At 37.2% G+C, this 72,089-nt stretch overlaps 4 protein-coding genes across 4 annotated transcripts; 1 reads left to right on the top strand and 3 right to left on the bottom strand.

Annotated features, from left to right (window-relative positions):
- Positions 1-43,802: 43,802 nt before the first annotated feature.
- Positions 43,803-46,666, bottom strand: LOC113332697 (phospholipase A1 PLIP2, chloroplastic-like). Its single transcript, XM_026579219.1, has 5 exons — positions 45,888-46,666; positions 45,305-45,790; positions 45,154-45,213; positions 44,613-45,029; positions 43,803-44,507 (listed from the first exon to the last, which is right to left on the bottom strand). The coding sequence occupies exons 1-4, from the start codon at positions 46,536-46,538 to the stop codon at positions 44,970-44,972; spliced, it is 1,257 nt and encodes a 418-aa protein (XP_026435004.1). The 5' UTR covers positions 46,539-46,666; the 3' UTR covers positions 43,803-44,507; positions 44,613-44,969.
- On the bottom strand, positions 43,950-44,969 carry LOC113333226 (phospholipase A1 PLIP2, chloroplastic-like). The gene is made up of 2 exons (XM_026579737.1): positions 44,613-44,969; positions 43,950-44,507 (listed from the first exon to the last, which is right to left on the bottom strand). The coding sequence occupies exons 1-2, from the start codon at positions 44,967-44,969 to the stop codon at positions 43,950-43,952; spliced, it is 915 nt and encodes a 304-aa protein (XP_026435522.1).
- Positions 46,667-53,905: 7,239 nt separating the features above from the next.
- Positions 53,906-55,104, top strand: LOC113333065. Its single transcript, XM_026579558.1, has 4 exons — positions 53,906-54,040; positions 54,144-54,301; positions 54,423-54,648; positions 54,724-55,104. The coding sequence occupies exons 1-4, from the start codon at positions 53,962-53,964 to the stop codon at positions 54,849-54,851; spliced, it is 591 nt and encodes a 196-aa protein (XP_026435343.1). The 5' UTR covers positions 53,906-53,961; the 3' UTR covers positions 54,852-55,104.
- A 704-nt stretch (positions 55,105-55,808) lies between these two features.
- Positions 55,809-58,952, bottom strand: LOC113333064 (probable protein disulfide-isomerase A6). Its single transcript, XM_026579557.1, has 11 exons — positions 58,608-58,952; positions 58,261-58,345; positions 58,038-58,135; positions 57,862-57,917; positions 57,361-57,478; positions 57,200-57,227; positions 56,986-57,077; positions 56,736-56,892; positions 56,515-56,639; positions 56,312-56,411; positions 55,809-56,210 (listed from the first exon to the last, which is right to left on the bottom strand). Exons 1-11 carry the CDS (start codon positions 58,763-58,765, stop codon positions 56,142-56,144), a joined length of 1,086 nt encoding a protein of 361 aa, XP_026435342.1. The 5' UTR covers positions 58,766-58,952; the 3' UTR covers positions 55,809-56,141.
- Positions 58,953-72,089: the final 13,137 nt, after the last annotated feature.

Here is a 72,089-nt window from a genome sequence, read left to right as displayed (position 1 = left end):
TGTTGTTGTAGATAGTGGTTTTAAACTGGGTTCTTTTCGAACTTGTGAAGGTAATTTTTTCTAGATTTAAATAAATAAAATTATATGCACAATATTACAAAATATGGGAGAGATTTTTACTGAGGATCAGGATTCCACCATCCACCAAAATTTATGTGATTCAATAACAATTCTTATCATGCAATTCTAGACAATATAACTCCAATCAAAGGAAATTGTGATTCTAATCATTGCCTAAATTAGATTTTGAAAACATCCATTGTTAATCGCGAGCATGAAGTATCAAAAGCAATTTACTAAGCATACTCCATCAAGAGAAAACACAATTAATTAATAAAAATCATTTACTCCATATTTATTCGGTGCAATTAATCATAAAAGAGTTGCATAAATAAATTTAAATAAATTTTACCACATAACTTTTGGAAGAACGGCTTCCTCCGTCACCCCTGGGATTGGGTTTAGCTACTCATGATGAAAAACCTCTCAAAATGATTCATTGATGCTCAAAAGTTGTTTACAATCAAGAGAAAATGTAAATATAATCGGGTTTGGAACGCATATAAACGTTACACACTGCCGTACAAGAGCGACAGAAATGAAAAGGTGTTCCCTAGTTGAATGCGACCCACAACTGAGTGTCGCAGACGCTTGCGAAGAACGACTGTTGTTGCAAGTCTGTTCTTCGCGTTCTTCCTCTCTCGCACCAGCAAAAACTTTCTCTCTGTATGTTTTTTTTTCTTTGATTCTCTCGACTCCAAACTCTCCCCCAAAACTCACCGACTCTTCTAAACTCTTTTTCCTTGTATTTATAGTGTTTTAGGACCAAAATATCCGACCATTACTTGCGTATATTCTCCATTTAATCCGTCATTGCTCGCTGCCCATATTTAACAATAATTTCCATTTTTGGCTTCTACACACGTAAACTTTGATCCTGCACGCTCTATTTAACCTTCCCCACGCCTCCGAAGTCATCGAAATCCTCCAAAACACTTCATGCATGGCAAACACACAATCAAACTCGTGTTACAGGACACGTTGCTCTGTTTTGAGCTCGTGACTCAAACCAGGATTTTCAGCCAATTCCGATAGAATCCGATGCACACAATGTGTTCCCCATCCCATATCACAACTTCCCACCAAATTTCAGTTATTGAATCGCACTAAAACACCTTCATTTTCTCGATCACAAATCTGCCAGTTTTGAATATATTTTTCTCGCCAAAAAGCTGTTTTTGAATTTAAAGAGAAGATGGATGCCCCTTAACCAGAGCTTGGGTGCGAATAGCAATTGGGTGGGAATAGTAATTTTTATGGATTCCTCCGGGACATTTCTGGGATGCTTCCGGTGCATTTCTGGGGTGCCTACGATACATTTCTCCGGGGTGTAAAACACTGCTTTTTGAGCCCATTTCGCCGCAAGGACTTATTTCTCTAAAAATTCCTACAAAGACATAAAAGAACACAATAAATACAAAATTGAGCACTAACAATACATACAATAGAGACATATTAAACACATAAATGCGTCTATCAACACCCCCAAACTTATTATTTGCTAGTCCTCGAGCAAATTTATTCTATAAAGGAAAATCATTTGAACCCCTAGGTGGCCCTAGTGGCGGAGCGTTGTCTCCAGAGGGTTTACCAGAGGTGTACCCACAAAACCAATACTCCATACCCTAGCTATCTACGCAGAACCTTGGAAGGCACTAAAGAATCTCCTTGGTTGGCATACAATCATTGACTATAGGAGGAAGTACCCTGATGCGAAATTCCAATTGATGTACACGAGTTTGCACTCAAGCATACTAAAATTCATATATAAGTGACAGATCTCTACTCAGATAGTTGCACTATGGACATCATATTCGGAGTCAAACTAATCACATGGAAAGATTAAGAGATGGATATAGAAAAACATAGATGGTTTTGATGTTTACTAAGTGAACGGCGTTTCCCATATCTGTCTGAAGGCCTCCGCCAAAATGAACCTATACTAATGGATTGAGATACTAGTCTGACTAATATCAACATACTGGCATATACAAGGGTACCAATGGTCGATAACCTAACTCTAGGTCAACACAACTGGCATATACAAGGGTACCAGTGGTCGACTTTATTGAATTTATTCCTTTTGGTCAAATGGCCTGGTCTCAATATTTTCTCTTTTTTTTTTCAACTTTTTGGTAACTACCATTTTTTTTTCATCTCTTTTTCTTTTTCAACTTTTTTTTTTTTTTTATGGTTTCTCAATCACTCTAATTCACCCTAGCATTGGTATCAACTTGAATCGTGGGCCCCACCTATCACTTAGAGAAACATAGTTTAAAACAAAATAAAATAAAAATAGAAGTGAAAAGGACTCAACGAGATATGGTGAAACTATCATGTTATTTCTAACACATGAGCTCTGTGCTTTTATGAATAGACTCTTCTAGATGTTGCCATCTAATCAGATTGGTTCCTCAACTCCTACAATCAAAATGCTTCCATCCACTTAGATTAGTTAGTGCAATCCTAAATAGGCATAAATTTCTAAGCTCTGGAGTTTATTTATTCATACTAAAAAGTTTCTCCCATACCCCCAAACTTAAATCTAACATTGTCCTCAATGTTCTAAAGATAAAATTAAAACCATATGAACAAGGAGAAACTGTTACCATTTGAAGAAAAAGAGTTAAGGAAAGATATTACCGTGTCGCATGAATATTGGGTTACCTCCCAAGAAGTGCTAAGTTTAAAGTCTTCATCCAGACTAAGCAAGGATTAGTCAACTCGAACCGTATAACAGTAGCCGGAATAATTGTGGGTCTTTAAAACCAAAAAGAGATGACAAAAGGAAACTGCAATGAACCAAGAAAATGTACAAGACTAGCATGCCCTTATCTAGTTTCTGGATAACTATCGCTAATTGCGGTTCAGGTTCAGGTTCCATGAAGGGGTCTAAATAGACTATTTTCCTCGGATGCATTTCCTCATAGGTAGGATCCAAATTATTAGGTCCTAGAGTCTGGAAAAACTCAGATAAGAACCTGTAGTCACAAAATAACCTAAATAATTTAGGATCCTCTAAGTCAATTAGGTATGACTTACAAAGTTGACCACAGTCAGAGTAGTGGTCATTCTGAAGCAAATGTGTCGATTCTAATTTCCTAAAGTACTTAGGATTAGTCTCAGAACTTAATAAGTGACACATTTGAAATCTATACGTTCCCACAATTGGAAGAAAACTATTTGGTGTGAAAACAAAGTCAATCTGGGTATCATAGCCTGGGCAAACCACATCAACCAGAGGATGGGTTTCTAACGACTGAACTTTTTTCAGGACATCATTAGGTTCGGGAAACCTAGTATGAAGATAATCTTGTAAGATGGTTGAGGCATGGATATTAAGTCCTATGTGAGGAGACTTTCTGAGAGTTAAAGGTAAAGCACTAGGAAAGTGATAATCACCCCCAAACTTAGAGTTTTCAGTGTCTCTAGATAGACTAGTCACAATCTCCCTAATTTCTAGATCATCAGATTCTTGGAAGTGGTCAATTGATTCTTCTAAGTTTTTATCAGGTAGTGCATCTTTACTCATCTCTACGAGTCTATGTTCTTCATTCAAGATTATTGTTTCTAAGTCGCTAGACTCTAAAACAGCATTTTCAGAATAAACTCGTTCCTCTAAACTACTATCGGCTTCGTAATCAAAAGGAAATACTACATCGTCTAAAACGGTGGTATTCCTAATCAAATCCTCGTCCTCTTGAATAGGTGAATAATCATAAAAATTATTTGGATTTGAAGTAGAAATAATATAATCACTATAAAGCTCAATTGGATTACTAGATTCCTGATCACTATGCCTACATATTTCAGATTCTTCATCACTACTATCCTCATCATCATAATAGTACGAAGATGATTGAACCTTATCTAAATAAGTAGTGTTACCAATTATAACCTCGTTCTCTTGATTGTGTAAATAACTATTTTCATTCTCAAGGGTATTATTGGATACACTATATTGGCAATTTAAGTAATTTCGAGCAATTCTTTCGTTCGTCTCAGCTATCCGCTTGAGGTGGTCTTCTAAAGAAGGTTCACTCATTATTGTAGTTCTTTCGTCTATAATTATACTATTCATATCAGCTAACTTACGCGTCGACTCAGCTAACTTACGTGTTGACTCTAGTAAAGAGGAATTATCAGAAGGATCATAAAAAGGACTACTTTTCAATAGTTTGATTGTATCCTCTAGAGACGAAGAACTAGTACTATAATCTTCTTGCTCGTAAGACTGATGCATGTGTGGATAGTAATTGGGCTCACCATGGTATGAACCATAACCTTGAAAAGGTTGGCGTTCCCAACTACTATTCCCACCATGGTCATAAAAATGATGATGTCCATATTCAAATTCAGATCGATACTCATTGTATTGGCTTCTATCATACCAGTTCGACATTCTTAATTGCAAGGGAATTCTATACAACCACAAACAAGGCCGACTCGACTCCACCAAAACAAACCTAAAGATTTCTAGCAAACAAAAAGCATGATGGCTCCACTTAGATTGTTTCTAGACCAGCTTCTATCTTTCGAAAGGGAATTCGTTGCAATTTGAGCAAACCCCTATGGAATCAATCCGAATCAAAGTAAGTTGAACTTAGGCGAGGGAAGCTCAGTGGAGCTTTGATACCCAAGGCCTCACCGCTATCACAAGGCGGCGCAGTCACGCATTCAACTCACATAAACCATCATGAACTTTGGAGTGTGCTTAAAGAGCAACCAATATTTTCCGAACGAGTTTCCTATTAAGCTCGTTACCCTATCGGTCTCATTCTATTCCAAATTTTAAGCTTGGGTTCGCATTAGGTTTCGTTTTCCTAAGGCGGGCAAGAAGGGAGCGGTGATGAAATCCGAACCCTTATCTTGTATTGGCCAGGCCTTTCCCTTTACTAGGAATTTAAAAACAGTCTGGTTCGTCCTCAAACAATTATCACCTTAAGGCAGACAGTAACCCGCTTGCAGGAGATTCGCGGGTGTTTCGATTGGACTTACCTCCCGTACCAGACGGGCGATGAACCGTTGTCGTCGACTCGGGCCACGACTCCTATGCCGTGTACGAACCCGAGGGGCCGAGACGATATAGTAATCGTCGTCCTTCCCTGCAAACAGTTTGTATTTAAGGGTACCCTTCCGTAGGGTTTAAAAAAAAAATAAAAATAATGTCCCGATTGTCCAGTCCAAAGAAAAGAAAAAAAATAAAAATAATAATAATAATAATTACAAAAAAAAAAAAATGGAAAGTCTCTTAAAAAAATAAAAAAAAATTCTCTCTTTTTTTTTTTTTTTTGCTTTATCTTTTTTTCTTCTCTTTTAGCTTTAAGCTTTGATTCCAAGGTCTTTAGTATCCAACTTCAAACCTGTAATACAAAGACATACCAAAGAGACGTAAAAAGAACAAATGGAATAATAAAAAAAAAATAATAATAAAAACCTAAAATTTCTACCTAAACACAAATCCGCGTCGGCGGCGCCAAAAATTTGATGTATTTTCAAATGTTGTTGTAGATAGTGGTTTTAAACTGGGTTCTTTTCGAACTTGTGAAGGTAACTTTTTTCTAGATTTAAATAAATAAAATTATATGCACAATATTAACAAAATATGGGAGAGAATTTTTACTGAGGATCAGGATTCCACCATCCACCAAAATTTATGTGATTCAATAACAATTCTTATCATGCAATTCTAGAAAATATAACTCCAATCAAAGGAAATTGTGAATCTAATCATTGCCTAAATTAGATTTTGAAAATATCCATTGTTAATCGCGAGCATGAAGTATCAAAAGCAATTTACTAAGCATACTCCATCAAGAGAAAACACAATTAATTAATAAAAATCATTTACTCCATATTTATTCGGTGAAATTAATCATAAAACAGTTGCATAAATAAATTTAAATAAATTTTACCACATAAATTTTGGAAGAACGGCTTCCTCCGTCACCCCTGGGATTGGGTTTAGCTACTCATGATGAAAAACCTCTCAAAATGATTCATTGATGCTCAAAAGTTGTTTACAATCAAGAGAAAATGTAAATATAATCGGGTTTGGAACGCATATAAACGTTACACACTGCCGTACAAGAGCGACAGAAATGAAAAGCTGTTCCCTGGTTGAATGCGACCCACAACTGAGTGTCGCAGACGCTTGCGAAGAACGACTGCTGTTGCAAGTCTGTTCTTCGCGTTCTTCCTCTCTCGCACCAGCAAAAACTTTCTCTCTGTATGTTTTTTTTTCTTTGATTCTCTCGACTCCAAACTCTCCCCCAAAACTCTCCAACTCTTCTAAACTCTTTTTCCTTGTATTTATAGTGTTTTAGGACCAAAATATCCGACCATTACTTGCGTATATTCTCCATTTAATCCGTCATTGCTCGCTGCCCATATTTAACAATAATTTCCATTTTTGGCTTCTACACACGTAAACTTTGATCCTGCGCGCTCTAGTTAACCTTCCCCACGCCTCCGAAGTCATCGAAATCCTCCAAAACACTTCATGCATGGCAAACACACAATCAAACTCGTGTTACAGGACACGTTGCTCTGTTTTGAGCTCGTGACTCAAACCAGGATTTTCAGCCAATTCCGATAGAATCCGATGCACACAATGTGTTCCCCATCCCATATCACAACTTCCCACCAAATTTCAGCTATTGAATCGCACTAAAACACCTTCATTTTCTCGATCACAAATCTGCCAGTTTTGAATATATTTTTCCCGCCAAAAAGATGTTTTTGAATTTAAAGAGAAGATGGATGCCCCTTAACCAGAGCTTGGGTGCGAATAGCAATTGGGTGGGAATAGTAATTTTTATGGATTCCTCCGGGACATTTCTGGGATGCTTCCGGTGCATTTCTGGGGTGCCTACGATACATTTCTCCGGGGTGTAAAACACTGCTTTTTGAGCCCATTTCGCCGCAAGGACTTATTTCTCTAAAAATTCCTACAAAGACATAAAAGAACACAATAAATACAAAATTGAGCACTAACAATACATACAATAGAGACATATTAGATACATAAATGCGTCTATCAACACCCCCAAACTTATTATTTGCTAGTCCTCGAGCAAATTTATTCTAGAAAGGAAAATCATTTGAACCTCTAGGTGGCCCTAGTGGCGGAGTGTTGTCTCCAGAGGGTTTACCAGAGGTGTACCCACAAAACCAATACTCCAGACCCTAGATATCTACGCAGAACCTTGGAAGGCACTAAAGAATCTCCTTGGTTGGCATACAATCATTGACTATAGGAGGAAGTACCCTGATGCGAAATTCCAATTGATGTACACGAGTTTGCACTCAAGCATACTAAAATTCATATATAAGTGACAGAGCTCTACTCAGATAGTTGCACTATGGACATCATATTCGGAGTCAAACTAATCACATGGAAAGATTAAGAGATGGATATAGAAAAACATAGATGGTTTTGATGTTTACTAAGTGAACGGCGTTTCCCATATCTGTCTGAAGGCCTCCGCCAAAATGAACCTATCCTAATGGATTGAGATACTAGTCTGAATAATATCAACACACTGGCATATACAAGGGTACCAGTGGTCGATAACCTAACTCTAGGTCAACACAACTGGCATATACAAGGGTACCAGTGGTCGACTTTATTGAATTTATTCCTTTTGGTCAAATGGTCTGGTCTCAATTTCTTTTTTTTTTTTTTTTTTTTTTTTTTTTTTTTTTTTTTTTTTTTTTTTTTTTTTTTTTTTTTTTTTTTTTTTTTTTTTTTTTTTTTTTTTTTTTTTTTTTTTTTTTTTTTTTTTTTTTTTTTTTTTTTATGGTTTCTCAATCACTCTAATTCACCCTAGCATTGGTATCAACTTGAATCGTGGGCCCCACCTATCACTTAGAGAAACATAGTTTAAAAACAAAATAAAATAAAAATAGAAGTGAAAAGGACTCAACGAGATATGGTGAAACTATCATGTTATTTCTAACACCTGAGCTCTGTGCTTTTATAAATAGACTCTTCTAGATGTTGCCATCTAATCAGATTGGTTCCTCAACTCCTACAATCAAAATGCTTCCATCCACTTAAATTAGTTAGTGCAATCCTAAATAGGCATAAATTTCTAAGCTCTGGAGTTTATTTATTCATACTAAAAAGTTTCTCCCATACCCCCAAACTTAAATCTAACATTGTCCTCAATGTTCTAAAGATAAAATTAAAACCATATGAACAAGGAGAAACTGTTACCATTTGAAGCAAAAGAGTTAAGGAAAGATATTACCGTGTCGCATGAATATTGGGTTACCTCCCAAGAAGTTCTAAGTTTAAAGTCTTCAGCCAGACTAAGCAAGGATTAGTCAACTCGAACCGTATAACAGTAGCCGGAATAATTGTGGGTCTTTTAAACCAAAAAGAGCTGACAAAAGGAAACTGCAGTGAACCAAGAAAATGTACAAGACTAGCATGCCCTTATCTAGTTTCTGGATAACTATCGCTAATTGTGGTTCAGGTTCAGGTTCCATGAAGGGGTCTAAATAGACTATTTTCCTCGGATGCATTTCCTCATAGGTAGGATCCAAATTATTAGGTCCTAGAGTCTGGAAAAACTCAGATAAGAACCTGGAGTCACAAAATAACCTAAATAATTTAGGATCCTCTAAGTCAATTAGGTATGACTTACAAAGTTGACCACAGTCAGAGTAGTGGTCATTCTGAAGCAAATGTGTCGATTCTAATTTCCTAAAGTACTTAGGCTTAGTCTCAGAACTTAATAAGTGACACATTTGAAATCTATACGTTCCCATAATTGGAAGAAAACTATTTGGTGGGAAAACAAAGTCAATCTGGGTATCATAGCCTGGGCAAACCACATCAACCAGAGGATGGGTTTCTAACGACTGAACTTTTTTCATGACATCATTAGGTTCGGGAAACCTAGTATGAAGATAATCTTGTAAGATGGTTAAGGCATGGATATTAAGTCCTATGTGAGGGGACTTTCTGAGAGTTAAAGGTAAAGCACTAGGAAAGTGATAATCACCCCCAAACTTAGAGTTTTCAGTGTCTCTAGATAGACTAGTCACAATCTCCCTAATTTCTAGATCATCAGATTCTTGGAAGTGGTCAATTGATTCTTCTAAGTTTTTATCAGGTAGTGCATCTTTACTCATCTCTACGAGTCTATGTTCTTCATTCAAGATTATTGTTTCTAAGTCGCTAGACTCTAAAACAACATTTTCAGAATAAACTCGTTCCTCTAAACCATTATCGGCTTCGTAATCAAAAGGAAATACTACATCGTCTAAAACGGTGGTATTCCTAATCAAATCCTCGTCCTCTTGAATAGGTGAATAATCATAAAAATTATTTGGATTTGAAGTAGAAATAATATAATCACTATAAAGCTCAATTGGATTACTAGATTCCTGATCACTATGCCTACATATTTCAGATTCTTCATCACTACTATCCTCATCATCATAATAGTACGAAGATGATTGAACCTTATCTAAATAAGTAGTGTTACCAATTATAACCTCGTTCTCTTGATTGTGTAAATAACTATTTTCATTCTCAAGGGTATTATTGGATACACTATATTGGCAATTTAAGTAATTTCGAGCAATTCTTTCGTTCGTCTCAGCTATCCGCTTGAGGTGGTCTTCTAAAGAAGGTTCACTCATTATTGTAGTTCTTTCGTCTATAATTATACTATTCATATCAGCTAACTTACGCGTCGACTCAGCTAACTTACGTGTTGACTCTAGTAAAGAGGAATTATCAGAAGGATCATAAAAAGGACTACTTTTCAATAGTTTGATTGTATCCTCTAGAGACGAAGAACTAGTACTATAATATTCTTGCTCTTAAGACTGATGCATGTGTGGATAGTAATTGGGATCACCATGGTATGAACCATAACCTTGAAAAGGTTGGCGTTCCCAACTACTATTCCCACCATGGTCATAAAAATGATGATGTCCATATTCAAATTTAGATCGATACTCATTGTATTGGCTTCTATCATACCAATTCGACATTCTTAATTGCAAGGGAATTCTATACAACCACAAACAAGGCCGACTCGACTCCACCAAAACAAACCTAAAGATTTCTAGCAAACAAAAAGCATGATGGCTCCACTTAGATTGTTTCTAGACCAGCTTCTATCTTTCGAAAGGGAATTCGTTGCAATTTGAGCAAACCCCTATGGAATCAATCCGAGTCAAAGTAAGTTGAACTGAGGCGAGGGAAGCTCAGTGGAGCTTTGATACCCAAGGCCTCACCGCTATCACAAGGCGGCGCAGTCACGCATTCAACTCACAGAAACCATCATGAACTTTGGAGTGTGCTTAAAGAGCAACCAATATTTTTCGAACGAGTTTCCTATTAAGCTCGTTACCCTATCGGTCTCGTTCTATTCCAAATTTTAAGCTTGGGTTCGCATTAGGTTTCGTTTTCCTAAGGCGGGCAAGAAGGGAGCGGTGATGAAATCCGAACCCTTATCTTGTATTGGCCAGGCCTTGCCCTTTACTAGGAATTTAAAAACAGTCCGGTTCGTCCTCAAACAATTATCACCTTAAGGCAGACAGTAACCCGCTTGCAGGAGATTCGCGGGTGTTTCGATTGGACTTACCTCCCGTACCAGACGGGCGATGAACCGTTGTCATCGACTCGGGTCACGACTCCTATGCCGTGTACGAACCCGAGGGGCCGAGACGATATAGTAATCGTCGTCCTTCCCTGCAAACAGTTTGTATTTAAGGGTACCCTTCTGTAGGGTTTAAAAAAAAATAAAATAATAATGTCCCGATTGTCCAGTCCAAAGAAAAGAAAAAAAAAATAAAAAATAATAATAATAATAATTACAAAAAAAATAAAAATGGAAAGTCTCTTAAAAAAATAAAAAAAAATTCTCTCTTTTTTTTTTTTTTTTTTTTTTTTTTTTTTTTTTTTTTTTTTTTTTTTCTTCTCTTTTAGCTTTAAGCTTTGATTCCAAGGTCTTTAGTATCCAACTTCAGACCTGTAATACAAAGACATACCAAAGAGACGTAAAAAGAACAAATGGAATAATAAAAAAAAAATAATAATAAAAACCTAAAAATTCTACCTAAAGACAAATCCGCGTCGGCGGCGCCAAAAATTTGATGTATTTTCAAATGTTGTTGTAGATAGTTGTTTTAAACTGGGTTCTTTTCGAACTTGTGAAGGTAACTTTTTTCTAGATTTAAATAAATAAAATTATATGCACAATATTAACAAAATATGGGAGAGAATTTTTACTGAGGATCAGGATTCCACCATCCACCAAAATTTATGTGATTCAATAACAATTCTTATCATGCAATTCTAGACAATATAACTCCAATCAAAGGAAATTGTGATTCTAATCATTGCCTAAATTAGATTTTGAAAACATCCATTGTTAATCGCGAGCATGAAGTATCAAAAGCAATTTACTAAGCATACTCCATCAACAGAAAACACAATTAATTAATAAAAATCATTTACTCCATATTTATTCGGTGCAATTAATCATAAAAGAGTTGCATAAATAAATTTTACCACATAACTTTTGGAAGAACGGCTTCCTCCGTCACCCCTGGGATTGGGTTTAGCTACTCATGATGAAAAACCTCTCAAAATGATTCATTGATGCTCAAAAGTTGTTTACAATCAAGAGAAAATGTAAATATAATCGGGTTTGGAACGCATATAAACGTTACACACTGCCGTACAAGAGCGACAGAAATGAAAAGCTGTTCCCTGGTTGAATGCGACCCACAACTGAGTGTCGCAGACGCTTGCGAAGAACGACTGCTGTTGCAAGTCTGTTCTTCGCGTTCTTCCTCTCTCGCACCAGCAAAAACTTTCTCTCTGTATGTTTTTTTTTCTTTGATTCTCTCGACTCCAAACTCTCCCCCAAAACTCTCCAACTCTTCTAAACTCTTTTTCCTTGTATTTATAGTGTTTTAGGACCAAAATATCCGACCATTACTTGCGTATATTCTCCATTTAATCCGTCATTGCTCGCTGCCCATATTTAACAATAATTTCCATTTTTGGCTTCTACACACGTAAACTTTGATCCTGCACGCTCTAGTTAACCTTCCCCACGCCTCCGAAGTCATCGAAATCCTCCAAAACACTTCATGCATGGCAAACACACAATCAAACTCGTGTTACAGGACACGTTGCTCAGTTTTGAGCTCGTGACTCAAACCAGGATTTTCAGCCAATTCCGATAGAATCCGATGCCCACAATGTGTTCCCCATCCCATATCACAACTTCCCACCAAATTTCAGCTATTGAATCACATTAAAACACCTTCATTTTCTCGATCACAAATCTGCCAGTTTTGAATATATTTTTCCCGCCAAAAAGCTGTTTTTGAATTTAAAGAGAAGATGAATGCCCCTTAACCAGAGCTTGGGTGCGAATAGCAATTGGGTGGAAATAGTAATTTTTATGGATTCCTCCGGGACATTTCTGGGATGCTTCCGGTGCATTTCTGGGGTGCCTACGATACATTTCTCCGGGGTGTAAAACACTGCTTTTTGAGCCCATTTCGCCGCAAGGGCTTATTTCTCTAAAAATTCCTACAAAGACATAAAAGAACACAATAAATAAAAAATTGAGCACTAACAATACATACAATAGAGACATATTAGACACATAAATGCGTCTATCACCTGATCCCATGGAATGGAAATAAACAATTGTATCATCTCATTATTCTGATTTCATGATCGAATTCACGACTAATCTGATGGAATGATAATAGATAATTTTATTACTCTGATTTCATGATTGAATCCACGAATGATCTCATGAAATAATAATATTTAATTACTCTGATTCTATGGTCTAATCCACAATCCCATGGAATGGTAATATCTTAACTTTACTATTCCGAATTCATGGTCGAATCCACGACTGATCCTATAAATTGATAATAGAACTACTCATTTTTATTACTCAGTTTCATAAATTATTCTCCACTGAATTTCATAAACTAATAATAGGCATCTGGACTACCACTGAGTAGGCCCCACAAAAATGGTGCAAGTGTACTCGACAATGATGCATGACTGAGCACCCGGATGCATAAACGAGCATTCAAAAAACATGGACAGCTGAGGAATCCTACGCAAAGCGGGAGAAAAACAATAAATATTAAAATAATGAAGAGGCGCTCATGGGGCCGGGCCCACCGGCCGGCCGGCCATGCCCTAACCGTGGCCCGTCCCATGCCTCTCCCATTATTTTCCTTATTTTTGTTATTTCATGAACTCATGAAAACTCCTTGGTTTTAGCAACTTTCCTTGTTTTTGCAAAACTCATGAATTCTCCATAACTTCATGGATTCATGAAAAACAATATTATAAAATAGGAAAAGGTGTGCGGGACCGGGCAACATAGCCGGACGGCCGTGCCCAAGTCGTGGTCGGTCCCACACCTCACAATCCCTAGCTTTTTATAATTATTATTCCTAAACTCATGAAACTTCTCTGTTTCAACGAAAACTCATGGATTCTCCATAATATCATGGTTTCATGAAAAATAATAATATAAAATTAGGAAAAGGCGTGCGGGACCGGGCAACATAGCGGCCGGCCATTCCCTAGTCGTGGCCGGCCCCACACCTTGCAATCCCTAGTCTTTTATAATTATTATTTTCCTCAATTCATGAAACTCCTTGGTTTGAGAAAAATTCATGATTCCTTCATATTTTCTCAAATTTTGCTCGAATCATGCAAAACTAAAAGCCAACATGGTCACATGACCGGCTAGCCTCTCACAGCATTTTTAAATGTTAAAATGTCCTCATTTTAATATTTACAAAATGTTGACCAATTGAGCATACATGCTCATTCCAACAAAAAATCAAGAATTCCAGTCAAGATGAAACTCTTCTGAAAATTCACAATGTTGCCCGAACGCACATCAGAAAATACTGAAACTCTCAGTATGGAGACACGGACACCACGACAACACGTGCATGACTTCTTGACCGACTAGAGTCATCCCTAGGGCTTGCACAAAGCCAGTCCCACACGTTTTCATAATTCTGACCTAATTTGCTCAATTGCTTATATTGGGCCCAAACTCTCTCCAACCAACCTGGGGATTGCTCAAACGACCAACAGCTGGTCCCGTGATCACCAAGAGCCGGCCACATGCCCTCTTGGCTGGTCTCCCATCTTTCATACTTAGGTTTTATCACCTAATGCTGAACCCAACAATATTTCAATAAGTGATGAATTCAGCATTTAATCATCGTTCTTTCACCAACTCTCCAACTGAGAACCGTGGTGCGTGCTCACTCGAGCACTGGACACTACATGGACGCCATATCCCATGTGGTCGGTCCCCTCTATCACTCATGACCTATTTTCAGCGATTCATCAGTTAACAAATAATTGATCTGAAATTAGGGTTTCGAATAAATGTTCTACGAATCATCATTAGGAGAAAGATTCAAACACTAATGAATTTATGATGGATTCAGCAACCAACATCTGAATTAATCATATAATTTTTGGTAATCTACCAATATTTTAGTATTTTATTGGGTCACGTCACCAATAAATATTTCGTCGAATTAAACAATACTTTCTCAGTTGCTCAAGTACTGATCCAGCTATCAATATTTAGTAATATTAGTAATTTGTCGAATTGAGCAATACTTGCTCAGTTGCACGTCAAATTATCAACGTTCAGTATTTTGTCGAATTGGGAAATACTTGCTCAGTTGCACGTCATAATTAGTAATTCGTCGAATTGAGCAATACTTGCTCAGTTGCTCGAATATTGATCCAGCTATCAATATTTAGTAATTTATTAATAATTTGTCGAATTGCGCAATACTTGCTCAATTGCACATTAAATTATCAATAATCATTAATTTGTCGAATTGAGCAATACTTGCTCAGTTGCTCGTCAAATTCTCAATATTCAATAATTCTCCGAATTGAGCAATACTTGCTCACTCGCTCAAATACTGGTCAATAATTCATCACTGAATCTACAATATTGACATCATTTCAGAGAACTACATGTTCGATCCATGGATTGCTGAGCATTCATCACTCATGCTCGATTCAACAAAACCTAGACTCATTGTCTAATTAGTCAACATCTGACTAATTAATACACGTCTGTCATGCAGACTCCACGATTCGTGAGACATCAATCACGTCAAATTGGGGGATATCAATTAGGGTTTTGGTCTGGCGGCCTACAACACGTGGATTCATCCACAACGAGAAATGTGAGTAAGTCGTGTCAACGGTTGAAGGAGTTAGCAAAGTACTGGGTGCACGATCAGTCAAGTCTCCACACGACATGGAACTGATTTTTCCACGATCTCCCACTTTCCCACTCTTTCACTCAAGAAACCGTCAAACTTACAGTGATTAAGGTGTTCACGACTCTGACAATATAAATAAGTCTCTGAATCCATGATTGAAGACAACGAATGATCATGAGCTATCAGCAATTGTCGAATTTCTCGAGTAACTACTCTCAAGAATGCATCAATCTATCAGAACTTATTCGAACTCACTAGTTCACCAAAAATTGCAAAAACCTTCAACACATCCACAATCCTTGATCATCATTGATCCCAAATAATTCTCAGATTCCCTCCTACAGATCAACCCATCTCCCTCTTTGTGACCGAATCGACTCTGGAACGGCCATTGAATTGGTTTAGGCCGGAGTCCTACAGATTGATCTCTCGAATCTAAGCACTCCCTTTACAGTGCATCTGTGTGAGGTTAAGCAGTTTTCTCGGTTGAGGAGTATTGACAGCACGCTCGTATCTTCACTTCACTAAAAACCAACGAATCATTTTTCCCCATCTACAGATTGGCCACTACAGTGGGAGATTAATCTCTCGGTTGCAATCTCACATTTTCACAAAATGGTTGATCTTAGGTCAGGTTCAGTTACAAATCCTAACAAAAACAACGCTAGCACTAGTGGTACTCCAGAAACTACTCTTGCTTCCAACATCAGCGTTGGTGACACCACTCCTTCTCAAACCCACATTGAAGACAATCCCCTCTTCAGCCGGTCTCCCGAATAAATCAGAGAAAATCCGCCTACCGTAGCTGATCTCATCAAAGTACAAGAGAATTTTTCCAAGAATCAAACTAACATGGCTGTAACACAAAAGGAGTTGTTCGGTTTTCTCAAAACTCTCACTGAGAAGATGTCAGAAAAACCTCAGGAAAAGGGAAAAGGGAAAAGGTAAAGAACCTGCTTCAACTGACGATCCAGAAGTCATTCCAATGCATACAGTTGACGATGATGAATTCCAGAAGGCTGCAAAGAAAACGTCATCAGGAGAGCCTGCCAATTTCATCACTCGTGAAGAGCTGGAGCGTTTCATGGAGAACTGTGGGAAAAACACTACGCCCACCGTCCACCATTATCAACCTCCATACCCGGATGCTACACAAAGGATTCCTCTCCCAAAGGGCTATACTTCTCCAATGTCGACTCTGTACAATGGAATTAGGAACACCCGTGAACATGTTTCTCGATTCTTAGAAGCGCTAGGGGAGTATGAACACAATCATGTTGTCCGGCTAAAGGAATTTTCAAAATCTCTGATAGGCCGGGCATATACCTGGTACAACAACATCGCACCAGGAAGCATCTCCAATTGGGGAGCAATGGTTAACGCTTTCTACAGGAAATACTTCTTCGTCTCTGAGCAGATTACTCTTTCTGACTTAGGAAGGATGTCACATAAGAACACTGAAAATCCCAATGACTATGTGAAGTGGTTCAGAATTCAGGATTTGGATTGCCATGATCCCAACGTTACTGAACAACAACTGGTGTATTTTTGCATCAACGGGATGATCCCAGTCTACAGAGCTTTGATGGAAAATCTTCGGTTTCATACTTTCTCATAACTCCATGAAGCAGCCAAGCCATCAGCAACTACTGCACCTGCTTTACTGGAAAGCGCAAAGTCTGCAAGGTCGAGGAATCTCGAAACATCCGACGCCTAGTTAAAAATCAATACAATCTCCGACCTTCCATGAACGTTGTTGTTGGACGGAGCAAAAGGAAAGCCGAGCCACCACAGCACAAGCATGCTTCTCAAATCTCTCAGGTTCCTCCGGAAGCGCAAAGAGAGGATGAACAATCCTGAAATGCACAAACTTCAACCCTACATCAACAAATAGGAAAATGATCAGACAGACTTAAACTTCTCTCTTGTCACCGAAGAAGTGATCGAGTTACTAGAAGTCTAGATTCAATATGATGAAACCAAATTCCCATTCACCAGGAGAGAGCCGACCGAAGAAGAAATGGAGAATCATAGAACTTTAATCTCTCTGATCAACCTTCCGACGAAGCAGTTCAGTCATTGATCGAGCACATCTGCGAATTGCTTTATCTTTCAAGAGCTCAAAATAAAGACATGCTCACGGCCCTGAATCACATCGTGTCAGCAAATCCGTTCCGGAAATACTTCCTGAGCCTTTAACCATAGACAAAGAGATGTACGACTGGGGACTACTTACCGCAGTCATTCTCCAAGGACATGAATTTGAGAGAACGTTGATCGATGATGTCACTTCTATCAACATTTTTCCACTGAAAACCCTCAGATCCGCAGGCATCACTCGAAAAGAAGCTACTCGTCATCCCATCATCAGAACACTTGGAGAAATTTCGAACTTTGACGAGGTTGAAGCAATAACCTGCAAAAGATGCATAGACATTCATCAAGAGGTTCCTCACTAAGGAAAGTCTCATTCCTTCCGTGTCTATGTCATTTATTTCATCACATGCTATCCTAGCATGGGGACTCAATTCTGCTAGCAACTCTGCAATACATTATAAATGGTAGATTCACCGTATTAGTATTTCACCAAGTGGCTGAATCTGACATCGCTTCGAATCGAGCATCTCACTGAGGCATTCACTACTGAGAGATGACGGAAGCATGGAAAAGAACACGTTGGGCATTTCTCCATAGACCTGTAGGAATGTCCACGAGTATCAGAAATCTCTGATCTCTGCACAAGTGTTTAATCCATCTATCGCAGCGGAATGCCGAATCAACAGAAGATACACGGGACGAGACGATCAAGCCTAAGACATTTGACACTTCAGCGCTCAAGCATATAAGAAACCTTCGAATTGTACTCCCAATCAAAGAGTACACCTTCGATAATAGCGCCTCTAGCTTCAGCACAATATCTCGACGTGAAACACTGGTTCAACACCGACACGATCAAAGTATAGCTGAATTACAATCGATAAGACTTCATTATCCTATGATAAGACTTTTGAAGCAGATGCAACATCATTCATCAATGGATGGTAAAAACTCCTTCAACTCTGCAAAGTGAATGAGGGATGCACTGGGGAAATGATTTTATTGGAAATATCAATTCAATATATTTCAATAAATGTTATCCACATAACAAGTCATTGCAACCTGATGTGATTCCATGAAACGTCGTCAAACGGAAGCACTCTACATCAAAATCCCCTGCACGACTGGGGAACTTCCTCTCTTCACCAATCATATCCAGAATGAAGACTGCTGCTGCTATCTACCGTGCAACAACATTGATTCCATGACGAATCCACTTCACAGTAAAGTCATATCATGAGAATTTGGGTTGAAATCCTAATACACCTTCATCTTAGGAATGCTCAACTCACCAATTAGTTTGTGCATGCTCACTGGATGGAAGAGAAAAAACTATCATCTTCGGTCTCTGCATCAACTCCAATCATAGTATCGGCATCATCATGTGGAGGAACTCTATTCATGGTCTCAGCATCAACAAGAATTTATGGAGAACTTCCAGTTGTAATCTCAGCATCAGTCTTGGGGGCAACATCCGGCTTCATCAACTATCCATTCTCTATGGATCGTACTTCTTCAATCCCTAATGATTCATATCAAGATGTGTAGACCTGAAAACATGGTAACATGAACGATTTCCCAAAGCTTACACGACATACGGGCACAAACCAAAGCCTTCTACAAGATGTTCTCATCTCCTTCAAAAAAGAGATACAACACATTTCAGGCCATGGGTTTACAAAAACGTACCAATGGGTGAGGAATGTGACAATTCCTCCTCAACAAAAGATGTTCTCCTATATCTTTTCTACAACATACCAAAATGGCGCATCAATTGGACACACTAGCTGAAAGATATGGTTTTTACCGTCAGGTCTACGAAATCTGAAAAATTTGTACGGGATTACAAATTACAAATGTGCACGCTTCGTTGTCTAACCTCTGCAACTCCAAATTGAGTGATTCTTTACTCATGTGATAACTCAGTCTCTTAGATTCAAAAGTTGGGGTCAAGCATCGAATTTCGACGGCGTATGAGGTCCCTACAACTTCCAGAGCATACAACATGCAAGCAGCAATTCTTAGACGGGATTCATAACCTCCACAATCGATCAATGTCCACCAGGTCCTTCCGCTAAATCCTTCGTCAAGGTACCTCCAACTTCGACCACCTAGGTCTTTACATAAATTTTTCTACCTGGGTCCTCTATCTAGGTCTCGCCAGAAGAAGGGAAAACGAAAAGGAGAGATTTGACAAAATACTGGGGACTGACGGTCCACTGATCATGGCGATTAGTTTCACAGTCCAAGACCCGTGGAACCAGACTCTCATGTGCTGATCATTCATCATAAAAGGAATGCTACCACTGGGACATGAAACCATGGTCATTACATCACCCCATGTCGAGAGCAACCTCAGTGATGGTCCCGTGACCAGAATTTCGGAAGTGATGTTTCTACGACTGACAGAAACAAGATGGCGCTGCAAACACCATGCTCATGTATGAATCAAGGGGTCCTGATCTCAAATGAATCAATCGCATCAAAATCCTTCACCAACCGTTCAATACATAAGAGAATGGTCTAAAGATACAACAAGAGTGTTTTACAACAAGCCCGTCTAACATAATTTTACGCTTCCCTGTATAAGACGATTAACTGGGAGCAATTGGTGAATAATCTAGGGATGGTTCATATACCATTCTTTTCGTATGGATGTCCGCTACAACATATCCAAAATTCACAGCAATCGGAGAAACGATCAAAGATATGTGGACAAAACATTGGACAACATATAATCTGAAAAAGTTCTGAAAGTCTCCTGGAAGTTTACTGTTTCGCCTTTTTCAGGCCCTAAACATGCTCAAAACTCAAAAAACTTCTTTGCTAAAGATTGGAAATTTTTTGTTCTTGAAGATATGTATGCAGATCGCGAAACTCCAACTCCGGACGAAGATTATACAGTGTTTTTATTAAAAGGCTGAAGTCTGAAATTTTCTGGTGACGTATTTCAGCAAAATTACTCGTATACTCACATGGATTCTCATTCATTCATTCAAAAATCAGCAAGTTCATACTTCTATAAAGAGGTTACAGGAGATATACTTACTAGGGGAGTCTCTAAATCATTTGAAGGCTTAGCAACGCTGAAATCTCCATCGGCAACGCCGCTATCTCCATTCGGTTCGGGATTTCGGGAATTCTCCATATTCTCATGTCCCAAAGAAGAGCACGCTTCGTCAACATGCTGCTTATGTACAATGATTTCCTCCTAGGTAAATCGACAACAATTATTATTATTTCATTCAATGAGATGCCACGATCACCTGCACGAAAGAGATACTTACATCGACTTCTTCATCAGTGATGGATTCCTGAATTGTTTGTCCGGGAACAAGTTGAAGACCGTCATGGAGCAAAAGTATGAAAATAAATAACAAACCTTGGTCTCGTGATCCTAATTGCACGGGCATGGAAAAGTCATGACACAAGGAGCGCTAACAACTCACCAAAGAAACGGCTGGGGACTGCACATTATCCTGTAGTCCTTACTACTGGATTCTCCGCTCCCGTAGACTTTCTTCCATTTCCGTGGAGTCTATATTGATTCGGGATCTCACTATTCGATCATCATGTGGTAAAGCTAATGAAATAACCAGAAGTACAACTCAGTATGAAGGATCTCTCACCATCACTCAGAGGTCCCAGAAGTACCATTTCTTAAAGTTGCATCCGTAGAGATGTCATCTCTGGAAACACCATCTTTGGAATTATCATCATGGGAGTCAGTCATTCTTACGAAGTGGCTACTTCGGCACATCATTCATACAAAGCGCATGATTCAACAAAACAATGAATCATGGAATAAAGGTTCTCAGAACAACGTCTACAAAAATGGTAACTATCCAACTCTTACCTATTTACAATTTCACTAGTTGTAGTGATTACAATATCGAGAATTTGTTCGCTCCTTCAAACCTACAAAGACGAACAAAATTCGTTGTTCACAACCATAACGTGATTTTCATAAAACTGTGAACAATTCACTAAACTTCCATCATGTGAACAATTCACATTATTTTCACCGTGTGAGCTACTCCGACCGAGTGAACACTCATTGGTTTTGTGCATACACTACCAGATCACAAAATCCATGCAAACAATATTTCATCAAAAATCAAAAACTTAATTTCATATAAGTTTTCACTGTGTGAACATTCACTGGTTTTTCAAAAATTGGACAGACATCTATTCTTCAATTGTGAAAACTCACATACAGACATTATTTCACCGTGAATAATTGTCTACTTTCAACAGTTGTTCAAAATCAAAACATTAATTTTACAAAATATATATTTTAATGTGAAACCCACGTAACTTTGAAAATATATGTATTTTCTTTTTGCTCCTTCTCATGAGCATCCGTCTTTGAAACGAGAAGTGTATTTTCAAAAATTTATGAAGGCTCACATATCTAAAATAAACTTTTTCATGAAAGCTCATAGACAAAAAAATTTATTGCTAACAGACGCACGTCTATTCAAAAAAAAAAAACTTTTCTCTCGTACGAGCATCCACCTTTGAACCGAGAGTTTATTCCCTTTTGTGAAATCTCACATATTTTAAAAAGAAAATTTTGGCTTTCGTGAAAGCGCATAGACAAATATTTTATCACTAGACTCAGGTCTATTTTGTTTGTTTTTTAAACTAACGAACGAACGAACGTTTGTTCCTGCACATGGGTTTCCTCTTTTGGGCTTGGGTCCACAAACGCTAAACCGACCAAAATTGGGATTTTGATCGACCAAATCAGCAGTGCCTCATCTCTCCACGCTTATGAGATGACACTCTATCTTCCTATCAGGGTCCTTATCTGCGCATTTGCTCGTACATGACAAAATTGGAGCAAATTGAGGATTCTGAAACTACCTTTGTAGACTGAGTTCAACCACTGATCTTATCGAATGAAAATCACCATTTAATTCATATTGCGGAACATGTGTGTCTCTCACTATGCAGGGGACTTAATGTTGATGGTGGATTTTCAACAAAGGGAAAAACCGTAAAATCATGATACTGCATGTTTCTGAGTTGGCTTTAGGCATGTGACGATTCATATTTTACGAAGCCATGATGAATATGTTTCCTGAAAGGCCTCCACTAGCTGCGCGTTCAGTGACACGCATTTCATCATGTCCTCTATGTAGAATAACGTAATTGGGAGGTTCTCCGTAAGATTGAGAGAAACAACGCCTTCAGGACGTCGGTGACACTCACTGTTCCCTGACTACATGAGAGAGACCCGCCTCTACATAAAAGAACGATTGGGCGGTTCTCCGTAGATTGAGAGCAACAACGCCTTCAGGACGTCGGTGACACTCACTATTCCCTGACTATATAAAGAGACCATGTATAGATCCAAGCGGTTCTCCGTAGATTGAGAACAGCAACATCTTCAGGACTTCGGCAACTCGCTGTCTTCTGACTATACACCTTCGGAATGGGTATGACGCTTTAAATGGCTAATATCCCTTCTGTAATAGATTAATTCTGCCGTGATATTTACCACTGAATTCCCAGAATGATCTATTATTGCTCCTATTACATGGTCGAATCCACGTCCTGATCCCATGGAATGGCAATAATTATTGCTCCTATTCCATGGTCGAATCCATGACCTGATCCCATGGAATGGAAATGACAATTGCTCCTATTCCATGGTCGAATCCACGACCTGATCCCATGGAATGGAAATAACAGTTGCTCTTATTCCATGGTCGAATCCACGACCTGATCCCATGGAATGACAATAAACAATTGTATCATCTCATTATTCCGATTTCATGAGCGAATTCACGGCTAATCTCATGGAATGATAATAGATAATTTTATTAATCTGATTTCATGATTGAATCCACGGCTGATCTCATGAAATAGTAATATTTAATTACTCTGATTCTATGGTCGAATCCACAATCCCATGGAATGGTAATACTTAACTTTATTATTCCGAATTCATGATAGAATCCACGACTGATCCTATGAATTGATAATAGAACTACTCATTTTTATTGCTCAGTTTCATGAATTATTCTCCACTAAATTTCATAAACTAATAATAATACTCAACAAACGTGCATCTGGATTACCACTGAGTAGGCCCTACAAAAATGGTGCAAGTGTACTCGACAATGATGCATGACTGAGCACCCGGATGCATAAACGAGCATTCAAAAAACATGGACAGATGAGGGATCTTACGCAAAGCGGGAGAAAAATAATAAATATTAAAATAATGAAGAGGCGCTCATGGGGCCGGGCCCACCGGCCGGCCAGTCCCATGCCTCTTCCATTATTTTCCTTATTTTTGTTATTTCATGAACTCATGAAAACTCCTTGGTTTTAGCAACTTTCCTTGTTTTTGCAAAACTCATGAATTCTCCATAACTTCATGGATTCATGAAAAACAATATTATAAAATAGGAAAAGGTGTGCGGGACCGGGCAACATAGCAGGCCGGCCGTGCCCAAGTCGTGGCCGGTCCCACACCTCACAATCCCTAGCTTTTTATAATTATTATTCCTAAACTCATGAAACTTCTCTGTTTCAACGAAAACTCATGGATTCTCCATAATATCATGGTTTCATGAAAAATAATAATATAAAATTAGGGAAAGACGTGCGGGACCGGGCAACATTGCCGGCCGGCCATGCCCTATCCGTGGCCGACCCACACCTTGCAATCCCTAGTCTTTTATAATTATTATTTTCCTCAATTCATGAAACTCCTTGGTTTGAGAAAAATTCATGATTCCTTCATATTTTCTCAAATTTTGCTCGAATCATGCAAAACTAAAAGCCAACATGGTCACATGACCGGCTAGCCTCTCATAGCAATTTTAAATGTTCAAATGCCCTCATTTTAATATTTTTTACAAAATGTTGACCAATTGAGAATACATGCTCATTCCAACAAAAAATCAAGAATTTCAGTCAAGATGAAACTCTTCTGAAAATTCACAATGTTGCCCGAACGCACATCATAAAATTCTGAAACTCTCAGTATGGAGACACGGACACCACGACAACACGTGCATGCCTTCTTGACCGACTAGAGTCATACCTAGGTCTTGCACAAAGCCGGTCCCACACGTTTTCATAATTCTGACCTAATTTGCTCAATTGCTTATATTGGGCCCAAACTCTCTCCAACCAACCTGGGGATTGCTCAAACGACCAACAGCTGGTCCCGTGATCACCAAGAGCCGGCCCCATGCCCTCTTGGCTGGTCTCCCATCTTTCATACTTAGGTTTTATCACCTAATGCTGAACCCAACAATATTTCAATAAGTGATGAATCCAACATTTAATCATCGTTCTTTCACCAACTCTCCAACTGAGAACCGTGGTGCGTGCTCACTCGAGCACTGGGCACTACATGGACGCCATATCCCATGTGGTCGGTCCTCTCTATCACTCATGACCTATTTTCAGCGATTCATCAGTTAAAAAATAATTGATCTGAAATTAGGGTTTCGAATAAATGTTCTACGAATCATCATTAGGAGCAAGATTCAAACAATAATGAATTTATGATGGATTCAGCAACCAACATCTGAATTAATCATATAATTTTTGGTAATCTACCAATATTTTAATATTTTATTGGGTAACGTCACCAATAAATATTTCGTCGAGTTAAACAATACTTGCTCAGTTGCTCAAGTATTGATCCAGCTATCAATATTTAGTAATATTAGTAATTTGTCGAATTGAGCAATACTTGCTCAGTTGCACATCAAATTATCAACGTTCAGTATTTTGTCGAATTGGGCAATACTTGCTCAGTTGCACGTCAAAATTAGTAATTCGTCGAATTGAGCAATACTTGCTCAGTTGCTCGAATATTGATCCAGCTATCAATATTTAGTAATTCATCAATAATTTGTCTAATTGCGCAATACTTGCTCAATTGCACATCAAATTATCAATAATCATTAATTTTCGAATTGAGAAATACTTGCTCAGTTGCTCGTCAAATTCTCAATATTCAATAATTCGCTGAATTGAGCAATACTTGCTCAGTCGCTCAAATACTGGTCAATAATTCATCACTGAATCTAAAATATTGACATCATTTCAGAGAACTACATGTTCGATCCATGAATCGTTGAGCATTCATCACTCATGCTTGATTCAACAAAACCTAGACTCACTGTCTAATCAGTCAACGACTGACTAATTAATACACGTTTGTCATGCAGACTCCACGATTCGTGAGACATCAATCACGTCAAATTGGGGGATATCAATTAGGGTTTTGGTCTGGCGGCCTAAGCACGTTGATTCATCCACAACGAGAAATGTGAGTAAGTCGTGTCAACGGTTGAAGGAGTTAGCAAAGCAGTGGGTGCACGATCAGTCAAGTCTCTACACGACATGGAACTGAATTTACCACGATCTCCCACTTTCCCACTCTTTCACTCAATAAACCGTCACACTTACAGGGATCAAGGTGTTCACGACTCTGACAATATAAATAAGTCTCTGAATCCATGATTGAAGACAACGAATGATCACGAGCTATCAGCAATTGTCGAATTTCTCGAGTAACTACTCTCAAGAATGCATCAATCTATCAGAACTTATTCGAACTCACTAGTTCACCAAAAATTGCAGAAACCTTCAACACATCCACAATCCTTGATCATCATTGATCCCACACAATTCTCAGCTTCCCTCCTACAGATCAACCTATCTCCCTCTTTGTGACCGAATTGACTTTGGAACGGCCCTTGACTTGGTTTAGGACGGAGTCCTACAGATTGATTTCTCGAATCTAAGCACTCCCTTTGCAGTGCATCTGTGTGATGTTAAGCAGTTTGCTCGGTTGAGGAGTCTCGACAGCACGCTCGTCACTTCACTTCACTAAAAAACCAACGACTCGTTTTTCCCCATCTACACTTGGCTAAAGCGAAAGCTTACCAACACATATTTCGAGAAATAGATAGGCGAGATAAACTCGGCTCGAAATAAAAAATGTGTATAATCTAAGTTTATATAGCAAAATTGTCTCAAGATATGAGATAAAAATACTTTTGAGTGATAGATAAGTTCAAGTCTCCACATACCTTTTAGTCGACGAAGATCCACCGGTTCCTTGAGTAGTCCTTCATCTTGTATGATGATTGCCATGGAGTTCTTGAGCTCAACTACACTTTCTATCCTAGTCCGAGACCTTAGCTATAGTAGACTAGAAATTAAGACTTATAGTTTTGATCATTAACATTGACAAACATGCTTGAGATAGCAACGCATGCGAGTTAGACCGAGCAATGCTCTAACAATCCCCCCTTTGTCAATTTTAGTGACAAAACTATCAATACATATGGAATACAAAAAATAAATAAATTAACTTTTGTAGCTCCTATTCCACATGTCTAATCTTCAACATTACTTGAAATCTTCGTCACTTCCAAGTACTCCAATGATCCCAAAGGTTGTAAGTTCAGCATCATCGTTGTTAAAAATCCGTAGCTATAACAACGAGAAAACAAGAGTTCTCAATCATTGTTATACAGTGTCATAGTATCATTACACATCGTCAAAGTTCAATTGTATCACAACTTCAACAACAATACTATGGTGATATGTATCACTCCCCCTTAGTCAATACTCCATCTCACATGGAAACCACCCCCCTTACATAATGATCCGAAAACCATATGTATTTGTAGTGTGAACTACATATTAATTCTCCCCCTTTTTGTCAATAAAATTAGCAAAGGTACAAGAACGGGAGCCTAATGAAATTTCCGAAAGACACATTTCATGACCAAAAGAAAGTAAAATATCAACTTATTTTTATGCAATCATAAAGCCGAAGCTAAATTCATTCATCAAGGAGTTTATAAAGATACAAGATAACCCCTATAATATTCCACGGCCGCACTCTCGACAAATATTTGGCAATTAAGCACAAGTTCAATTAAGAACTCTCCCCCATAAAATGTCATTCTCGAAAGAACAACAAGAGCGACCTTAATTTCGAAAAAAAGAAGGATTTCTTTGGACATAACAAATCACATACAAGTATGAATTTGGATCCAAAAAACTCAATTAAATTAACCACAAGAGAACCCATGATTAATTTAATCGAAAATGCTCAACATAGGTGAACTTATGGAGACTCAAAAATATACAATTAGATTAATCACAAGAGAACCCATAATTAATCTAATCGAAATACACAAGGAAACTAATCACAAAAGTAATCAATTTAATTGGTCATGCTCGACATAAGAAAACTTACAGAGCAACAACTAAATAACCGAACAAGATGATTAATTTAGTTGAATATGCTCGACATAAAGTATCTCGCAGAACAACAACAAAGCTCATCATCAAAATAATCAATTTGTCCGTTTAGTGCTCAACATAAGACACTTTACGGAGCCTCACAGTAATACATAAAATATGGATCAGGGAAGATCAATACTGCGGAATACACAAGGATTCATTCTATTTTCCATCACTATTCGCATAACGACATTCAATAGACATAATCTTTGCAAACAAAAGATTTTAACCTATCTTCCATCAATAATTGACATAATAGGCTTAACTTTTGTATTTGTCAAAAGTCTATTCATTCTTTTATCAATACATGCATATCGACATACGAAAGACTTTACTTTTGACAAGGTATGGGACAATCATAGTTCACGAACGCAAACACACATATCCCATAATAATATTGCAATATATAAAACCATAAAGATTAATACTGCAAAAATCATCTTCCAAACAAATTTAGAATTTAAACCAATAAATCTAAAAACATGAAGATGAAAACGTTGGACATAGCTATTTGTAATCACAATAATGGTTATTCCAAACTCTAGTTATTCTTCTAAACAAAACAAGAAAATAGAAGATTTACTAGAAATACGACCTTTGAAGAATTATTTATCGTCCCTGAACTCCTTGTCGTCAACAGCCATTGGGACATTAGGTTCATTAAGGTAGGATTTTATATCAATAAACCTTCTTGGATGATGATGTCGAACCAGGGCATTCTGAATCTCATGAGTCTTATGCACAAAAGCCTTTATCTGTTGAATATCCTTTCGCATCTCCTTCAACACTTCAAGAACATCAGAAAACTTCTGAGAGGTTGAAGGAACAACTCTTGGCTTCCTCACATTCCTTCTTTTTCTTTTCAAGATAGGAGATAACGAAGATTTCTCTTTTTCCTTCATGATTAATGGCTTAACAATCATATTAATATCTTTTTCATCAGAAGACATCACACTTGGAGTATCCATAACGTATGGGTTTGTGAGAGGAAATCACAAATTGAACTCAACAAGTAGTCTTGAGATAAAAAGAGGTTTTGAGGAAGGAAAAAGGAATGTAGGGTTTTGAAACCTTTAAACAGGTTTGTACACGTCCAACTCACAACCCTATAAAGAGTAGAATTGTCGATAATAACCCTCTTTTATTGATAGACAGGGAAGAAAATAAACTAAGAAAAGAAGAGAAAAAAAAACTTTTCCTAAATCCTGAGAGGTACAAAATCATTGTCTCTTTTGATCAGGCACATGACACAAGATTTCCAAAACAACACAATCAAGTTGCGTTACGGTGAACAACAATTTGTCCACCATTTTCCTCTTGAGAGGAATCCACAGACCTCTGTCATTCAAAAAGATTCGACCATACTTTCTTCTCTAATAGTCTTGGTTTATCCTTGGAAACTAACTTCTTAGACGAAGATAAAATCCTACATACCTCAGCGGTCTTCTGAGCAAGTTTAAGCTTATTTGCTAAACACATGTTGACGTGCCTCAATTGGTGTTTGTACTTGTAACACTTTGAAAGTTCATGACCCTTTATATAACAACACGAGCACGTCAAACTAGGAGGCTTCTGAGATGTGCACGCAGCTAGACACATGCTGGAACCTGAAACATTACAAACAGAGTTTCCAAGAAATGGGTCAATTTTTTCTTCCAGATTAGTTGGGTTCTCTTCTGAAAGAATATCGAGATTGATGTATGTATTGCTACAGTTATCAAAATCAATATTTTCACCAAGAAGTGCAACACTTGATTTCTCGTCTTCATTAGAATCATAGTTGTCAGACATTTCATCAAGAGTTGCAGCAAGACCTTTGTTCCCGGTGTATTTTCTACGATTTGGGCAATCGTTTGCAAAATGACCAAATCCCTTACACTTAAAGCAATGAGGCATATCCTCATCATCAGTTTCATCTGTTTTCCTATTTTTAGGAGGAATACGATTATGAGGTTTAACAGATGCTTTAGGCTTATCTCTGGAGAACCGTTTACTTCTCTTCAACAGAAGATCCCTAAACTATCTTGTGATCATCGAGACCGACTTGTCAAGATCTTCATCTGATGAATCTGTCTCGGAGTGATCATCTTCAGAGATATACACTTTTTTTACTCTTATCAAGTAATTTAGTGTCCTTTTTTGCATTGAACGCAATATCCTTAGTTTTGGATGAATGTTCGTGACCAAAGATCTTAAGCTTCCCAACCAGCGTATTTCTGGAGAGATTAGCAAGGTTATTTCCCTCAACGATGGCATGCTTCTTAGAGTCGTATCTAGATGGCAGAGATCTGAGAATTTTCATCACAATGTCCTTTTCAGGAATAATCTTACCCAATGCAAAAGATGCATTAAAATTTTCAGACACTCTGTGATTAAACTCATCAAATGTATCTTCATCTGCCATATGAATTTTTTCCCAATCGGAATTAAGGTTTTGAAGCCTAGCTTCTTTTTCACTGGAGTTACCTTCGAATAAGGTTTCTAAGATATCCCACGCATCTTTAGACCTCGTGCAATTTGACACGTGGTGCTGAAGATTTGAGGTAATGGCATTCAAACCGTCGGAATTTCTCTTTGTAGCATTTATCTCGGAAGGGGTGTATTCACCAATATCTTTGGGAACGTTTACATCTCCAACTGCCACGGCGGGAGCATTATAGCCATTAACAACATATACCCATTATTGAAAATCACGTGCTTAAAGAAAAGCTCGCATATCAATTTTCCACCATAAGTAATTAGAGCCATCGAATACTGGTGGTACGTTAATTGAGATAGCACCTCTTTCCATAGAGTCAGATCGCTACAAACACAGACTTGTATGGTCTTAAACGTGTTTGCCTGCTCTGATACCAATTGAAAAAGCGGGGGTACAACAACCACACCCAATATTTATCTTAGCAATCTGTATGGACAAACTCCAATATACTTTCTAGAGAATCAACTAGACAGTCAGACTCAATCTAGATAAAAAGTATATGAAAGAGTTTATATCTCAATCTCTCGATTTGATATATACTCAAGCAAATAGAAATCTGCGAGTCTTTATCAAATACTAGAGAGATAACTTGGATGGTACCAAAGACCAATATCCAAGTATCAATCAATTTAAATCAACAACCAAAAGGTCGGATATTCTAATTGATTGAACAACGCACAACCTGTGATATTTCAATTATATAACAAAATATAATGCAGAAAAGAAATAACACAGACACCAGAATTTTATTAACGAGGAAACCGCAAATGCAGAAAAACCCCGGGACCTAGTCCAGTTTGAACACACACTGTATTAAGCCGTTACAGACACTAGCCTACTACAAATTAACTTCGGTCTGGACTGTAGTTGAACCCCAATCAATCTCACACTGATCCAAGGTACAGTTATGCTCCTACGTCTCTGATCCCAGCAGGATACTACGCACTTGATTCCCTTAACTGATCTCACCCACAACTAAGAGTTGCTACGACCCAAAGTCGAAGACTTTAGTAAACAAATATGTATCACAGAAAAGTCTACGGTAATAGATAAATCTGTCTCCCACGAATATACCTACAAGTTTTGTTCCGTCTTTTGATAAATCAAGGTGAACAGGAACCAATTGATAACCCGGAATTATATTCCCGAAGAACAGCCTAGTATTATCAATCACCTCACAATAATCTTAATCGACGCAGCGAAAAAGGATATTGCGGAATCACAAACGATGAGACGAAGTGTTTGTGATTTCTTTTATATCTTGCCTATCGGAGTTATCAATCTCAAGCCAATTATTATAATTGTACTCGTACGACAGAAACAACAAGATCAGATCACAAAACTACAAAAAAGTAGTATCGGTCTGGCTTCACAATCCCAATGAAGTCTTTAAGTCGTTAACCTGGTTTAGAAGAAGAAACCAAAGGTTAACGGAGAATCGACTCTAGCTTAGCACAACTAGTATCACACAAAAGGTGTGGGGATTAGTTTTCCCAGTTGCTAGGGTTCTCCCTTATATAGTCTTTCAAATCAGGGTTTGCAATCAATGTTAGCTTGATAACAAAGCATTCAATATTCACCATTAGATGAAAACCTGATTAGATTCAAGATAATATCTTTCAACCGTTAGATCGAAAACTAGCTTGTTACACACAAATGAAATGCACGTTTATAGGCTTGTGTAACCGTACCCAAACTTGTACATTTATTGGTTCAAAAATAGTCAACCAAATGGTTAGACATATGATCACTTTCATATCAACCATATTCTTCTTCACCATAACTAGTTCAAGTGACTCAAATGAACTAGTTAGAGAGTTGTTCAATTGCAAAGAAATCTTATGTAACTACACAAGACACAATTGAAGCAAAACGATTTGATTCACTCGAATCGGTTCATGAACTATATAGCCACGGTTTGCAATTTGCATTCCTTAATTTATATAAGAATAAGTTCACAAACATCGTTTTTAGATATAACCTACTCAAGTTCGCGGACATAAGTTCCCGGACGGAGTTCAAAAACTCCAGCAGAATTTCTCGGGTCGAGAACTTTCGCTAATTTGCGGACTGAGTTCGCGGACTTGGCTCACGCCACTATTCCGATTCTCTTGATCAACAAAGTTCGCAAACTTCGGTTCAAGGAATAAGGACTTATAGATATATGTGTTTCAAAAACAATGCTTATATCCTCCAATGGTTATATAATCTAATCTCTCATTTCAATCATTGATACATTCTTAGAGGACGTTGATATTCTATAGTTGTTATTCACAAACTATTTTTCGTCAAAGTAAGCAATTTTCAAAGTGATTGAAACTTGTCATGACTTTCTTCACTAGGTAAAGATGAACTTGGCTAAAGAGAAAGCTTATCAACACATATTTCGAGAAATAGATAGGCGAGATAAACTCGACTCGAAATAGAAAATGTGTATAATCTAAGTCTATATAGCAAAACGACTTTTGTCTCAAGATAGGAGATAAATAGACTTTTGAGTGATAGATAAGTTCAAGTCTCCACATACCTTTTAGTCGATGAAGATCCACCGGTTCCTTGAGTAGTCCTTCGTCTTATATGATGATTTCCATGGAGTTCTTGAGCTCAACTACACTTTCTATCCTAGTCCGAGACCTTAGCTATAGTAGACTAGAAATCAAGACTTATAGTTTTGATCACTAACATTGACAAACATGCTTGAGATAGCAACGCATGCGAGTTCGACCGAGCAATACTCTAACACAAACCACCCTCATTCCCTCTCAAGAGAGGAAATTTTTTCTCTTGATGCTGAACATGACGCTCTTTCCAATCTCAAAATGAAAAGCAAACCTTGCGATGACACTAGAAAACATACTTGTGCTGCTAAATCATCTTTGGCCAACATAATGGTGGTTCCACCAGAAACTCTTAAATCTCCAGAGACGGACTATAAAAATATATGCCCGCATATCACCAATCTTGATGGTTTCCCACCAATCATTAATCATAACCAGAAAGACCACTCTCACCACCTTGTTAACTCTTATGGGAATTTTCTTGAACTATTTGTTTAATCCTTGGCAAATCATAATGTCTGCAATAATTTTTTTATGAGGCTGCCTCTTTGGATCTAAATTCCACACAAGGATATCATACAAGTGTTGAATCATCCAACTCTTAGCTAATGGTAGTGTTAATCCTACTAATCAGGTATTTTCTCCTTCTATTTTCTTCACACAATATGAGTTATCCCCTTCTACTGCTGCTAATTTTCCTCCTTTAAAACATGTAAACAATATCAATATGCTTTGCTGGAATCTTATAGGTTATTGCAAGAAGTCGGCTAATAAAGAATCCAACATTCTCCTAAGGGATATCAATCCACATATTCTGTCTGAGACCAAGATGAAGAAGTTGCTGCTAGAAATTTAAAAATCTAGGTTTTCCATGTGATTTTAGTTTCCTTGCATTGGTAGAAGTGGCAATCTAGTTCTAGCCTGGAAACAAAAATTGGATTTCAGCATTATCTCCTCTAGATTTGGAGACATCTATGCTTCCTCTTACGACATTATACATTCCAAACTTTGTCACTTGCACTTTGTATGTGGTGAACCAAACCAAACCCTTAGAAATCCTTTTTGGTTTATTCAAAATGATTTGCTTCTTTTGTTGGTGACTTTAATGCCCTCTTAGGTATTGAGGACAAGAGTGGTATTCTTTAAGTTGATGATAACGATTTCTTGAATCTTAGGAATTTTTGTTCTGTCTTTGATTTGCATGATCCTGAATTCTCTAGTCCTAGATTTACTTGGTCTGATATACAAAGTGGTACAGACTTGATTTTTTAAAGGCTTTATAGGTGTCTTATAAACCATAATGCTGAAATCTTGTTCCCTAAATTTGTGTTAATAATATCCCTATGGATTCTTCTGATCATTGTCTCATGCATATAAGTTTCAATTATGATGGTGACTGCATGCCTAAACCTTTACATTGTATGGCTATGTGGATTGTTGATCCTACACGTAGGGATATCATAGTTAATTCTTGTTCCATCATGTGGTTGACTTTCTTTCCTACAACCTAAAAGTTAGGCTCCTAAATATCAAGAAAGGTTCGAGAGAATGGAATATAAATTCTTTCGTAATATTCAAACTAAAATATCTACCACTAGAGAGGATCTTAAGGAAATCTATCTTGTTGATCCATCTGACTTCATATCCATCCTTAGATTTAGAGCTAGACTTGGTTTTTTGTACTTTTTAGAGGAATTATATTGAAAAGATACGTCCAGAGGTGTTTGGATCTTGGAAGGGGATAGAAATACCCCATATTTCAATAGGATCACTCTTTACAAAAAGAAAAAGAGAAATAAATACTATCAGCTGGATTAAAGATAACTTCGGTACCATTCTAACTGATAGAAGTAACATTAGAAAGGCAATTAGAGAAACTAGTAATCATTCTATTACATTCACTAGAAATCATTGATTAGGTTTGTGTCAATCAAGAGAGTTCATCACTAAAGTTTTGGTTCGCCGTTTCTCTAAGTTTGGTGTGTTACTACATCGAGAAGAAAGTCGTTGTATCCTGGGAGACAAACATCGATAATCCGTAAGCACCATTGCGAGGTGAATCTATCTTAAGGCTATAGGATATAATCATTGCCTCGACTTTGATTTGATCTAATTGGGTTTGCCTTTCTCTTCTTCTATGTTTGTTTTATTACAGTTTATACACAAGATTGCCAACAATAAATGTTTCGTGATGTGGGTTTGACTGTTTATTTTTGATATGTCACAGAAACTCGGGTTGTGTTTGAATAGAAATGGTGGTTGCAGCAGATTTTGAAGTTGAATGGAGAATAAGTTGTTGCTGCTAGAATGGATGAAGAAAAATACAGCGCGAGGGGTTAGGTGTAAATCAGGACCGTATGCTAAATTGTTTTGATTGTAACCATTGGATCCTAGACCCAATTCAGGGGTACATTTGTAAACTTAGAATTTTGTAATATTTTTATTTTATAAAATTAATTAAAGTCTGGTCATAAACGGTCAATGAAGGTCAACGTTTTATTCAAGTACCAAACGCCAAGCTGGGCAAATGTTAGACCAAACTCAAAAGTTTGACAAAACCTGAGTACCAAAAACAAAATAACCCTTTTTTGAAGCTTTGTTTGCTTATATTGATGAACTTACTAGACTTGAGATTTTCCAGAGTATAAAGATTTGTAAAAATGCATAACCCATTACTCACTTATTGTTTGATGATGATTGTTTACTTTTTTCTAAGGTCACCTTCCAGGATTTCCATAACTATGGAGATTGTCTTCATAAGTATTGTTCAACCTTTGGGTAGAAAATAAATTTTGACAAGTTAGTATCCTTTTCAGCAAAGACCTTCCAACTTAGCTTGTCAATCAGTTGTCTAATACCCTGAATATTTATTCCATAGACTTAGGAGAAAAGTACTTCACTACCCATATTAGTTTTCAGAAATCTAAAATTCAGAGTATATAAGTATACTACGGTTTATTGATACTATAATTACCTCCTGATACCACAAACATCTATCTCAAGCTTCTAAAACCTCCCATGTTAAGCATGTGGGTGAAGCTATCCCCATTTATCATATGGTAACTTTTCTTATCCCAAAAGCTCTATGTAGGACAATGGATTCTTATTTATGTAAATTCTGGTGGGGAGAAACTCTTGACCCCCAAAGACAGGAAACTGCATCTGTTTAGGTGAGACGCTCTTTGTTCCCCTAAAACTGAGTGTGGTTTGTGCTTCAGAATGGTTGAATTAAATAATCTTGATGTGCTAGCTAGAAATGCCTAGAAAATGGTTGGAAGGTGTTGTCCTCAAGGTTAGATACTTCCTTAATACTGATTTCCTAAATGCCAAATGCATGCCCCTCTTCCCGGTCCTGAACTTGGAGATGTCTTCATACCGTTAAGGAGCTCATTAAATCCTTTGTCCCCTGTATTATGGGAAATATGCAGTTCATTTGACCCTTGGTATGGTAATTGGATCCATGTTCTGGGATATGTTATGCCCAACCCTCTCGTCCCCCAAAACCCTTGTCTTAGAGTCTCTTATTTTATTGATCTTGATGCTAGATCTTGGAATATTATAAGGTTAAATACTCATTTTCACAATGCTTCTATAGAGAAGATTGTCACCATTTCCTTAAGCCAGCTACGCACTCCTGGTATGAGAGTTTCAGATCTTTCAAAGAATGGTAAATTTATAACTAAATTTGCTTACTTGGGTCTTAGAGGTCTCAGACCTCCCCCAAGCAACACTCTTTGGAAGTACATTTGGAAACTTAGAGTCCCTCATCTTATCCATATTTTTATCTAGAAAGCTGCTAGACATGCTTTACCTACTAGAATCATTCTGCAAACCAGAATGCCAATCCATATTTTATATGCCATAGACGTCTATCTTCTAATGAGTCTTCTATGCATGCTTTGGTACTATGTCCCTTTGCTGCCTTTGTTTGGTCGTCTTCTCTTATGTGTTTACCTTTAATAGCTTTGTTAGTTCTTCTCTGCATGATTGGTTATGAAAATACGAGGGTACCCAAATATACCTCAATCTAAAAGATTTCCACCTATAAGTCCTTTCTCCAAAAGTGATTGTCTATGGACTGAGTCGAGACAATACAACTAATCGGTTCACACTTCGTGTGATCGTCTATGGATACGAGATCGAGACAATACGACACCAAGATAACTTATGTGATTGACTATGGATACAAGATCTAGACAATACAACAACGAAGTATGTTTACTTGATAAAGGTTCGGACTTAACCAAACACAATAGGATTGTTATCAAGTAAATATGAATTAACGTTTGTTTATTTTACTTGTAATTATAATAAAACAATTATAATTTCGGAAATAGAAAAGTAAAAGACACAGCAAGATTATGTTAACGAGGAAACTGAAAATGTAGAAAACCCCCGGGACCTTGTCCAGGATTGAATACTCTCAGGTTTAAGTCGCTATACAAAATTTAAACCAACTTCGTATAGTTGAGACCAAGCAACTAAACCTATAATTCACCTAGTCCGACTGGATCCCTGCGCCTCCAACTTGCAATAAGTCACGCACTTGGAACAATTTCTTTGGTTCGTATTCCAAACAGTAAATGAACAACAAATATGTTCGGTAAAAACTCTTTTCAACCAAGTGATATGAGTTTGAAAAAAGGCTCTTCCATTTATCCCAATAAACTCCTTTGTCAGGTCCTTAGATCTATCTTTTTTTGAACAACTACCAAAGTAATTGTAAGATTATGCAATCAATACTTTTAATCACAAAGAATTGTATTGATGCCGATCTACTCAACTAATCAATCCAATCTATCACAAAGATAAACCGATTATAGTTGGATCCTTTTCCAGCCGAAACAAGTATTGTGCACACCAAAGATTATGAACCCGAATCAGAAATCTTTTTCGTCTTCAAATCTTCTTAGATCTTCAATAAACACCTGCACACAATCAACTTGAATCTCTTGTGATCAATCACACACAGAACAGAGTCTGTTAACAATAGATTATCACAAGACGTCTTTAGATCTATAAACATTCTAAAGATCCCCGTCGAAACTTCGATCTAGTTTGAGTGAATCTTATATCAAAAGAGAAGATTCTCAAGCATAAACAAACTAGGTGCAATCAAAGTTCAACAACCATCAGTCAATCAAATCAATCGAAAACTAATAATAAACAACAAGTATCTAGTTTCCCACCAACGATACTAATAGAGCTTCACAATCCCAAAGGAGTCTTTAAACTGAGAGGTCGTAAGAGATTTCGCGTAATTAGGTTACTTTCCTCTCTGAATAGGCGGCTCCACCGGTAACAACACAACTAGGTAGTTTTGCTGGCTCTGAGGATTAGTTTGCTAGAAATGCAAACTTCAATATTTATAGACCAAAGAAGTTTGTACACCAAGGAATTTCCAAAATCGAATATTCTCAAAGATATATAATAAAGCCAAGAACGGTTTTCATAATTCCTGGAAATGCTGTGTCCAATTAATGACTGAAATCTCAGTAGAAATATCCAATTAGTAAATGCACATCACTAATTTTTATTCTCTAAAGATATGCACTTTAATTGCTGGAAATTAAAAAGAATATAAAAACTAAAAACCTTAATTAAAAGAATCTCAATTTATTTCGATCCGGGATTCTCCTTTAGTTATTAAGGAATATCTTTGAACAATAAAATATAAGAGTTACTGCACATGTTCAAAGTATGTCGACATCTTACTTTGTAAATCCTTTTTCATATTTATAATCTTGAAACCGATTTGCCACACTTCCAAACAAGTTTAGAATTGGTTCATCTAACTTCCAAGATCTATGTGATTGATTATCCTATCAAATCACCATTAATGGGTTTCACGGTTCTACCTCAACAAAAAGTTTTCGTTCTACCTCCAAGTGGGTATTAGGATCGGTTACACTAGTTACCATAAAATGGCTAACTAAGTACTAGGATCGGTTACCACTTCTTATGGTAAAACTTATGATCGGTTGACCAAGTTATAGGATCGGTTACACCAACTTACTAAAACTTGTTAAACCTCTTACAATGATCGATTACACTCTCTCTTGTGATCATTCACACCTCTTACTAGGATCGGTTACCCAATGGCTAGTATTTAGTCACACCAAATTCAAGATATCGATCTTACCATCTTAGGTGATTACTTAAGATCGGTTTCACTAATAAAAGTCATACCAATACAAAAGTCAGGCCTTGTGAATAGTTTTACCAAGATACATAAACAAGTTATGAGCGGTTATACTAAACACACATATTGGTAATTCAAAAGATTTGCAATGAATAACAATACAATAAGCCTAACGATTTCCCTTTCGATTCACAAAACAATTTTATGAATTTACTTCCTTTAAATGAATGTAAAACATTGTTTCCTAGGGCGAAATCTTCACTCATACCCGTACAGAATCACAATACCATTCATACGATTATGTCGACGTCTTATATACGAAGTTCAAAATATAGACGTTATACTTCGCATTGTAATTCCTTAATACTATGTCTAACTAGAGTATAATCATTCATATCTTCGCAGTTATCTTTTCAATATGCACAACTTGAAAGATATTCGTTAGGGAATGAAACAGTTCAAGTCAAATATTACTAACCTCAAGTGGAAGGATGATGTCGTCGTTGTAGCTCCTTACTTCTTCACATTCTTCAAGTCTTCACGTAATACTTGTAATGTCTCATATCCTAATACTTTCAAGCTAACCTACACGAAGTTTACTCTAGTAAATAATCAAGCGACTCTTTAAATGAGATTTGTTTCACTAAAATATGACAACCAAACTTGACATACCAACGCTTGGTGGGTTCAACCAAGCTATGCTCTAACAGGTTAGTTCGTGTTAATGTTGTAATTTGTGTATCTGAAGAGCCTAAAAAATTGTTCGTTGCTTTAATGTGGTCTTTCTGGAGTTGTAGAAACAACCTTACTTTTGATATAAAAAAAAAACATAAAGAAAATCCTTCTGTTGTAATTGTTAAATCTAGAGCCATGATTTTTTTAAGAATCCCTCATACTATTTCTCTATTTGTTAATGTGATTGGTGTTGTAACTTGGATGCCTCTCCCTCCTGACTGGATTAAATGTGATATTGATAGTGGTTTTGATTGTATCTCCATGGATAATGATGCAGGCTACATAATGCGCGACTCGACAGGCAAACCTTCCTTTTGTGCTGCTATTACTTTTGAAGTTTACTTTTGTTTCTTGTAATGCAGAAGTGGAAACTGTAGATCATCTCTTTATACTCTACAATTGGGTTGGTCACATTTGGGACGGATTTATATATTCTTTACAGGTGTCGTGGGTTATGGAGAATGATATCAAGGAGATGCTAGTGAGTTGGAGTATTCACAATGTGGCAAGGCGTGGGAAAATAGTGTGGAAGCTTCTTCCCTTCGCGATTTTATGGATAGTTTGGTTGGAGAGAAATAACAGGGTGCATGGAGGAAGACATAAATCCAAAGATGAACTGGTGCATACGGTAAAGTTGAACAGTTGCTTGTGAAACATGAAAAGGAAGATTTTTCGTGCTTCTCAATGGATCAAATGATTCATAACTGGGATGAAGTTGTTGTTATGTAAGTGAGGTTTTTTCTTTCTTTATTTTGGTTGATCGTTTGATCATGTTGTACATTCCATTGTAACTATCCCTGTACTCTTTTTTCATTTTCCAATATATCGTTTTTTCCTCAAAAAAAAAAAAAAAAAGAAGAAGAAGAAGCAGAAACCGGGGTCACTTGGGATGTGTTGAAGAAGGCAGTGTAACTTCAACTTACATATATCATTGTGGAAAGTGATGCCAAGAAATCCATCGACCAATTTCAATTGGAAATTTTAAGGGAAGTCAACGAGCAAGTATTTTGTTAAAGACATATCTCTTTTCAGCTCAAGTCTTGTAGCTTGTATTTTTTCCTTATTTTGTTTCTGATCTGGATCTCCTATTTGGCTTCTGCTAGCTGTTCATGTATACCTAGAAAAGTTGCTTATGAAAAATAAAATAAAAAATATGAGTATAAAATTTATGGGTTGGGATCGCTTGACAAAATGGTTTGACAACCTTCTTTAACAAAATAATTAGACCGTTGGATGACAGTTATCCAGTGGACCCTATTAATACTGACATGGCCCATAACTACTTTCCTTCCTCTAGACGGCTCAAATTAGCGGAGCTAAGAAAATATTAAAGGAAAAACTTGAAACACAACCTATATTTTATTTACATCCTTTTGCACCATCCATCAGGATCTTTATTCTTCGATGGCAAGCTGCAAACTCTTGGCTACTATTTAGGCTTCTCATATATGATTATGTTCAACTTGTAATTTTTTTTATTCATTTTCATAATTATGGATTTCCAAAAAATTCTTCTAGTTTTAGAAGATGCTCTTCTTCGTGTTCTTGAATCATCCATGAGTTTACTGATAGATTATGATCTAATAATTCCAACATATTCAACTATACTTATAGGTTGAGTTTTAATTGATTGAATACCAACTGATCCGATCTTCATACTTATTACTTCTAATCTGTACAATTTAAGCAATTTTTGTTCTCGTAGGTTGTAACATATCAGTTTATAATTTTAAATCACCAGCCATGATCCCTATAGAAGAAAATGGCAACATCCAATGTATGTGTGAGTGCACTGACATGATCATTACTTTACACGTACATTCTAGAGGAAAGATTTGACGAACTAATAGCAAAGTTGATAAAGACAGAGTACTCTTGTATGACGAGAAGCAGGTGAAGAAGTATAATTAAACCTAAAGAAAAAAAAATTCTGAAGTTAGGAATGCACAAAAAAATATGAGTTGTATATAGTTTTTCCTTTCGAATGTATCTTTTTGGTTCAGCTAATTCTTAGCCGGAGATGGAGTAGTTATAGGCTACGACATCACTAACAAGGGCCATTAAATATCTCTCATCCGGTGGTTAACAAATTTGTCAAGATGTTTTGTCAAACAATTTTGTCACATGATCCCGACCCAAAATTTATTCTAATTTTCTACGAGTGTTCAAGTACTTTAATTAATAAATTTACAAAAATATTGTTTGTGAGTTTAATATAGAAATCTATTATAGGGTTCCAAGGATTTGGTTTTGAGGCTCCTATGGATTCAACTATCCTAAATATGGATGAGGGACATCTAATACAGGGATTCCAAACCTAAATCTAATTAATATAAGGGCTCCAAACCTAAATTTAATTAATATAGGGATTTCAAACCTAATTTTTTCAATCCTTAATTTAATCAAAACTAAACCTAAACTAAAAAGGAAAAAAACGCCTCCTTCTCTTCTTCTACTCCGCCTCTTCTTGCTCTCTTATCGTCATGCATCGTCTCTTCTCTTTTTATCCATTTTTTTTCTTTAACGATGATAATTATCGATTTTAAGCCAGTAATGACTTAAGCTAGGTAAGAATCCATAAATCCACATATTTTTTTTGCAAAAATATATCAGATTTTGATCAAAATTAGAGATCTAAATTGGTTTCTCGAGTGAATAGGTTAGGAAACCAATATTTTCCCTACCGTAAATATATTTTATAGTAAGGAAACCCAACCGTATGTCAAATTTTCAGAAAAAATATCAAAAATTTTCTAACCGTAAGTTGTCCAGATGTTTGTTACGGTTGGGAAACCTAACCGTAACTTACCCAGACTTTTTCTTCGGTTGGGAAAATATGAACTCGCAACCGTATGTTTTATATACGGTTAGGTTTTCCAACCGTAACTTCAATTTTCAAAAAAAAATAAATCCATGAGTTTTTGATTCTGGTTTTCAAATATTAACAATAAATCAAATAATTAGTCTAATTTTATTACTAATCTTATCATAAATTTTGTTTAATTTAGTTAACCTAATTACTAACATTAATTAATCATTGGGGTAATGGTTTTTGTATATCACTGTTTGATGACCCGATTTTTTGTCATCTTGTCAAAACTAAAATCTTGGAGCCCTATAATAGGTTTCTTAAGATAACATGCTGACATGCAGCGATTACCACTTCAAATACGTGTCAAAATAGTAACATTTGTTGGCGTACAATATTTGTGTTTGTTTTTTTTTGAAGCAAGCGTACAATGTATATGTACCCGTATACTAGTATACTGCACGTGCTTCCCCTTCTACCCACTGTACGCATAAAAGTTCAAAAATCAGCCATTGCCTTAATGGGACCTGCTCTATTCCTAGTCTTAAAATCTCTAGTTCATTTCTTACTTTTACGGTTTTGGCCACATATAATTTTAAACATTTTGGACAAAAGCTCTAAAATTAAGGGCAAAGTTGGGTTTTGAAAATTAATAGCTTCATTCACTATTCACTTACTGTGGCAATGGGAGTTCTCTTTATATATAGTAACAGATTTTTAACGAGAGCGTGAATACTGACTAAAATTTGGAAAATAAGGAATTATTTTTGCTGAGATAAGGACATGAAAATAAGCAATGGATAATGTATCTTGCGTGGCAGGATCCTCTAATTTATCAACATTGCACTCACCTGCGTAGAAGGAAAGAAACGGGACCAGAGTTAGCAAATTGCCATCGAAAATATGAGACAGGACAAAAACGAACAGGGACCGCACTTGCCGAATGAATGATTGAACTCGGCTCTCTTTTGAGACTTTGATTAGTTGTTTGTGCAAGGAAGAATCCTATTTTGTCTATTGGTTTCGCATCTTCACTTGAAGCGTCCATCATCGTCTTCCTAAGTAGATAGACTTGGACGTGATTTTGGTGCTTTTTTGGGAGGGTCTTTCTTGGCTTTTATCAGTATCACAGTTGACGCGAGAATTGGCATGATGGTTGTGTACAAAGAAGCACACCCATGTGGGTTGTGCAATATCTTCTTTGCTTCCATTATGTTGCTAAAAATCCCGAATTTACATGTTCTAGTTGCATTGTTAAACCTAGCATCAACACGCCACTGGTAGGCCACTTGCTTTGCCCTACCTTTCTGACTAAATAATGTAAAATTATGGATTTTTCATTTTCATTAATGTTGAGTAAATTTTACAATTGAATAAAGAATCAAGTGTCATCTGCTGTTCAGATCTTCCACCTATACAGCGGGGGCAAAGACACGCTTGCATGATAATAACCACAAGCGTGTCCGAGCCGTGTTCAACCAGTTACATGATACAATCCACCAGCAACATTCGAGCTGGGATCATGAGAATAACGAATAGCTGCATGTGTTGTGATGCAACTAATCTACTGAACCTCTTCAATGACTGCCCCCCATTTTGAAATGCACCAGCAAAATTTAGTGGTTGCCTGCTCATGGGACTTGATGTTACTTGATGACTCACTATGCCAGAATTAGGGGTTTCCCGTGGAGTAACGATCTGCCACCACACTTCACGACGGGTTTTTCTTTTGACCTTCCTGATTTGGTTGTGCTCAAGACGGATCACACCTAGGACGGATCTTAAGTAGGAATACATGTCATGATCCCTGTAGATTGTACCGTCAGAACCATATGCAGCGCGATCACTCAGCAATGGGTGCGGCGAATTGAAAAAAACAGCTTGAGCAGCACGGAGATGCTTCTCTTTGTCTTTCAAATGCGACAAAGGACAGCTTAGAAGGTATAGACCACTGCCAGAAGGGAGGAGTTCATGGTGTGGCGAAAATTTCTCTTCTGGCTGTAAGATTAGGATCTCTCCCATAGGTGTATACAGCATTTTCTGTTGTGCAAAATGTGCATCCAGTTAGTACATTACTCGCGGTAAGAAAATACTCAACAACAGTTTAGGAGCCAAAAAAGACAACAGTTAGATTAGAGATTATACCCGATTTTTAAGACGAGGGTGATTTCTAAAATTTCCATTTACGGCCCTGAGAAGCTCAGCTACACGATCAGGATAACTACACGAGAAGGCTCGTGGTACAATGTCTCGGTGCATGGTAATAGCTTTAACATGACTACGAGGAAGGCCTAGCCTCCGAAGAAGCTGATCACCCCCACACAAGATAGATGGTGCACCAAACATTACCACAGGAAGTAATGAAGATAGTGGTGCTTCACGGCGTATTAACAACATGAGATTTACAAGTAATGCCAAGCTTCCACCAAGTGAATGCCCAGTGAAACGAAGCCTTGCTGAATCACCATGAGATTTTAAGTGGGCATGGACTTCGGGCAACATTTACTCATAAATTCCTTTTGCAGCTTCATAAATTCCTCTGTGCACCAGCACATCTAGTCCCTGCATGAACCAAGATGACTCCTCAATAAACTAAAACGGATTGTACAGCAACCATAGATTCTTAACATGCATTTGCAATAACTTTTTTGTTTTTTGTTTTGATACATTTCGCAATAACGTTTACCTCAAACTGAACCGGCTCAAAGAGGAGATTTGCTTGCCAAGAAGCCATTGATTCCGAACCCTGCACATTATAGATTTCAATGTTATAAGTCGGTGTCAAAACAACAAGAAGTCCACAAATGTAATGAATTGCGAAAGGAAAAAAAGTTTACCTGAATGACAAAGAATCTCGTAGCACTACGATCATCATCACATATAAACCACGCACATGGCGATGAATGTGCCGAACTCAAATCCTTCGCAACTGCTCGCTTTGTTTCCTCCTTTGCAGATACTCCTGCTGTAACCGAGTCTGACGTAGCTACAAATGAAGCAGCTTTGGAACTCCCCACTTCAGCATTCCCTTCCCCAATTGAAACCTCCTCCTTCCCATCCTTGGACGATTTGAAAGAAAGAATACCTCTTGTGTGAGATTGCAAGTAAGAAGCAGCGGAAGCCGCAATGTGATAAGCAGCCGACGCACTTATTTGATATCTGTTCTTCCGTTGTTCCTCGGTTTCTTCCATTCCCTCTGCAAGTCTTTCCGTTTCCTCAACATGAGGAGAACCCGATTTATCCTCGACATTTGCCGGATGCGCTTCCTTCTCCACCGATGAAGTTACAAACCGCAATTTATGTCGTTTAAGAAGATTCTCAGCCTACAACAAATCCAGAAATTGGTTGAGCTAAATAACCAAAAATCATTTACAATGAGAATTCAATAAAAAGTACTTGGAAACAACGAAATGAATGTACCTTGATCTTGGGTATTGAGTATGCTAAATTGCCCAAATACGAGATTTTGGCTAAGACTTTGGCTTCAGCTAAAGACACCTTTTGAAGCAATTTAGAGAAAGAATCTTTATCAAACTCAACCTTTTCATTATTCTCATCTTCTTCATCAACCTCACAAACATCTTCATCATCATCACCATTGCATAATGAGCAATCATTTTCATCATCGAAATCAACCCTTTGATCATTTTCTCTCTCAAAAACATCAATTCCATTCTTATTCTCTAATTCTTCTTCTTTCCAAACAGATTGTGCATGTAATATTTTCATAACCCAACTAGTCCCATTCATCTCATTCTCTTCTTCCCCTGTCTTTCTTTCAACCCCACCACCATTATCAATCTCCTCTGTTTTTTCTTCTTCTTCTCTGTTTTCAACATTACTACTCAGCCAAAGAGATTTCAAAAGTGGTCTTGTAAATGAAAATCTTGATTTCTGTGGTTGAGCAGAGGAGGTAGAAACAACAGAATTTTCAACAGAAACTCCATTTCCTGAACGCCCCAAAGTACTAACCTGTGTAGAATGTGTTCTTACAGGATCATTTCCGTTGATAAATGGTAAATTTGAATAACAAAACCCATTAACTCCTTGTTTGAAACAGAGTCCATCCATTTTTCAATTCTCAATTTCTCGAAATTTTCCTTCTAAATTACTTTTCTTTCTGTATGATTCCCTCAAATTGTACGAAATAACCAAAACCCCACTTTTACAAAATCAATCAATATTAAGAAATTCACACAATTTATCGACCAAATTTAGAAATTTAAAGAAAGTACAGAGGAGCTGTATTTATAGAAAAAGAAAAGGTTTTCTTTTTTGTTCTTAGTTTTTTTTCGTTGGTGTGAAGGTTTTGTATGATTCAATGTGGCAGAGAAGGGTGAAAATGGTGTACAGCACGTGTCAAGGACAGACATGTCAATGGGAGTGGATTAGCTTTACACGTGTCGATTAGAGGGGTGACGTGTAGGAAATGCACCTTTTGTTGATGAACCTATCACTTTTCGTGTAAATATTGCCGTCCAACTTGTCAACACGTCTTTTCTAGACCGAGTTGTGACCATATCGGTGGTAGATTGTAAGCTTGATCTACCAATGACTTGTTAGATATTTACCTGTCTTTCTCACATGTCCATTCAGCAATTTTTCTTGCGAAAAAATCTACACCTGCTAGGGGCCGTCTAAACTTGTTAGATATTGTAGCAAGAAATATCCCATCTATTTGGTCGATGATGGAGCTTTGATCGAAAATGCATGCGTTTAGAATCTAGTCAATAATAAACAATGTAAACAATGTTTCAATTTAAGAAGGCCACTAAATTTATATAAAACAAAATAATCTTCGTTGTTTGATCGTTGTCGCAGGCATCAAAAATAATTACACTTTCTTACTACTCAAAATATATTATGAAGCAAGGGCAAGAAATGATCGTTCCCACATGTTTCGGTTTCTTATGTAAAGCCAGGGGGATTTTCTGATTTTTATATACTAAAATAAAATAATAGCAAAACAAATAAATAAAGCAAAATCAATAAGATTATAATATTGATCAAGGATTGGTTTTCATTCACAAACATGTATTTGAAACAATAACTAGAATTGATATTTAATCTCAATTTATTAAAAGTCCTAGGATATCTTGATCGCAAGAATATCCCGCTAATTTCCTCTTGTCTTCAACAAGCATCCATATTAAAAGATGCGAATGTGAATTCTACCTAGAAAGCAACCTAAAGTGTAAAAGCACAATTAAGTTTAACTCCCTAAGAGCGTCCACAATGGTGCGATCAAAACCAAAGATCAAAGATCAAAAACCACGATCAAATTTGAGTTTAGTCAGTAGTGTGACGCAACGATAAACGAGTATATTTAGTCGAGCGAAGATATAATCAACGTCTGATAGTGGAGCGTTGATATAGTAAACGTCGGTTTGGGGCGTTGATATAGTAAACGCCGGATATGGGGCGTTGATATAGCAAACGTTTTATGTGGGGCGTTTATATAGTTTACGCCTGGAATAGGGGCGTTGATATAATCCACGCCGGATGGGGCGTTTATATAATGCACACCGGGACAGGGGCGTTGATATAATCTCCGCACTCCCATCTATCGTTTTGCAGTTAGTCAAAATTGTTAAAAGTTAAATCGAATCAAGACCAGCAAGTTAGTAATTGGCTAGTCTGTACTTTAACTACTAGTGGAGCTATTGTATACAGTGATACAATTGTACGGGTTTTAGTACTTCTAAACTAGACGTGGTATATACTAAAATCAATTAACTACTAACTAGCTATATTCTTTAGCTTGAGCACATGTATAAAGCATTAACAAAAATGTACTTAAGGTATAATGCATGCCTTAATGGGACGAACATTATACTCACGCCTGTTATCAGGCGGACATTATACTAACGCCCGATCAGGCGTACATTATAGGTTCGCCTAGCTACGGCGTATATTATACAACCGTCTGATCTTGGGACGAGAATTATACCACCGCTTCAGATGAAGCGTGCATTATATAAACGTCTGTTAACGAACGAAGATTATAACTTCGCTCGACCAAATTTGGTTTTGGTCGTTGCTCCAGACCAAATATAGTCTCAAATTTGGGTTTAGTCTGGTATATGATCTTTAGTCTGTTCGACTGTGTCACGTATCTGGACCATATATTTGGGTTTAGTCGCCCATTGCAGTTGCTCTAAGAGCACTAAGTTCTATGAAATAAGACTAATCAATGCAAACGAACGTGTAAAAGCACTAATCCGTTTTAACAAAGGTTATGATCCACTTGTGACTACTAGGATGTATCACTACAAGCAATACTCACAATTATGCTACTTGCAATCAGGAATTATCACTTTTGCATATAATAACCATAATCTAGCAATAGAGATGAAAACTAATTTAATCGATTCGCGACTCGACTAAACATGCATTCAAATCATATAACAATATTAAAAAGTGAATCATAAGCAAAACAAAAAATAGAGATAAAACTAATTCATTGCATAAATATCATGGTTGGAACTCCAACTTATTCCTTAACCAAAAGAGAATTATCTAAACATGTGAGTGGAGTTCATAACAAGAAGGAAAAGAAAACCTATCATGTTTAAATCCCAGAACAAAAGTAGAAAGAAGCAAAGATATCCTCCCTTTGTTGTTGTGTGAATAGGCTTTTAAGCCTTTTATATCCTGTCGTGTTCTCAATCTCGACCGATCTGCCACTGTCCGCTTACGGCCCATGATAAAGCCCAGTCAGAACAAGTCCAAATCCACCTGAGTTAGCTCCTGGACCGGTGAGTCAACTCGCCGTAATCCGATTCCGGTCGATCCAGGCCAATGTTTCAGCTCCTCCTGTGTATAATTCATTCCCCAGTTACTGCTTTCAGACATTCATTCAATTCCAGTTCCCATTTCAGCTCATAGCTTGAGCTTCAATCTTCACTGCAACCTGTTCTAACCCATACGCAAACAGACTTCATTCATCATTCTTTGTACCACACATTCCATGTTTGCAACTTTATAACCATCCCTTCTTTCCCTGTAATCTTCTCTTGATTCTTCCAGCACCAGTTGGTCCAGTTCACTACTTGTATCTTCTCAGCTCAATGAGCTCTTAACCCTTCTCAGATCCTCAACAGAACCAACACCATCAGCACCAAGCCATTAACTCCTTCTGCTCTTGACTGCAATGCCAGTTCAACATCAAGCTTAATGCCGCCACCAACTGCTCATACATTTAGCACACATTCCACTTCCAGCTATTCTTGCATCTGCTATTGAACTCAGAGCTACCTAAAACAGCTTCATAACCTACAACATGTCAGCTCCTGCCTTACTGCAATCAGTTCAACCACCAACTTCAGTTCAGTTCAACCCACACTTGCAACACAGTACCATCAGCTCTAATTCTTAATCTGCACTGCAACATTTCTCAATCAATTTCAGTGCATAACCAAGTCTTCCATGAGCTCCATCTTAACTTCAACACCACCAGGAAGTCAATAATTCTTTACAACACCATTTTCTCCTTCCATCCGAAACAACCAGTAGCCTGAATTTCTTCTACACTCACTGTAAACTCGAAATGGGAAAGAACCCATCTCAGTAAACAATTTCTCAATTCAGTTTCTGAAATCATTAAAACCCTTTATCAATTCCTCCGCAAACAGCATCTCTCTATCTGCAGTTTCAGCTCAATCTCAGACCTTTCTCAATCTCACCCATCAACAACAGCTGCTCCTCTTATTCTCGATGCAAACAAAACCCAATCTTCCATTGTCTTCATCTCTGTTCATATGTTCCAACTCAGATTCAAATCCCATTTCTTGCAAAGCACCTGCAATGTCAGTACCTGTACCCATTTGAACTACATCCCTTGGCAGCAACCACTAACACCATCTTTACTCAGCTGCAGTCATTGCAACCCTCCCAATTCCATCATCTGTAGCTCATTGCACCGTTCGCACCACCATTTCAGCTTCTTAACTCCACATACCCACTGCACAGTACCTGACCTGAACTGGCAACTCCTCCATTCAACCACCAGCACCTGCTCTTGCTTGCGCACAACCAACACCAACACGTTGCTGCTCCTGCCTCAATCAGTATCTGCAAATCTGAATCAACAGTACCACCACCAATTCTAACTTGCACCTGAACTTTGAACCTGAAACCTAAGCATACATCTATTGCAAAAAATCATCACCATTCAAATCCAGTATCTTCATCCTGACCTAGCTTGAATCTCGAGCTCAGAAACCCAATCAAACAAAACCCATCATATAATTCTTCATAAACCCTCAATTTCTCCTTTAAATTCCTCCATCAAAACAACACAGCAGCAACAACTTCTCTCTGTTCTTCTCGGCACAGATTCACCACTACATCAGGAATTCATACAAACCCAGTGTTCAATATCCTTCTCATACTATGAATCATTTCAGTCAGTAGCTTTATTTTCTTCTCGGTCAATTTCACCATCGATTTCCTCCAAGTTCAAACCCTAATTCTTCATTTTCCTGAACTGTGAACATCTCTCAAACTCATTAAACTGACAAAGAGATATTCTCTTCTATCCATCGATCCTCAAAATCACCAACAATTCCTTGACCATTCCTCCCCTGAATTACTCTCTGGATGATAATGCCGCCATGGCTCTTTTCTGTCTTCTCTGAGTTTGAGAAGTAAAGTAAATGATTGATAAACTTCTCTCAATTTTAGGGTCATGTAGGAACCAAAACTGCTATCGGCACCCAGTTGCTGGATAAGGGCGACCCTGAATGGCTTGTATGCTTCCTAGCTCGGCATCCATCAATGCACAATGACTCCGGGCAATGAATTGAGCCTTTAATCCCCATGACTCCAAAGTACCTATATGCTCAAAAACAAACATAAGATACATAATTTACAAAAAAACTCGCAAAGAAAACATAAACACTAGATATAAAATTAGATGTTTTAGACATCTATAATTATTGAATTGATAATCCACAAAATTTGATATGTTAACTCCTGAAGGAGTCTTACCATACATTAGTAGACCTAACACAAGCTATAGATCATGAGACAAGTGATATTGCTATAATTCATGTACAATTATGCCCAAATAGCTACTTTGCGTGTGGCATGGATTGTGTTGATTATGGTTGTGATGCGGGAGGTTCTAATTACTAAACTCGTGCAATCATTGCCTTATTCCTGTCCGCGATTACAAAGACTAACTCCTTTAACTAACTCAAGCGAATCAAGTGGTCTCAAAAGAATACTAGTTACTAGATTACTGCTGCAGCAGTGAAGGCCGACGATGAAAGGGAACTGCTTTTTAATAAAATGATACTGAAATTGATCGATTTCAATCGATCTGATGGCTATTTTAAAGAAATTTAAACTGTGAATTTGTTTGTTTAGTGGTGTTTGACTGAAATCTGTAATCAATTTTATTGATGATCCCAAGTTTGAGCTTAATTTCATGAAATTGTGATTTCCAAAAGGCCAATTTTCAGTTTCTCTGCACAAACATTGCGACGGACTCAACATTTTTTCATCACTAAGGGACTCCTCCTTTTGATCGTCGTCCAATTAAATAAATATCTAAAACTGGTTTTGGAATGCAATAATTCAAGAGCTAATTAGGTCCATAGTAACAGTCATTGTGGCCCTTCTATAATTAGTTAAGGTCCCATATAAGATCTGTCGTATACAACCACACTTAACATCCCACGGATATTAATGTACACTCTGGTGAGAGTTGGAGATAGGGCTGCACAAGACCCGCCCACAATACCCAAACCCACCCGTACCCGCTAAATCCGTGGGTTTTTAATCCATACCCGCCCGTTGTGGGTGCGGGGTTGGTTATGAAAAAAAAAACCGTTGTCTGTGGGTGCGAGGTTGGTTTAAGCTAATACCCGCCCAAAAAACCCGCAGATTATATACCATTAGATAAAACTAATCCTAGTCGTCCATTATGAAACCCTAATACTAGTAGATAGGATAACTGATAACCCTCATTCACTTTCTACACTCTTCTCTCTGTTCGGCCTCTCCTCTTCTTCCTCCTCAGTTCTTCTTCTTCACCTACGAACGACAATTACCAGAAATCTTCACCAGAAATCGACAACAACAACTTCGAATCTTCACCAGAAATCAACAACAATCGAAAAATCAACAGATTCAACACTTAATCTTCATCTGTGAACTTCCTAGATATGAATATTTTGGGGGTTTTGGTTTTTTTTTCTCACTTAATCAAGGAGAATAGAAGTTACTCTAAATACTTGAATATAAAGCGGATTTAAACCCGTTTAAACCCATACCCGCCCAACCCGTAGCGGGCGGGTAACAAAACCCGCCCGCTGTTTGTGGGTGCGGGGTTGGTTATGAAAAAAAAAACCCGCAGTCTGTGGGTGCGAGGTTGGTTTTAGCTTATACCCGCCCATACCTGCCCATGTGCAGCCCTAGTTGGAGACAACGTGGGTGTCGGCCGATATCACACACCCACCACACCAGACACAGCTCACGTTAGACTGTACTAAATAAAATGGATTGCACCATTTCCAGTAGGGACTCCTACAGTCCTACTATCATATGTGATCCCTCCAAAGGTCTTCGACTTTGACATAACTTCGAAAATTGAATATAAAAGCATTGTGGTATTTATAGACCATCACGGGGATGTAGCTCAGATGGTAGAGCGCTAGTTAGCATGCGAGAGGTATGGGGATCAATGCCCCACTTCTCCATTTTTTCTTCTTCTTTTTTTCGACTTTTTCCGGTGAAAAGATTTGGTGGTTAGGGCTATTAAAGTACTCGCTGTCATTTTGAGTCACAAACTCAATGCATTTTCTCGATATCTCAAGTTTCCAAAGAGACATATTATACACTTTATTTTAGACCCTCGCTTTTGATTACCAAATTTTATAAAGTTTCTGAAATCGAATAAAGGGAAGAAAAAAAGTGTTTTAGTCTTGATAGAGAGAACTAACTTAGGTAGGAAAATATGATCCCCATGTTTTCCTCGAAAGATTATAGAGAAGCAAACCGAAGGACAAAAGTAGATTACAAATTGCAATCTTAGACACTGAGAGCATGCTTTTATGATGAAAAACAAAATCACATGCATTTCCAAGAATAAAGACTTAAAACAGCCGACTTATGGCTTCTGCATATGGTTCAAAAAGTAAAAGTTACTTTCATGCTTCTCCATTAACCCCAAGCAAGAAAAAGTAAAAGTCTGTAAAGCAATAAGAATTTGGTGAGTTTACACAACCACCATCCTCTAACTCGGTCACTCTTTCCCCAACTGTGGCTTGAACAACATAAACCTCTCTTTTGCAATTTGGTCTTGCCTAAAATTTTGGGTTTGGTTTGGTGTTAGTAAATACCTGACTTTTCTGTGTTCCATTTGGTGATTTCATTTATCTACCTATATTTCTCTTTTTACTAATTTTAGCAAAGTAAGATTTGTATATATGTTACCACAATTTGCATTGTTCTCTTGCATTGTCATTTGTTAATCAATCTCTCAGCAATGGCTTTCTCATTTAGATTAAAACCTTTGTTCTTTGTTATAACACTGCTATGCATGTCTAGCTTATGTTGCAAATCAGGTTGTCAGTTTATTCATGGCCGAAATTAAAAAATTGTTAATTACTTTATTTATATTCTAGTGCATTCTATGCATGACTAACTAATTTATAATCCTGGTAGCAGAAGATGAAGATTATGGAGACAACGGAGTGCAAGTCCATGAGAATGGGAATAATCCAGTGGAAGTTCATGGAGGGGGGAACGGAGTGCAAGGCGGAACTGGAGTGGAAGATCCAGCTCAAATCGTTGCCAAGGCATTGTATTGTTTCAATGATAGATATGTAAGTAAAACCCACTAAACTGAAGCTAAAAAAATATAAGCCACAAGTGAAATACATTTGGGCTCACAAATTTCTGACAAAAACTATCTGTTGTTGTCTTTGTGATATTTCGCCAAGGAAGGTTTACAGCAGTTGTAAAGAAAGTTATAGACTAACACAAAGTGGGAATATAAATGTTCCACGAGAAGCGACCGATGAATACTGCAGCGGTGCCTGCTTGACTGAAACTCATCTTGTTCTTGATTGCATTGGAAACATACTATCGAACTTTTTGTTTTACAACAAAGCCACGATTTGGGACATAAAGGCTACAATCAAGGCTGGATGCAGCGACACCGATGAAAGAGGTAACTACTCTTGCGACATCTTTTTGACATTCACGACTGTAGTAGTGTAGTTAACATGTTCATTATCCTGTGCAGGGAATTTTAATGTGGCTGAGCACCTAGAATCGAACGATGCACATAAGGTTACTACTGTGAGGGGTGCATCTTTTTATGTTTCTAATCTTCCTATTATGATTTTCTTGGGGTGGTATTTCGTGCTCTAATGAAACACTACTAGTAATATTAAAGCGTGTTTGCGTCCAAGAAAGGAAGTTAGAATACCGATCAAGTTGCAAGAAAACTTCCTACATATATATGGTGTAACCGATGCATAATATAAGAGGATTTATACCTTTACTTGTAGCAGTGAGTGACTAGTCGTCGTCTGGGTTTGATTCACCATTCTGTATTGAATTTAATGAAAGTTTGTATTCCGTAGATTCTATCAAAAATTAAGTGTTGCTACACATTTGTTCATGTTGTTTGAAAAATCTCACTAAACCTAAACTCTCTGGAATACCTCCGCCTTCTAAATCAATCGAAGACAACACAATACAAAACACAAGCTTAAAAAGTTCATGAAGTCCCATTCAGATCGAAGTCAGACCCGAGTCAGTCTGAGACAGATTATTTTTTTCTTCCTAATAGCAACCTATTTCTGGTTGTCACTGAGATCATGAAGAGCAGCCTTAGGTTGCTAACTTGCTACTGATAAAGCCAATACTTAAGCTTCACCGTAACATGCTAGAAAAAAAGAATAGTGGAAACCTCAGGTTGCTGCAATTGGAGTTTGATAGCTTTAGTAGTTACTAGTTGGGAGTTTTTCTACAGAACAACTATTTATTTATTTTTGGTATACAATTTTACAGAGCAGCTATAGCATCTCAAATGGTATCACTCAGTGTATTGTCTGTTTTTGAGAGGCACATTCGAGACTTTGTTTACTCGGCTATCTTTTGTCCCATTCACAGTAGTGGCCAAGTATTTTGTCTGGTACAGCAATTTTGCAGATTTCTGTGGAACTGTTATAGCAACCAATCCAATTATCCAAATATGTGCCACTAAATCATTTTCTGTCACCGACATGCGCCTTGTAACAAAACCATGGCATAATTCTCCAATGTTAACAATAATGAAGTTAATCAAATAGGCTATTGCAGGGCTGGGTGTGAGATTTAGAATTCCAAGACAAACTTCCTACATGGTGCTCTATGGCAAGGGAAAATCAAAATACGTTTTTGACGCATACAATGTTCGAAATAAGAATTCCTAGTTAACATAACCCTGAGAAATTTACTTCCTGCACTAAAGAAGATTAGAGAAAACTCTAAAAAAAATCAAAATTCAACCAACAATTGATAGTGAACAACTTTATGATTAATCGTGATTTTACTTCCCGCAGATCATATGAACTCAAGATAAAGATCTATTTCCTGTTGAAATTAACATGGATAGTCATTTGCTACACTTTAAACCAAGCCTATCAAAGATGCGCCAAAAGATTGTGTGGAAGATCAAGCAGCAAACGTTGACAATATGTTCTTCTTCAAGTTGAACTCGTCTGCCTTTGCAGGGCTGATTGACTGCAAAATTTACAACAAGAAGCACGCAAAATAGAACACTATTAGAAGCAGGAAACTAGGCCAATTTAAAAATATTGTTGTTCGAATTATTAGGATTGTACCTTTTCAAGCATGCGCTTAAGACGCTCCATTTCTTTAGTGGCATAATCAGAACCCTTCTCCAAACAAGTCTTGGCTGCCTTTAAGTAAATCTTACCATACCTGGGAAAGTTAGGGCAATTGAGGGTCAGATAGCCCTTAAATTTGAATCAGAAGCATCAATCAGATCTCATATCTGCAAAATTATTTCTGCTGGAGAGTTTACCTTGCAGAGGAATCCTTCAGCTTTTCAACCTCTTCCTCTATGCGAGATACAACTGCTTTCTTTTCCTCATTGCTGGCACTAACAAATTCCTTTACCAAGGCATCCAAACTAGCAACAATACCAGCCTATCCCGAGAAAAAATTTAGACACAAAATCAGAAAATGAGAATACTGTATAGAGTTATTATGCAACTTTGAATTCGTAGTATACTATTTACTCACTTGAGAAGTGAGTTGCCCTTTTCCATCACGGCTAGTTCCGCACTTTTCATTGATGAAAGACACAAAATCATCGACATCCCGGCCACCATCGTAATCTTCACCAGCTTTGTTTCCCTTGGGGAAGAACTTCAAGGTGGGGAAGCCACTAATGCCATACCTGCATACGTATTTGGAAATGTATCATGCACCACTTATTACAAGTTGCAAATTTAGCAGAATGCAAATTGACTAATCGCCTTATTTAACCCACCTTTCAGCTAGATCCTTGTGTTTGTCAGCATCCAGATTAGCAATGACAACATCTCCTTCCAATTTATAGGCAGATGCAACCTTTTCATAGATCTGAAAATAAAGAGAATGAGAGCTTAGAATAAAAGGCATAACTCATACTTGACACCTTAGATTGTTAGATGTTGCCTAGAAGGAAAGGTAAACGACAACGAAATGTCTATATTTTTACTTACGGGAGCAAGGCTTTTGCAGTGACCACACCTGCACAGGAAAAAGAAACATGCTAAGGTTACATAGAATAATCCCACAGCAGGTTAATTCTCAATGAGGGAAGCAGCAAGGTTTTATTGTCATCATCATAATTTAAAGATAATCAGTTTTGAAGAACGCTCACCAAGGGGCATAAAACTCAACCAAAACGTCTTTGGTTTCATCCAAGACAATCTCATTGAAGTTTTCTCCTGTTAAAACCACTACACTGGAAGGAATTGTCACGAGCTTCACATTAGTTCCTGCATATCAGAGATGTTTAGAAAGAGAATTCTCCATCCAATAAAATAAACTCATAATGACTGAAAGAATGTCAGCCACATTTCCAGCGAAAGATAATACGGATAAATCAGGTTCTAGCAGTCGCTTTTGGTTTAATAATTTTTGGGGAGATAAAGAGAGGAAAGGGGAAAAGACATCTTCCAAATTCAATACTGGATTCAATTGAAATTGGAACATATGCTTTCTCCTTACAGCACAACTGAGAGCTACTACATTATCCAAAATCCAGAAACAACAGTACAACCACTGACCACAATTCAGCAGAGTACTTAAACAATTAAAGAGATATTAACCAGAATAAAGCAGTGAAACAACATCATATGGGAAATTGCTGAATGCTTACCTGCTTCAGTATTCACAAACTCAGTAAGGGCTTCTGCTGTACGTGGGCCTTCATATCTACAAGGTTTAAGCGATTCATTTTATGTATATATATTGCTAACTGCTAAGACAAATGCATTCAATATGAAACTACACGAAGTAAAAGATGAGCCCTGTCCTTTTAACTGTAACACTTACTTCTTTGGCTCCAAAGAACCTTGGGGGAACCACTGAAGTGTTGGGTAACCAGAAACGCCATATTTACCGCAGACACTTTTATGCTCGTCACAGTCGACCTGTATCATATATTACACCATCCAAATCTTAACAAACACTCTACGAATAATGAGATTTCCAAACAAACCAGCTTCTTGCAAAAACTCAACATAGATCAGAAGTAAACAAGTTAGAATCATTTAACCTTTCCAATAAGAACAGATTTAGCCTTCTTAAAGTTTCCACCAAGCTTCTCATACTCTGGTGCAAGCTTCTTACAGTGCCCACACCTACCCGAAGCCAAAATTCAAATAGGTAAAATGAAACAGAGAAAACCCAATTTTTACGATTGTGATCTACACTTCTAATAAGCTGTAGAAAAGGAATTTTCACTGAAGCAAAATATCAAACACATATAACCAAAACCCATAATATTTATCGAACAACCAATTTTCGTTCAAAGATTTATCAAAAACCATTTACAGATTTATCAAAGTAAATAAAAAACAGTAAAAGGAAAATCATAAAATTAAGGAAAGGAAGAGAATATACCATGGAGCATAAAATTCAACAAGGGCACCTCGATCTTGACCAACTTGTTTCTCAAAATTCTCATCGGTAAGAATAACAACATCATCAGCAGTAACAGCTGATGATAACAAAAGTAAACCTAGGAATACAATACCAAACCAGATCTGAGATTTCTCCATCTTCTTCTTCTTTTCTTTGTTTTTTTATTTCACAGAGAGAAGAGAAAAGTGAGGACTGACTGAGGAGAGAATAATCAACTTACTATTTGTAGAGTAGTTTTCACTAAGGGGAAATTAGGGCAAAAAGAATAATATTCTCATTCCAAGCAAGCGTAGGCGCTAACTCCCGGTGAACTCTCTTTCTCTTCTTTCTTTTTGATTGAATATATATATAACTGGTTATGCATCGATACATAACTGATTATGCATAATATCTTTTCAGGCATAACTCGTTACGCAGCCTAATTTTTCAGGAGTATAATCGGTTGCGCAACTTGGACATAACATATCTAAAAATCTGCGCCTTAGAATTTTACAAATTTTATATCGTTGGAAATCTTTTTAAAAGAGCTGCAACGAGTACAAACAAGAATATCAAATTTTTGTTTTTAACGAAAAAATCGGAGGTGATCCTCATTTTAGGGAAATTTTTTGAAAATTTGATACTTAACCATTATGCAGTCACCAAAAACGATACATAACACATTCTGCAGACGCATAACGAATTATGCAACCATTTTCTCCACTGCATAACAAATTATGCATTTGGAAAACAAAATTATGCATCTACAACAAGTTATATTACCATTTTTTGGTTGATTTTAGTCGTACATATAAAAAATTGATGCATAATGCAGTATGCATCCATATTTACGGATGCATATCAGGTTATGCATCTATTTTCTCGATGCATAATGCATTATGTAGCCATATTTTCGGACGCATAACAGGTTATGCAGGTTTTTTGGACTGCATAACAAGTTATGCAACAAATTTTGTAGATGCATAACAGTTTATGCATCCATTTTCACGAATGCATAACATGTTATGCAGACAGTTTCTCGACTGAATGACATGTTATGCAGTCATAACCACATCATCATCTTTTTTCATGTTTCATTAACTCCCACGCAAATCATTATCTTTCAGTTATTCGGGGGCTCTTGGTCAAAATCATGTATTTACACCATCATCTTCTTTCATGTATTTACACCATCATCTGCAATTAAACCTTCTTCACAACTCATCCAGTATTGCTTACTCCAACTCAATTCACGGCTGAGAGTTTCATAAAAATCTGAAATTCATTTCAAAATCTTCATTGAAAACAAGTTTTGATCGTAAATCTATGATGACCAAACCGTGTTCTACAAACCCATTTAGGGATTTTTGCTGCTACCATTAATAACAGTAGTGAATTGAAATTGTAACGAAGAGAATCGGTAGTAAGAGGGTTCGTCGTTAATTCGAAGAAGAAGACGATTTGGTGCTGCTGTTGATATCAATCGAATTTAGACATGAATTTGTTTTCGAAATCAATCGAATCTCTCCCTTTTTCTGAGATCTAGGTATAGTGGAGAAGAAGAAGAAGAAGAAAAAAAGACGAAGAAGAAGAAGAAGAAGAAGAAGACAGAAACAGAATTTTATATATTTTGGGTTTGAGAATAATTTTCTTCCAGAATTTGGGTGTGCACCTGTAGTTTTGGGAGCGTGGGTTTCACAGTAGAAACATCAAGGAGAATGGGTCTCCCTGTAGTTTTCACTTTCACTAATCACTACGCATTGGAGTAGTTCGGAGAATTTAGACTTCTATCAAAAACATTTGGGCTTTATTACTTACTGAAGCCCAGTTGAACGATCTTTTCTTGGTACCTGTCGCATCTAACACCTTTAAAACAAAACTAGTCATAAAACACCAAGGTGACCAAACTTATGGTTCAAAAAATCCAGCCATATTATTTTTAATAAATAAAAACCATTTAATTAAAAAGAGGCACAAAAACCCCAGATCAAATAATAATGAGTAAATTTAGTTTTTTTTACTTAAAAAAAAGCCAAACATACCCTTTTTACTTTTTCTTCTTCTTCTCTCTTTTCTTTTTTCTTCTTCTCCTTCTCCCCACCACCATCACCACCAGCAACAACAATAGATCTCTACGAACACCAGCAGCAACACCTCCGTCACCACCAGCAGAAACATTTACGTCTCCTCCACGAACAGCTCCGTCTCTCTCTCTTTTTTTTTTTACTTTTATGTTCAGATCTATCACCAACAGTAGCTCCGCCACCACCAAACCAGCCGCTATGTCCAGATCTGTCACCAACAACACCTCTATCTCATCCACGAACGCCTCCTTCTTTTTTCTTCTACTTTTTTGTTCAGATCTATCACCAAAAGTAGCTTCGCCACCACCAAACCAGTTGTTATATCCAGATCCGCCACCAACAACACCTCTGTCTCCTCCATTAACACCATCATCACTACTTCAGCCTCCTCCTTTGATCATCTAAAACCACCAATACCTTCAAATCTGCCACCAACAACACCTCATTCTTCTCCTTTTATCCTCCACAATCAACACAATACTTGCAGATCCGCCCTCATTCAATCCTCTACAACCACCAACACCACCACCTTCTGATGTATCATCACCAGCAAATGATGATACATCTTCATCGTCGAAATCAATATTTTGTTGGGGAAATGACAGATTTATGTTGAAACCAAAATAGGTTTCTTCAAATTCTGACAGTTTTGGTTGGTGAAAACAGTAAGTTTATGATGAAACCAAATTTGGTTTCATCATAAACTTGCCTATTTTCTATCATGAAACCAAAGATTTTAATAATGAAAATTAAGTTTATGATGAAACCGAATTTTGGTTTCACCTGATTTTTGCCTAGTTGGTGTGGTTTGGAAAACACACAAAAACTCTTGCAAGTATACAAGGCCAAGCTTTATAGTATAGGGGTGAGTAGGGGTTAGTCCACAGGGAGTGGGAGCATACAAGAAGTTTTCCTAAGCTAGCAAATGATGTAAAACAAGATACAAGATCACAATGTTATAGTGGCAGTGAAACAAAGAGGGCAAATGGCATGAACCAAGGCTGTGAGCCAAGGGCAGGGGAGACAGTGAAGTAAAAAAAAAAAAAGGAAGGAAAAACAAGCAAAGCCAAGGCAATGGCTTTAGGCATTCATCTAGAGTGGGAAGAGAACCAGCTTGCTCACAGTCACTAGTGAGCACTAGTTTCTCCCCACTGCTCAATCAATCCAATGCTTCAAAGCTCTAACCTAGCATTCCACTTCTTGACAGTGAATTAAACTTAACAGTTTGAGAAACAAAAAATCACACACTAAACATCACACACTAAACATGACAGTATATCCAATTAACATTACATTAAACATGAAACTAGAAATTAAACTAAATATGCACAATGTATCAAAACAGGAAACAAAAATTAACAAAACAGGGAACAAAAATTAACAAAACAGGAATCATTGCTAAACAGGAAACAAAAATTGAGGCAAAAATTGAAACAATGAAACTGAAATTAAAACTAACCTAAGCATGGAACTAGAAATTACCAAACATTAAAATTAAACTAACATAAACCTAATTGCACTAACAGTTGAAAATTAAATCAAAATTAAACTTGCTAAACACAAAATTAAAACCTAAATTTAACTGTTGGTATTGAAATTGACATTAAAACAAACTTAATTGTAACTGAAATAGAAATTGGACTTGAAATTGAATTAAAATTAAACTAAAAATTGAAACCCTAATTTTGAATTTGATTTGAAATTGAAGAAACTAGAACTGAAATTAAACCTAATTGGAGACTTGGCTAGTCCAAGCACACCCCCCACACGTTCTACAAACCCCAGTATTTATACCCTAAATTAGGGTTCATCCAAAATTCCCCAAAAAATCAAAAAGATGAAATTAGGTTTTCTATTTTACCTAACTCGTTTGGTCTTGTCGAACCCATGTGTCTTCTGCTGCTCTTCTTTCATTCTCTCCATGCGCATGTGATGAATCATAGCCATCTACCTTGTTTTCCCATATCAAAACCCTAGCAGTGGGTAGGATTTGTGCTATGGGCTAACTAGGGTGATGGGTACGTTTCTAGGGTGAAGTAGGGTGGTTGTTGGAGCTGGTGGAAGTGGTGACGTATGGTGGAGAAGGTGGTGGTGTACGGTGGAGGACATGGTGTTCGGTGGAGAAGGTGGTACGGGCAGAGAGGAAGAAAGAGAAGGAGAAGTGAAAATATTAGGGTTTCTTCATTTTTTTGGGTTATATATCCTAGGGTTATTTTGGTGTGAGGCGAGTTCATCGATTTTTGATGTTCAGCGAGAATAAGCCGTGGGATAGGGAGATGAAAGATCAATCGGACGGTGAGATGAAGTGAAGCTTGTAGCGACCGCTGGATTTTTTTATACAACGAAGTTAACGGCTCTAGATGGGGTTAGGTGTTGTAGTGTAAGGCGGAGATATCAGACGTTGATGAACAGCAAGGGAGCGACCGTTGGATTCAACAACCATCTAATCTGAAGGCTTGGAATTTCAGCGCTGTGGTGCTTGGCAGAGACTTCAGATTTTGATGCTCTATGAAGGAGCGACCATCGGATGCTTTTGGGAACTGATCTGACGGCTGAGAACGGAGGCGCTTTTGTGTGTAGAAAATGAGGTTGTGCGCACCATTCTTCGCGGCTTCCTTGCGTAATTTCTCCCGGCTTTTCACTACTTTTCTGCTCTTTTCGCTCCGCGACTCATCCGAACTTTATTTATTACCTAAAAATGCAAAATTAATTAAGAAAAATATTTATTCTTGAAAACAATGAAAATACAGAATATGGGATAAAATGTAGAATTACTGCACAAAAGATGAGTTAAATGCCAACAAAAAAGGGATAAATATATACAATATTTGGCACTCATCACTAGTTAATTCGGCCTGACTTGGAAGACGGCGTGTTTGGTTTCATCATTGAAGTTATGTTGGTGAAGTGACAATATGCTGGAAAATAATGAAACCTAATTAGGTTTCATCGTATTTTTTTCGACTTATTTTTTCTATGAAACCAATTTTTGATGGTGAGACACATGTGGATTGTTTTTTGTTGTAACTATTAGTTGATGAGGTAATGGTAGTGGTGGTTGTGGTGCTGGTGATTCTGGCAGCGATGGAGGTGGTGCAGTTGATGGTGGTGGTAGGTTTCATCTTACTGTGTTTCATTTTTTCTTTTTTCTTCCTTCTCATTTCTTTTATGATGAAACCAAATTTTGGTTTCACCTGATTTTTTTCTAGTTTATTCGGCCTGACTTGGAAGTTGGCATGTTTGGTTTCATCATTGAAGTTTTGTTGGTGAAATGACAATATGTGGAAAAATGATGAAACCCAATTAGGTTTCTCGTATTTTTTCATTTTTGTTGAATATTGTTCTCTATGAAACCAATTTTTGATGGTGAAACACAGGTGGATTTTTTTTTGTTGAAACTAGTTTTAGTTGAGGAGGTAATGGTAGTGGTGGTTGTGGCGGCGATGGGGGTGGTGCAGTTGACGGTGGTGGTAGGTTTCATCTTATTGTGTTTCATTTTTTCTTCTTTCTTCCTTTTCCTTTCTTTTATGATTGAAACCAAAATTTGGTTTCATCTAATTTTGGTGAAACCAATTTTGGTTTCATCATTGTTGAATATTGATCAATGAAACTCATTTTTTGTGGCGGTGGTGGCCAGCTATAATGGTGGTGTTGCTCGGCGGCGGTGGTGGTGGTCGTCGGCGGTGGTGGCGCGGTGGTGATGGTGGGTGGAAGAGGCGGTGGTTGGCGATGGTGGTGGTTGGCGGTGGCGGTGGTTGGCGACGGTGGTGGTTGGCGATGGTGGTGGGCGGAGGTGGTGGTGGTTGGAGGCGGTGGTGGTCGGCGGCGTTCGGTGGTGGTGATCGGTGGTGTTGCTAGTTGTTGGTGGTGGGTTGTTGTTGTTGTTGGTAACAATATAATAAAAATTAAAAGTGGGGTTGATTTTTGTTTTTGTTGGGGTGATTTAAACTACAAGGGTAATATAGACAGTTTATGTTAAATGGGGTTTTTGTGAACAATTTGTTTAGTTGGAGTTTTTGTGCATGGATAGTGACACATTTGGGGTTATAACTCACCACCCGCCTTTAAAATCCTCCTAACTCCTAAGTCATATGAGCTCCCACGTCGCACGGTGAGCGTCACCCTCCCCTCTCCAAATTGCAAAAGATTAGGGGTTTATCGACGACAGGCTTCGGTATTTATCCATGATGTACAAGACAACTCCTAACTAGGAATTTTCCAACGTATAAACATTTTTGTAGTAGCCTTTTAAATCTCATCTTCATGTTGCAGACATTACTGTCTCATGTAGTTGGTAAGTTTTCAAATTTGAATCTTTTTCGACTACCTTGGAAAGTTTGTCGCCGTAACTGTGTAAATAGTTAATAACACGCTTGCTTAGTTTCTTCTTCGTTGTTTTAGTGAATAGAGTATAACTGTGAGAGATTTCTCTTTCATGGGATGGTATGAAGTCAGGCGATAAAGATAGACATGTAAAGCTAATCGTTTTTGGGCATGCCATCCAGTATAATTATGCTAATATATGATTATATCCTTATAAAGTATAATGTCTTGGATATGAGAATTTTGGTTTCTAAATTGCTGAGAAATTCCCTTTTTTTGTGCCATGTCATTCCTAATTTTTCTCTTTTCCCTCGTCATGTCACTTGCCATCTCATTCCTGCGTTAAAAACTTGAAAACTTTCGTAATAAAAGAAAAGAAAAAAAAAAAACTTTCATAATATACGGTTCCCACATCACAACCATCATGATTTATTAAGTGAAGAAAACACAGAAATATCCCATATTCTTACGATAATAATATCCCAGAGAATCCCACAACTGCTAGAAGATTTAGGCTTGCTCGGTGAGTGTTTTTGTCTTCTCTTTCGGTGGACAATAAACCCTTAACTTTTGCTCGCATGAACCTAATTTACTCCTGCGATCTCCATTACCAACTCCTCTCTTCCCCTAATCAGGTATGAATTTTATTTCTCTCTGTTCTGCTTGCTTTTGATTTTCTATTTTTTGTGTGTATGCAGAGAAACCATTCTCACTATTTTATCGGAATCGGCGTATTGATCTAGGTTTTGGATGCGTTCAATATGTTTGCAGTCGATGTACTGATCTAGACTTTGGATGCATTAAATATGTTTGCAGTTATTGGTTGTAACATTATTTATGTTGTGGTGAAGTAAGACATACATCTGGGACATAACTTGGTTATTAATATCATACCGCTAAGAGTTCAGTAGTATTCATGCATTTACATTGGGTTGGTAGCTTACAGTAAGGGGGAATTAAGTGTTTCAATGTTGTTCGGTGGAGTGATACGTTCTATAAAAGGTTGGTATGTAGGTGTGATATGCGACATGCTTCGGTATTTATCCATGATGTACAAGACAACTCCTAATTAGGAATTTTCCAACATATGAACATTTTTGTAGTATCCTTTTAAATCTCATCTTCATGTTGCAGACAATTATTGTCTCATGTAGTTGGTAAGTTTTCAAATCTGAATCTTTTTCGACTATCTTAGACAGTTTGTCGCCGTAATTGTGTAAATGGTTAATAGCATGCTTGCTTAATTTCTTCTTCTTTGTTTTAGTGAATAGAGTGTGATTGTGAGAGATTTCTCTTTCATGGGATGGTATAAAGTCAGGTGATAAAGAGAGACATATAAAGCTAATCATTTTTGGGCATGCCATCCACTATAATTATGCTAATATGTGATTATATCCTTATAAAGTATAATGTCTTTGATATGAAAATTTTGGTTTCTTAAACAATGAAGCCTTTTCTTATAGACATGTGAACTTAATATATTACATTTAGATGTAATTTCATCTTTATGTTCTTAATCGGCTACCTACAATTGTGTCTTTGCAAAAACGTGCGTCGTTGGAAAAGGTGATAAATCTCAATGATTTCTCTCTTATCGCTCTTTGGGGTGTAATTTGGATTATCAATTCGAGGTGTTTATAAGATGGTAGCATCGGTATTGGCCAGTTTCAATACGACATACTACTCTATCTCCAATTTTTATTCTGTATTTTTTTCTTCCGGTTGATTCATCCTTAAGCTTATTTAAATCCGCTTAGTTTTGACCTATGCCAGACAGTAAGTGATATAATTTCAACTCAAAACATGTGCAAATTTTGTTTGAAGCATTTCTTTTTCTTGGCCGTCGGGTATCACCAAAAATAATATACCCGGATGACCCATGTGTAGGTTGTGGTTGTGGAGCAATCAAATGATGTTGGATATCAAATTCCATGAACATTAAAGGGCTAAGCGAGTTAGCAAATATACATCGTTGTTTTGTATAGAGTTCGGTATGGGAGTGGATGTAGCACTATGAATAATATTTCTTCATTTTTTTCTCTCTTGGTTTACTTTCTTCATATTCCTGTATAATATGGTCACTGCATGGCTTCGGGTGGCCAAGGCATTATTGATATGCTTTTTTGTATTGAATTTGGGATTTTGGTTTTCTAGGTAGTATGGAGGTGCTTTATCAGGTGGATGAGTTACGGTTAAATTGGTTATCTACCAAAGGCAAAAGAAATGCACTGCGAAGCCAACCATCTATGGAGATCCATTGTTGTTGTTCTGGCATACCAGTTGTTGGTGTTGCGCGAATGGAGCTGATGCAATCTATTGATGCGACGTGCCTGATGCTTCTGCATACATGTTGTTGTTGCTACGTATTGCTCCCGTTGCTTTGTACATGCGCACCTGCTGATGTAGCTTCTCCGTACGTTTTGTTGTTGCTGCTCCTGCTGCGAACCTTATTTTTTATAAGATTCATAGCAGGTAATCAAAGAGTACTTTTATAAGCATAATACATATTGTAATCTTGACTAATGTTTCATTTTCCAGTTCTTCATGTGGCTATAATTTACATTTTCACTGTCGGATTAAACTAATTGATTTCCTTGGAATGAATTATTTTATGAAAAAAATTTCTATCTGTTAAATTTTAATAAGAAGAACGTCAATTTCAGAATTCACACTGATCTGCTGTTCATGCGTAACATGTAATCAACATGGCATGACGTCTATTCCCTAAAATACCAAATATTTTCCGCAAAATTGCAGACCAAAAAATAGGATCAAGAGGCCTTATGACAAAGCTTGAGGGGTTCATAAAGATAAAAGAGGCAGAATCTGAGGTGAGAAATTAAGGTTTCTAACTTTCTGTTATCCAATTTTGTTTCCAACAAAAAAAGTCCTAAATTTCAAGGATCAACTTTCACTAGTCGTTGGGGTCTGCCTACTGATTGTTTTTGGTAAAACATATATGTAACACTGCCAATAGATTGAGACACTTGATATTTTGACCATAAAAAAAATATGAAATGTTCAATTACTGGATTCATGACATGTAACTCCTTCCATGCGTCCGTGATAGTAGCGAAAGATATAATCACGAGTCATAAAAACATTTTACCTAGCTTCATACTGAGAGTAATTGTTAAGAGCCAGACCTTTTGTTTTCATTTGTCCTGCGATTAGTTCCCTTTTGAAACTTCCAGAAAACTAACATATTTCATAAATAACTCAAACTAGAAAACCGTTCTTGTTTTAGTTTTTAATACAATAAAGAATTTGGGTCTCTAATTTTTCACAATTATTTGCAGAACAGGAATACTTCTATATATTAAACACCGTTGTGTTTTTCCTTAAATGAAAAAATCTTGAAGAAGAGATATGAGATGCAGTGTATTGGTACATGGGTTGTGGTGGCATAAACGAGAATATATAATGCAATTCCTTCCAGCCACACATAATTGGATATCATTTCTGAGGAATTTTACTCCCCAAGTTAGAGTTTCAAAGAGGTTGTCATATTCTGCTGCTGGCCCGGATAATATTGTGAACGTAGACCCAGATTATTTGTCATCAACTGAGCAATCCGCGACAAATGTTAAGTCAGTGAAGGTATACAAAAAATTTGCTCCCCCTCACTCCGGGGACCTTTTTCTTATTTAATTTTTTTTGTTGCTTAGATAATTAATGGAAAAAATTTAGATTCTTCAAACTAAAAGAACTTGTTGACTGTTTTCTCTTGGTTTATATTTTCCATTATTCGAAAAGAAATTGCGGACTCATCATTTTATTGTTTCTGATGAGTCTGGAAAAGAAAAAGGTTGTTGGTGTTAGTCTTAAGTTGTTTTGGATTTTTCAACTAGGGCCGTAGCTGATCTCATGTATTCTACATGCATAGGTGTTTGAGTTCGAAACCATGGTATAACTATCATCAAGTAAGATTGTCAAACAATTATTGTTAATTCTGATTTTAAGTTAGAGTTTTGATAGGTTACTTTGAATGGATGGCTAGATTCTGATTTTATGTTAGATTTGTGAATTACTAACATAGCTGGGACGGTGCATATGGCAAAGTCATCCGGATTAAGTGCAATGAATGAAAGGTATGTACTTCAGATTCACAAACATATAAATTGTGTTGCTTTTTTCAAAATAATCAACTAAATCATTTTGATACCGGTGGTTGAATTGGCTTCCTCTGACAGTCCTATTTGAAATTAGGTTTTGTTTAAAACCAATAGGGAAGCATAAGAAAATACAATTTTGAGCCAAGGGCAGGAAAAGCGATGCACATAGAATCTGCGCACGATCGTTTGCCATTCTTGGAATCGAACTATATTTTTTTGTGCACAAGAATAAGAATACTATATTATTGGCAACGTTATTTTTTGTTTCATTAAATTGCCCAGTTTTGATTTTGGTAGTTGAACCACTAAGCAAGTGAGCTTTGAGCCTGACATTTGTACATGCACAACAATGAATATTTACACTGTAATTTATATTTTAAAATTTAGTAGTGTTAGCCATGGTCGATATTTCTTTAGGATTAAACTTTCCTTACTGTTTCTTTAACACAAGGTTACCGTGGGTTTCATCCCTGTAAAATAAATACACAAAGTATTCTTCATATAATAGTAGAAACCTTTTTGGTATCATTAGATAATAGTAGGAACCTTCATGGCAATATAAATGAAGTATTCTTCGTATAATAATAGGAACCTTCATGGCAGATTAATGGAGTATTCTTCATTCTATCGATTTTGGTGATAGTAATATAGCATAAAACAAATAACATTTTCTATAAATGCAGATGAATTGTTTATCGTCTTTAATACCAAACACTTGAATTGCTCACCTTTTTTTTATTTCTTATTCTGCTTAATTGTATATGTACAAAGCCACAGCAAATTCAAGGCTTAGTGCATCGCCCCGCCTCACCAAATTCAAGGTTTACTGCATCAAAATCATGCGTCACCAAAACCAAAAATTCATCAGGACAAGGCAAGGTGAAGTCGTGCGACACCAAATCAAAAATGCATCTAGGCGAGGCGAAGCCGAGCCACACTAAATCAAATCGGGACGGGACGGGACGAGGCGAGGCGAACCTGAAACCGAGCTTTACGAAATCAAAAATATGGTTAAAAGAAAAAGATGCCTGATGCATAGCAGACATGGTATCATCAGATGTAGTGTAGAAAGCATTTTTCTTCATGGTAGATAAATGAAGTATTCTTCGTTCTATCTATCTTGGTGATAACAATATAACATAAAACAAATAACATTTTCTATAAATGCAGATGAATTGTTTATCGTCTTTAATACCAAACACTTGGATTGCTCACCTTTTTTTCATTTCTTATTCTGATTAATTGTATATGTACAAAGCCACACATAATTCAAGGTTTAGCGCATCGCCCCGACTCACCAAATTCAAGGTTTACTGCATCAAAATCATGCGAACCAAAATAAAAAAATTCATCAGGACGACGCAAGGTGAAACCGCGTGACACCAAATCAAAAATGCATCTGGGCGAGGCGAAGACGAGCCACACCAAAACAAATCGGGACGGGATGAGACGAGGCGAGGCTGAAGCCGAGCTTTACCAAATCAAAAATATGGTTAAAAAAAAGATGCCTGATGCGTAGCAGACATGGACCAAATGATGGTGGATGATTTTGGGGTCCGCCTGATGCGTAGCACGGGCAAAAAACTAGTTTTTAAAAGGATCCTTAAATGATTACCGTCTATCCTTTGGTGATAAAAGACCCCTAATGACTAAGTTACTCTTTTTTTAACCAAATTTAACTTTACGCAAACTAATACCCTCTATAACTAGATACAACTTAACCTGATCATATTAAATTAAGATAGAATCTCTAACCTAAAGTTTCATCTTATTCTCCTCTTTTTTGAATAAGTTCCACACCAAGTTGAAGCTGAAATCGAGTTTTTAGCGCGAGATCTGGAACCTGATTCTACATCAAAAGGTATTTTCTGACAACCCTTTTGATTTGAATATAAGGCTGCCCAACGATTTAGATGAATCATGTTTGACCTCACGTGTCACCCTACCTGCTGATGGGTGATAAAAATTATCATCCACACCTGACCCCACCTTGCAGCGGGTCGGTTTTCACCTGACTCAACTTTACTACGGGTTGGGTCGGCAGGTGGCAGGTATACATATCCTAAAAAATTTATCCCATTTTCTTGTTGATCTTCTTCTGAATTTTTAACCTTGTTTCTTTGTTTTGAGACGAACTTGACCAATTCAAGAAACTTTTGATGAAAATGGTTATGATGTTGTTGTTTCTGAAGATAATTTTTTTTTAACCTTCTACTTAATAAAGAAGATAATGAAGATGAAGATTCTCTAAAATTCCATTGCATCTTCATGGACTTTCAATTGATTCTGCGGATTTTTTTCATGGAAGATAAAGTTTTTGTTGTAAAACATATGAAATATTTACTTTCACTTCTATGCGATGAACTTTTCTCGGGTTCAATCTTCTTCTTGTTTTTTCATTACCCACTGAATATTATAAGAACCGAGAAATATTTGATCTTTTTTTTTTACCAGTTTTTATTACTTTGGGAGTAATCTAGTCCTTTTTTCTTCTTTTTTTCCTATGTAGAAGAGTCGGGAACTGTTATCTTAATTCTTTACAATTGGTGCTTTTTAGTTTAATTCATAATTGCTTTATTAAGGGATCTATATGTGAACGCTATGTTGGTGATTTGAAGGCTGGTGGTGGTTAAGTTTGTTATGATTTAATATACTATATTATAGGTAGGAGTCTAATAAATGATTTACTTTTATGAGCTCTACTAGTGAAATTAGATTTAGGGATTCAAATGTCAATTGGATCTTTGTTTGAGTATAAAATGTGAGACCCAATTCACAATGGGTCCTATTTTTTCGTATCATTTCTTATTATGTTCAAGATGAAAGAGTTTTGATAAATTTAATTGTATTTGTAAATTGCAACTTATTAATTTAGGAAAGTGGGTCAGGTTGGGGAAGGTTCGAGTCATAATCGACCCAATATATGGCGGGTATTAGAAGGTATGAGTCATAGTCGACCT

The sequence above is a fragment of the Papaver somniferum genome, unplaced genomic scaffold, assembly GCF_003573695.1.
Source record: "Papaver somniferum cultivar HN1 unplaced genomic scaffold, ASM357369v1 unplaced-scaffold_132, whole genome shotgun sequence".
NCBI lineage: Eukaryota > Viridiplantae > Streptophyta > Magnoliopsida > Ranunculales > Papaveraceae > Papaver > Papaver somniferum.
This window is presented reverse-complemented; position numbering and strand designations above follow the sequence as displayed.

What these genes read in the sequence shown, in the direction of transcription:
- LOC113333064 (XM_026579557.1), bottom strand. Translation starts at nt 58,765, where the DNA reads ATGGAGAAATCTCAGATCTGGTTTGGTATTGTATTCCTAGGTTTACTT. An exon ending in AATCTGTTCTTATTGGAAAG is followed by an intron (nt 58,136 to 58,260) that starts GTTAAATGATTC and finishes TATATGATACAG; the next exon opens with GTCGACTGTGACGAGCATAA. An exon ending in GGTTCTTTGGAGCCAAAGAA is followed by an intron (nt 57,918 to 58,037) that starts GTAAGTGTTACA and finishes TAAACCTTGTAG; the next exon opens with ATATGAAGGCCCACGTACAG.
- LOC113333065 (XM_026579558.1), top strand. Translation starts at nt 53,962, where the DNA reads ATGGCTTTCTCATTTAGATTAAAACCTTTGTTCTTTGTTATAACACTG. An exon ending in TAGCTTATGTTGCAAATCAG is followed by an intron (nt 54,041 to 54,143) that starts GTTGTCAGTTTA and finishes TCCTGGTAGCAG; the next exon opens with AAGATGAAGATTATGGAGAC. An exon ending in ATTGTTTCAATGATAGATAT is followed by an intron (nt 54,302 to 54,422) that starts GTAAGTAAAACC and finishes TCGCCAAGGAAG; the next exon opens with GTTTACAGCAGTTGTAAAGA.
- LOC113332697 (XM_026579219.1), bottom strand. Translation starts at nt 46,538, where the DNA reads ATGGATGGACTCTGTTTCAAACAAGGAGTTAATGGGTTTTGTTATTCA. An exon ending in ACTCAATACCCAAGATCAAG is followed by an intron (nt 45,791 to 45,887) that starts GTACATTCATTT and finishes GATTTGTTGTAG; the next exon opens with GCTGAGAATCTTCTTAAACG. An exon ending in CGAGATTCTTTGTCATTCAG is followed by an intron (nt 45,214 to 45,304) that starts GTAAACTTTTTT and finishes TATAATGTGCAG; the next exon opens with GGTTCGGAATCAATGGCTTC.
- LOC113333226 (XM_026579737.1), bottom strand. Translation starts at nt 44,969, where the DNA reads ATGTTGCCCGAAGTCCATGCCCACTTAAAATCTCATGGTGATTCAGCA. An exon ending in ACCCTCGTCTTAAAAATCGG is followed by an intron (nt 44,508 to 44,612) that starts GTATAATCTCTA and finishes TTTGCACAACAG; the next exon opens with AAAATGCTGTATACACCTAT.